The sequence below is a fragment of the Cryptomeria japonica genome, chromosome 1 (assembly GCF_030272615.1).
Source record: "Cryptomeria japonica chromosome 1, Sugi_1.0, whole genome shotgun sequence".
In the NCBI taxonomy this organism is placed as follows: domain Eukaryota; kingdom Viridiplantae; phylum Streptophyta; class Pinopsida; order Cupressales; family Cupressaceae; genus Cryptomeria; species Cryptomeria japonica.
This window is the reverse complement of record NC_081405.1, coordinates 579,948,568-580,020,656: the sequence shown is the minus strand read 5'-3', so window position 1 is coordinate 580,020,656 and position 72,089 is coordinate 579,948,568.

The following is a 72,089-nucleotide window of genomic DNA, read 5'->3' as shown; positions in this document are numbered from 1 at the left end:
TTTACTAATGGGCCCCCGTAACGGGGGCCTGTTATTGAAATAATGACCCCCGATTCCTAAACAACCGTTACTATATAAAAAAAAGATAGATTACATCAATTTACCACACTATCATTGAAATCCATACTGACAAACATTTTTTACATCATTTGGCAGTACTTTTTAATATTTTCTACACAAATTTTTGAAGAACTCAATAAAAAGGTATTTTTTTTGAAGAGGAGTTTGTAAAGATGGGTTCTAAGAAATATCAAAAGAAAAAAAAAAAAAGGACAATGAGAGTAGACGAAATTCAAGTACAAAGAGAGAAGGAGGCAAAATGCCAAAGAGATCCAAGATCACAACAACGACAATTGAATAACACTTCTGAAGCATCTAGTTCAGTGCCTGTTGTAGATGAGACCATTGAAGACATCATGATGGATGCAAGAAACGTAGAACCAAACACGGGTATGACTGTTGATGCAAATATTCACGTGGATGTGAATCCTGGTATGTTTTTAAATCCTCGTGACTATGATGCCTTGCTGATTTAAATGAAGTTGGATATAAATTTCATACACCAATATGAAAAGAAATAAAAATTAAAAATATTACACCACCCTTTCTAAAAGAAAAAGAATGTAATTTATTTACTATTGATAGCAATGTGCTAAAATAATCTTAATGGGTTACTTTCTTGGAGACAAATCAGAACACATGCGAACATATTATATAAATAATTTTTCTATAATAAAAAATTAGAATTCCAATGTCAATTAATGCTACAATTAATAAAAATGTTAAAAATGTGTGAAGTCAAGAAAAAAATAGGTATTTATGCAAAACCAAAAAGAAAAGATGAATCATATAAGCAAGTTGTATCTACTATTGCCAGTGCCATCGATTCTATCAGAAAACAAGTCGATCTAAAGATAAGAATGTAGCACGTAGAGTTATAATGACTGCTATAGTTGACAAATGATTGTTAGTAAAATAATGTTAAGTGATATAAGTAGCTATTTGAACTTACATCATAGAACCTTGTCAAGAGTGGCGAAAAGAAGAGACACAATTGAAATTGATCCACTAAACCATTGTTGGAGTTTTAGTGGTAGACTTCAAAGGTTGAACATGAAATTAAATGATGAAAATAAAGAATTAATTGCAAAATTTTGGCATGATAAGACTAGAGTTCCATCAAATTCTAGAGATGTTTTAAAGTTAAGTGTGGGATCAAAAATTTATGATCCTCATCCAAAACATCTTCTTGACGTGACTAAAACTGAATTCTTTAAAAAATTTAGTGGTGAATCTGTGTTAATGAATTTACAAATTAGTCAAAGATCATTTAAAAAATGCAAACCGTAGTATGTTAAAATCAATAAACAAAGAATATCTTGTTGTTATAAAACTCATGTTTAGTTTCGTTACTATTATGATGTTTTTCGATATATATGTTGTATGTTGCATGGTCATGATCTTGTGTAGGATTGTGGTGTTTATGTTCCACCTAAAACTATAAAAGATTTTATTGGAAATTTATTTTGTAAACCACCTAATGAACAATTATTTCTTTCGAGTTCATGCATTTATGGCCTTTGGAATTTATGTCGGAACTATTCTTTGATAGGTGAATGTTTGCATGAACATGTTTCATCTGAGTTTTGACAAAAAATGGTTGATTTTAGGAGATTTAAAAATATAGAATACCCTCTAAAGGATGGAAAGATGGGGAAACATTTAGAATTGACTAAAAAAAATAATAGTGTGAATGTATTTATTAGTGAGTTTAAAAGTCATATTGTTCCAAAATATGTGAAACATTCCAAACATGCCCGATGGCTTGATGGACAGTTTCGCATATGCAAGAACACATTTTGAGTTGGAAGAATAGTATCAATTGTGGATTTTGCAGAAAATTATACTCTAAAACCACAAGAGGAAACTCAATCACAATACTATAACTCATTTCAAGTGGCCATATTTGTGCACATTATATATAGACATGACCATGACAATACAAAAGATAACAATTTTTTTTTAGGGAGTATCATTTCTATGTTAGTGATAATCGATCACACTCTTTAGAGTTTGTTCAACATTGCTTTGAGGTATTTCATGATAATCTTAAGGAAAGAGAAATTGACATGAAACAACATATGATATGGTCAAATAACTACACTGAACATTTGAAAAATGAAAGAATGTTTTATTGGCTATGCAAAGGTCAGAAGATAACCAATATCCAACATTTATGGAGTTTTTTTGAAGCAGGACATGGTAAGAGGGAACATGATAGAGCTGGTGCTTATGTAAAAAGAGCTCTTGCTAGAGAACAATTGAAATTCCAGGATGCAACAAAATTCATAGATTCTCGTGTAGTTGTAGATTGGTGCAATTCAAAGTTGTCAAAAGGATCAAGTGAAAACTCTACAATTCGACATTTCTTCTGGTTGATTGAGGAATAATTGTAATACCATCATTACATCAGCTAAATGGCATTCATTTAAGAGTTCTAATTCAAACACATGGACTATATTCACAAGGCAACTTGCTTGCTTTTGTCAGTTTTGTATTTCCGGAGATTGGGGATTTTTTGAGAATAAAAAATGGGATGAAAAATGGAAACAAAGATCATTGATACCCATAGATGCAAATGATCCACATGAAACAATTGATGTTGATATGGATCAGATGTTTGCATCAAATGACTATGATCGCATTTTTGAAATTTGTTTTGATTTATTAAATAGTACATATTTATGAAATCTTATAGTGTATATTTTTGTTTTTATTTCTCATTAAATATTAAAATAAAATTGTTTTGTTCACAGGACATTTCTATGTTGTTGTTACACCAAAGGACAATGAAGAAGAGACAAAGTATTGGCTGGCTCGATGTGTAGAGCCAAAACATAAGATAACCACTCCTCGAGTAGATGATGATGGTTATGACTATCCAATAGGATTTGTGGTTGTTGTTGGCACTTGGCTACACAAATATCCAACAAGAAAGAATGGATTGCCCACATTTGAAGATTATGAATTAGAGAAGAAGATTATACATTAATCGCATTTGGTAGTGGCAACTAATATAAAATTGGATAGATATCATGCCAGGCCTACTAATAAAAAATTATGGACTCTCTCTATGGAAGAGCATGAGACAATTGTAGATTCTTTGCAAAAGAGAGAAGATGCAAATGGTATAACAAAATGAATATCAAGTAAGTTATAATTTGAACCCTTAATCCACCTCCCTTTTATAAGTTGTGATGCATATTTTATATAGAATTTTAAATCATGCATCATAATTCTAAAATCTAATCTAGTAATTTTGTTTCAGGTCTACCACAAGTAGAAGCCATCAATGAAAACAAAGTTATTTGTGCATACTTTATGTTTCATTTTGAATAATTATAAGTAAGTTAAATTTTTGTACCCTTAAGGCAAATCCCTTTGAAGAGTCATGATGTATGCTTTATGTTGTATTTTAAATTCAATGCATACTGATTATAAAAACTAATCATATGTATTTTTTTTTCCAGGTCTCTTAGAGTAGACTTGGCCTCAATGACTACTATTGTTTGTGCATACTTTATGTTGTATTTTTAATTCAATGCATCCTGATTATAAAAACTAGTCATATGCATTTATTTTTTCTAGGTCTCTCATAGTAGACTTCACCTCAATGACGACTATTGTTTGTGCATACACTTCACTATCATGGTGAAAATGAAAAAAATTGCCTAAAAGAAAGGGTAAAATACAATGTACAAATGGGGGCCCGTTTTTTACAAATGGGCCCCTATTTTGTTTAAACATAGGCGCTCATTTTATAAAAAATTGGGGGCCATTTTATTTTAGCTTCGCGCCCCTATCACCTTTTGGCTCGGGAGCCCGAAGCATAAACGGGCCCCCGTTTTTAGGAGCATGTTTTTGAATGCATAGACTTCCACAAATTTGTGACTCAATACCTTGGAATTGCCCATAAACTAATGAGATCATTGCATGCATAGTTAATTTCCCTAACAATAACCTAATATATTCCATAATTCTAATTTACATTCTTTCATGATCCAATTTACTGCATTTAAAAGACAACTACATACATGCATTTACGACTAATCTCACCTTATCCACTTTATACATTCTAATATAGTGCCATCAAATACATGCTAAAACTAAAAAGGAAACATAAGAACATAAGCATCACATAACACCAAATTGATATCAGAGTTCACCCCTAAAGGGCAACATCTTCAAGTCTGCTCAACTGCAAGACCCCTCTAATCATTAAATAAGTTAAGAATACATATTGTTCACATTATTTACAATCCTACCATCAAGGTGAACATAACCAATCTATAAATGACCACTTCAGTCAAATAAATACATAAATGATCCTTAAATAGGAAAGGATCCAACTGAACATAATAGAAGCAAATACAAAGGTCCACTGGAGCATCCACAAAACTAAGTCACCACAACCCAAGGTCTAGCATGATAACAGGTACTCACAAGGGTATAAGCAACATGACGACTCCACAACAATGCTCCTATCAAGACAACACAACAACACACTAGCGATCATAAGGGACAAGTGTCATCACATAACCTGGTATGGTTATCAAGGCAGGTCTTCATAGGGTTTGGCTCCATCCACTGGGTTACCCTGGGAACCTAATCCGAACCTCCAGCCCATCCAAGCATCATGTGGACCCACACATCCTTTCATGAAGACAAGGATGATGGTTTTCCATTCCACTAGGCCTTCTCATTGCATGTCGAGTCTATGTTAGCACTCATCCCATGTGTGAGGCACAATTATCTTACTTAGTGATTCATTAATTAACACTCTAATATGCTATTAGATTATCACTTCTTAGACACACTTTCAATGGGTTATCCAGCAGCAACTTTGGGCACAACCCCCAATCAAAAGCCACTTTCCCATACGACACTAGACTACACTCAAACGAACTCATAAACCAAGGAATACACAAGGTCAAGCATACGAAATTCAAAATGGAGGGAACAACCATTTAGTCAAACACGACTTCATATGAGGTGCACTCACTGACTGTACTCTTGCTAGAGACCCGACCAGCTATGGTGAACCATAAATCATCATTCCACACCCGCATAAAGGACATGAACGATTACAACACCATCACATGACAATAGTCAAACTCGAGATCAAGGGTAGAACAGGTATCCTAAATCAACAAAATAGAAGGGTCCAATCAAACAAATCAAGGTCTTGCCATTACTTAAGAAAAAGCAAATATAGAAATTTAAACTTGCATAGGCCATAACCGGTAGAGACAATCTTTTACCATATTGATTTAAACATTAAAAGTTGATCAAGTTTTCTAAATGATCTAAATTTGGTTGTAGTTATCTACCTCATCCAGGTACAGGTTGTTATTGGTTTTCTAACTCAGTAAGTTTGTTTGCATCAAAACATAACATAAATACATCATTAAAGGTTTTTAAACCAATTTTACATGAATATACTTAAATAAACATTAATCGTATAAATGCGATATTTAATTTTCAAATAAAACACCATTGTTATACTTGTTCGAAAATAATTTCTCCAATTTCATCTTTTCCAGAACCAAATTACACTTTTCCGAATAAGGATACATACATATAAAGGAACCAAAAATAGGCAAGCATTTCCCAAATCCACAAATTACTTCCTTACGCACATATAGAAAAATACCAAAATTAACTATTAATTAATATATATATTTATTAATCTACGATTAATAAAATATAAAAAATTAATAATTAATAATGAAATTAGCAAATCAAGTATTTAATTAGAAAAATATGCATTAATAATAAAATAGGATTTGAATACTAATTAATGAGAAAAGAATTATAATATTAAGGGAGCGAATTGCGGAGCGATTTTTTTTGGAGCATTTGTTGTGGACTACATGCTCTCCAACATCATTGGTGTTGTCTAACATGGCCAACTCTGTGAGGATGTGGAGGAGTTAATCTCCTCCACGTGGTTTGCATCTTCTCTCCATGCCCTTATTACTGTTTTCCGTTTACTCCATGCCCTTATTACTATTTTGCATTTACTTTCTGCTCGGCACTTAATGTATTTTTTCTGCACATTAACCTAACCATTAATCACACCTCTGGTCTCTCATGTGACTCCTCCATAGCTCCCAATGGAGCTTGAGTCTGATGGTGTTGCCATTAATTCTCCTCAACCCACCGAGCAGGCTCATTTAAGCTAAAAAAAAACATTTGCTGAGACTGCTAAACCTTCTGAGCAGGCTCACTCAACCCAAAAGAAAACCTTTGTCGAGACCATTGCTCCATCTACCCATGGATTCCACCCTAGTGCAATATTTTTTCAGACTCCTGGAGGTGAAGGACCCGATGAGGAAGGTAAGATCGCTACCACGCCCTCAAATTCTTTCTGCATTTCATCAAACAATGAAATGTTGAAAGAAATTGTTTCCGAAAAAACTAGGTTAAGCGATACTACAATTTTTTTTGCTTGTGTTAATATTGAGAAATGCCCACCTAGGAAATTCCTAGATGATTGGTTTCATAATCTTTGGAGTTTGAAGTTAGGGCTTAAGATTTCATTCTATAGGCAAGTCCAGAAAGGTCTGTATATTATCTTTTTTAATAATCATAAATCCAAGGTTGAAATTCTTAAAAGACAATACTAGACTGTTGGGAACACCTCCTTTCATGCCCTAGCCTGGTCTTTAGAGGCTGTCAATGAGGAAGTTATTGCACTCTCAAGCCCTAGATGGGTCAGCCTTAAGGATGTCCCTCCCTTCCAATGGTGTTTTCTTCCCTAGGTATTGGAAACATTGGGGAGAATAATTCAGGTTGATGAAACAACACGTTTAGTTGCTAACCTTGATGCAAGAATACTTATATCCATTAAACCTGGGGTCGACATCCCTCATCTACTAAACCTTAACATTGGTGATGAAACATTTGTTTGCCTTATAGAAATACTTGAAGGATTTAATGCCTATTTTTTGTGCAAAAAAGAAGGGCATCTTTGGAAGAACTGCCCAATCATTAACCGCCGGAAACAAAAAAATAGCACTAACCTAGCAGGAACATCTGAAAACCCTAGCTCCAATAAGGAGCTGATCCCTAACCCAAGCAACCTTCATTCTGTTGGAAACAACACCAACCCTAAAGATTATCCCTCCCTAAGCTCAGCTCCTAGCCTCATCCATGTTGAATTAAATCCAATGATTATTGACACCACTACCAAACCCCTCAACCCTTCTTCCATTCCTTGCAAAATTTCTAAGGATTCACCTTCTGATTGTTTTCAAATAGTCACATAGAGAAAGAAGAGACAAAAGAATGCCCAACAAATTGACTTAAATCAAATCCGAGTAGGTGATCAAACTGCTAATCAGTTTACTACCAGTAGCGAATACCCCATCACTATGAATGATGACATACTAAAAGCTTCACAAACTCCGACAACCTCCCTGGTTAAAAATATGGTTAAAATTTAGAGAAGCCTAATCACGGTGCTAGTGATGCTAGCATGATTGATAACCTTGAAAAAATGGTGCTTAGGTCTGGGACCCCCAAACGATATGAATCCACATTATTTGCAAAAGCTACCCCTGATGTTAACACCTCCAATCCCGTGGCTGCATCTCTACTAAATGAAATATAGGACAACCATATCATTGAAGTAATTTATGCTAATAAGGGACTAGAGGACATTAAGTCTAGCTCAATGCTCCTTGGCTTTCCAGGCTCCCAAGTACCTGCGTCGAACATTGTAGAAACTGCAGATTGTAAAACTGAGCTAATTGAGCTTAGTGAGGAAGAGGATGACTTCATGAAAGGGTCCTCCATGGCTATAAAGAAAGGTAGGCCTTTTGGCTCAAAAAATAAGAAGAAGTCTGGAGATCAAAATGGTCTTCCAAACAGTCCCTCTTAATCCCCTTTTCTCATGAAATACATCTCATGGAATATTAGAGGCTTGGATTCGCCTGATAGAAATTTTTTTATTAAGCGATTTCTGAATTGCAATAAACATCTAGATTTCTTGATGCTTCAAGAGCTTAAATATGTTGAGTTCTCCCTTGGCACTGTGCTTGATTTTATTTGGAGAGATGTGATCAAAATATGCACCAATCATCCTAAGGGAAAGGGTGGAGTTGGGCTCCTCATTAACCCTAAGTGGGAAAATCACATGAGGGATAAGGGTGTCTCCCCTTGTAATAGAGTGGGTTGGGCCTCCTTGGATATCAGAGGCTCCTGTTTTGGGGTATGTTCTATATATGGACCTAATGATCATAGGCAAAGAGTGTCCCTCTAGAATTGGGTGGTAGCCCTTTCAAGTATCCCCTGGGTTGTGGTTGGAGACTTTAACATGATTGAAAACCAAGATGATAAGGCTGAGGGTATCCCTTTCGAATGGAAGAGCCAAGAGAAACCTCACTAGGATATATTTAAATAACACATGCAACTATTTGACCCCCTTGAGGGTAGCAAATCTGAATCCTTTGCCCTATGGTACACTTGGTGCAACTTTCAGCAAGGCCTCAACCGAATTTTCTCTAGATTAGACAGGTTCTATGTTAATAAAAATTTCTTCTTCTTCTCCCCTAATCACTTGGGGAACTCAGTGGCTATTCTGTTAGTAACCTTATCTGACCATTTCCCTATCATTTTTGTCATCAATACTAGGAACTCCATCCCTAAAAAAAACCCTCTCAATAAGAATTTTATCCTTAATACCTCACTACTAAATGACAAGGATGCCCTAACTTCCATTAAAATGGTTAGACTCTTTAACATGCACTCTCAACATCCCCAATCCCACGCCCTTAGATGGAGCATAAATGTCTCCTCTTGGCAAAAAATATTCCAAACTATAGGCCAGAAGAAAGCCAAGGATCTCAATCTTGTGGAAAAAACTCTCACTAATCGGCTCCACTCCTTGAAGCATGAAATACAATTACATCCTTCCTCCTCTGTCTTGCAAGAACAGGTAGCTCAGGCTAGAGACATTCTTAGGAAACATCAACAGGTCAAAATCAAGGGTGACCTCATCAGAGCACATAATCATTGGCTCAAATTCAGAGATAAAGGCTCTAAAGTCTTCTTCAATCTCCTTAAATAAAAATAAAATAGAGAAAAAAATGACAGAATCATAGTTGAGGATAAGGAACTCCTGAACATCAATGAGATCAAAGATGCTTTTGAAATGTTTTATAAAACCCTCTTTACCTTGGAATATAGTGAAGCCTCAAACGAGGCTAGAAATAGGTGCAATAACATTATCCCAAAAATAATCTTCGAGGCTGAAGCTCTTCCTCTCAAGACCAAAGTCTCTATGATAGAAATTGTTGATTCCATTAAAGCTCTCAAGGATGATAAGGCCCTAGGCCTTGATGGACCACTTGCTAAGTTTTACAAAACCAATATTGAATGGGTCACTAGAGAACTTTATGACATATACACTGAAGCATTTGATAATGGCACCCTTGGGGAGTCCATAAATAGGGGCATTGTTAAACTTATCCCAAAAGATGGGGAAAAAGCCCTCATAAAAAAATGGAGGCCAATTACTCTCCTCAATATTTCTTATAAAATCCTAGCCAAAGCCCTAGCCTCTCGCCTTGAAAATATCCTTACCATGTTCATCTGCTCTACCCAAACAGGATTCATCAAAGGAAGGTATATCTTGGAGAACCTTGTCAATAGCCGGGAATCTATTGAATGGGCCAAAACTTCAAATCAAGATACTGCCATGTTCGTTGTAGACTTTGAGAAGGCCTATGATAGGGTGGAATGGTTCTTCATCCTCATGATGCTCAAATCCTTTAGTTTCCCTAGTGAGTTCTATAAATATGTCCAAATTCTCCTCAAAGATGTCTCTGCCTTGGTTGAAGTTAATGGATCACTTTCCCAGTCTATTCCTCTTTCTAGATCCATTAGACAGGGCTGCCCCCCCACCCCTGCTCTGTTTGTCATTGCCTCAGACACCCTCTTTTACCTCCTAAGAGATGATAACCTATCCCCTAAAGTTCATGGCATTAAGATGCCAGATGACTTTGAATTGCTCAATATACAATTTGCTGATGACACTGCGCTCTTCCTGGAGCTCTCTAGGCATAACATTGACTCCCTCAATCAAAACCTTGCAACCTTTGGTAGAGCCTCTGGTGCTCATATGTCCAACTCCAAGTTTATCCTACTTGGGTGGAATGAGGAACCCCTAGACTAGCTTCACCAGGTTGGATACTCATGGGGAGGACCCAATAAAATAGTCAGGTACCTCTGTATCCCTTTTTCTGTCTCTCCCTCTCTCAAGGATATGTGGATTTGGGTCAAAGAAAAGATTCACAAAAAACTTAATAAATGGGACAATAGGATTCTATGCTTGGCTATTATGATCCAAGTCTACCAAAAAATCCTCTCCTCCTATAGTTTGTACTACTCCTCTGTCTAGATGTTCAGTAACTACCAAGTTTATGAGATCCAAAAATCTATCAGGTGCTTCCTTTGGTCTGATGGTAAGGGTAAAAGAAAGGCCCACATGGTCAAATGGCTCTGGTGCCACATAGATAAGAAACTTGGTGGGCTAGGACTTAAGGATCTTAGAATGCAAGGAGTTTCCCTGGCTACCAAGTGGATATTTCATGCCCTGGAAGATCCTTGTCAGAAATAACATACAAAATGGTGTCCCTAAGTCTACCAAATCTTGGAAAGCCCTCCCCTTTAGAGACTTGATAGCAAGAAGATTCTCTGTGTCTGTTCAAGGCACTTTGGTGTTTAAATCCATCTGGAAAGCTTGGGAGCATGTGTGTAAACTTATTACCAACTATAATATTTACTGTAATAATACTCTGCATTGGGAAAGGTCAATATGGTGGAATCTCTACCATAACTCTAAACCCATCGCTTTAACCCAAGGCTGCTCTACTAGGAATTGGTATAATAAAGGCATTAAATACCTCATGGACATCTTGGAAAATGATAATATCATCAGCTAGGAGGACCTTAGCAATAAGTTTGGCCTCCCTGCCTTGCATAAGAGAACCGGCAATATGACTAAAAATGCTTGGGCTTGTCTAGATCATCCTAGGAACACTCATATAGATGCTCACAGATACCTGTCATTCTAATGGAAGGATGGCTCCCTCCTCTCCAAGGTCAAACACAAGTCTATCTACAAACTGCTCACTCATGATACCACGTTGATCGATCATATTAACTCCCTCTGGTATGTTGACCTTAATACATCTGCTTGGTAGAAAACATTTGAAAAACTATGGAAGTCCCCCATCCCCCCTAAAATCAAATGCTTCAGGTGGAAACTAATGTTGGATAGACTACCTATTAGGAATAACATTGTTGCCTTTGACCTACGCTCTGTATGTAGAAGCCTGAGACTATGCGGCACATCTTTTTTTTTTGCATTTTTTTCAGAGAGGTCTGGCTGATGTTTGGAATTTTTATTACTGAACATGTTTGTACTCTTAATATTATTGTTGGATTCATTCATGGCTTCAAGAAGGATGCTAACATTTTTTGGCAAATTCTCTCTTCTTTCATACTTTGGTTTATTTGGAAGCTTAGAAATGAGGAAAAATTCCAAGGTACTAATAGGACTCTTACTGAGTTTTCTAAGAAACTCACACGTTATAAAATTATTGTGTAGGTATGTTTTTTGATAAATATTGAGAGGGAGAAGCTGCTACATTTCCTCAGTGATGGTCGGGCAACCATGTTCATATATGAGATGAAGGATGGCTTTGAATGGACTAGAATTGCGGATAACCAGACTGCATTCGATGAGGCTCTAAAGAAACTGATCAAGGAACTCGGGGAAAACAAAGGTCCCTACTTCGATAAGCTTGAAATCTTTACCCAGGTCCTAGAGTAGAAGAAGGTGGTGTGGATGGAAGGGCCAGAAGGATGGACAACATGGATGGAAAACCAGGATGAGATTCTGCAATAGGTGTCCAGTAGCCTCTAGTTGATGTATATGGTTCACTGTATATACTCTCTCTCGTATATCTTTTTTTTGTAGGAGGTTGTCTTTGTTAAGTCAGATAATCACACTGGTTAATGGCTAAGGCTTTGCCTCCCATCCTCGTTTTTGTATAAACTCTCCTTATTTTGGTCTCTCAATATTTAATATGAAAAAAAATATTAATTAATGTATATTTTCCATTATACAAATAATTAATAAGAAATTAATCATAAATTATTACTTAATGACCAAATAATCATAATTAAAACTTTATTAAAATTAACTTTTATTTATAACATTAAATTATTATATATTTATTTGTCATAAAAACTATATATATAAAATTACGATTTCCAAAATATAAAAAGGGTGGGGGGGGTACCCACGTGGGCCCCCTTGGTAGCTCACGCTACCATTGGTAACGCTACTACCAAATGGTAGTAGGCTCCTACCATTGGTAGTGTTGCTTCCAATTGGTAGCAGCCGCTACCCTTGGTAGTGTGCTACCTCCCGCGTGGTGGGGGGTTTCTCCCCGCCATCTGGGTTATATGATTTTTTTTTTTGTTTTGAAATTTATTTACTGTCAAAATAGTGAACTCACAGTCAAAAGTTAGTGTCATAGAGACTTTAAAAAAATAGTAATATTTTTCCAGAAAACTATGAGTTTTCTAAAATTTACATTTTGAGAAAACCCAGATATAGGAAAAGGAATTTTTTTTTTAAAACAAACACCATTGGCAAAATAAGATTGATTAACATCCATTTATCCAAACACAAACAGATTTCTCTGATTAAACTTGTTTTTCAATTTAAAATTGATTTTCTCAAATAACTGAAATTAATCTTTCTATTTCAAAATGCCGAAAAGATTAAATTAATTTGATTTCAAATAATTTTAATCTTTCCTTTCGAAAAGCATAAACAGAATAAATTTAACATTTAAAATTAACCATTTAATTGAACTTGCTACCAACTTGAATTGAGCAATTCTAATTAATGATTAATCACATAAAAGGAACCTATTTAATTTAGTCCCCAAAATACTAATGCATAAACACACATTAAATCAAATCGAATACTAAGGATTAAATACTCAATTTAACCACACACAAAACACGCAACCCCAGAAAGTCAACCAGATAGACGACCTGCATACCCAACCAAAGGGAATACTGACTACGACTAAAGATGCTCACTTGAGTACGACTATGGTAAAATGAGGGTCTTACGACCACATAATCTAAATTCTAAGGACCAAAGAGGTACACCCAAACTTGTGAATCTAGGTAGAGATGAACCTCACACCCATGCGATACTGTACCTGAAATCTCCTGCAACCAAGAGTCATACATGCATACATATATATATACTTAATGAAAGTGTTAGGCCAAGATTAATAACATGAAATAGGAGAACTAATAAAATTGCATACGAATTGGTGCGAAAGCCACATTAACAGGTATGCACAAAAATCAAAACATCAGACTATAACATTATATTATGATAAACTTACCAAGGTCAAACCGAGATTAGAAATTGATTAGGGTAGGGGTACTATATTCTCCCCCCTTAGGTTTCGACTTACTCCTTGAAGTCATATGACAAAATGAAGAACATGTTGCACGCATTAGCCCTGAAACTCATTCAACAAATATCAACTTGCACATAGGAATCTTTCCATAAATAAATAAAACATTATTGCTAAATCCTTTACGAATGCCATTATCCATTGGCAAGATACATCTAAATCCAAACATTTATTATAACATTCTAGGAATTATCCACAATCATAGTAGAGAAACAAGAATTTTCTTCCTTTCATTACACAAAGTTAATGCATTACAAAGAGGTAAGAAATAATTACCATACTCATCTATCAAATATGACAAGAAAATATGCCATCATGATCAGTATATTTTACCAATCCATCCTCATCATAAAATTTTATCATGTAGAACTACCTTCAAATATCAATTTCTACAACCAAGTTAACTCTCAATAAATAAGAGCAACGTAAATAACTCAATTGTTTACACTTGCCAGGCATATGAAAACCTTTCCAAAGACTATGTCCCATAACATAGTGACAAGTTAACACAATTTACTCCATGATACACATAATAACCATCCACATAACTGGAATGCACAACTCAAAAGGCCACATGTGAGCATGTCTAAGGCTTGGTCAAAGATAACATACATGATAAACATCTCTATGCTTGATCTCAAAATAATAATATGATCATAAATATCCAACATCCCACTCAAAGGATTGATGGTGCGAGGGAACACCATAGCGATGCTACCTTCCATACAAGACCTTCGTTAACATCCCTTATTGAGTAAGGTGGTTAGCCTCCAAGACATAGCCACCACACATAGGTAGGTAGTGGATCATAGCTGCATCATGGCCTCACATACCCCCATCCTCAAGGTTTCATAGGTCTACGTCCTCGTACACACTCTACAAAGACCGTCTCATACATCCTTGAAGAGGAATTTCATATTTCAACACAAGACCAACATACAAAAATAGTAAGGGTAAAATAGTTTAACCACCCAAGTACATATGAATAAAGATAATAAATCATCAATTCCAACAGTAATGCAAGAAAAGTAATCCAGAATTGCAAGACCAAATCAAGTAAGCAAAAGATCACAAGATCGTGGTGAAACCTTCAAATTCAAAGTAGAATAAATTTTTGATCCATAAAGAAATAAATAAGAATATCACAATTGCACATAACATCACTATGTGACTAGCATCTATTCACCAATGACGAAGGAAGGAATAATTGAATAGCTATCGCAGTAGCTCATCATGTGGTGCGGCCTAGTCACACATCCACATGTCATGGTAGTGTCAACCTTGACATCACCCCGCATCACGTCGTCATGCACCATGGCAAGACTCCAAGCGGAGAAAACACATAATGGACGTATCCCACATGGTAGTGTACCTCATAGAAAAAGGCACGTGCAGGTCACATCTCGCATAGTGAGGTATCTATCAGGGTATTGGCTATAAGCCAAAGGTATACATGACTAAGGTCCACCCACCTACTAACTGGAAGCTCATGTGGATAAACCTACCTTTCATGAAGACAAGGCAAAGGATCCTCCAAAATACACCATCACTATGCTCAAGAATCACCATCAATATGCTCAAATAAAAGAGAGGAATAGGCTGTCACACATAAACATATAAATAGATTCATCAAAAGGGAAAGTATTGAGTACACCTTTGAAACAGTTTTATTGTATAACTATATGATTCCTCAAAATAGAGAAGCTAAATTCACTTCAGGCTGACATTGCTCATATGTCGATCCATACTATTCAAGGAATGGTGACTTCAAATACTACCCCTTAACATATTGAATTACCAACAACCCAAGGTTTGGTACTCAGTAGGGAAACAAATAAGTAGCATCACATTAACAGTATGGTTTCCCATACTCATAAGCAACATATCCTCCATGGTTGATTACGTCACCAACCTAGGGGCACATATAGCAAGCATTGTTTTCTTACAATACACAAAGGAAACACCAGTACTGGTTTAGTCACATTTACGGGGAGTAGTTTTCAGTACACTATCATCTACTAAAGGAAGGTTTAAATTATGCTTTCCACGAAAATAACTGAATAAAGTTTATTCTAGATACCAGTACTCAAATCCTTAATAGTTTAGAATTACATAAGGAAATAACCTCTTTCCTATATCTTTCTCTAATTCCACCAAGCATTCATAACTACATTACTAACTAAGAAAATTTCTTTCTAAAGCTTAAGACTTTCATCTTTCCATAAGAAGCCCAAATGCAAACATACAATTTCATAAGCATTATAAACATTCTATTTAAATCAATGCATTCTAAAGAACATTTCTAAAAATCTTATAATCGAGGTAAAGAGAAGGGAAAGAGATTTTGATAACCAAACTATTTCATGCATAGACACTAGATCAACAAGATCACACCACATGTTAAAATTTCTCACTATAAGTCTATTATTTCAATTGCACGGTTCTCATTTTGCTACCATTTTAGAAGGATGTCAAAAAACCTAACATGACATTTCCAATTGTTATGGTTGCAATAGAATGTTCTAGTTTTCCAACCAATAAAGATCAAGACAGACAATCTTTTCGATAATACAAGACCTCTTGCAAACACTCACTACTCTTAATTCAATACAAAAACATATCATAATCTGCAACTTATCATTGAAAATCAAAATACGATAAGAAGGTTAAAAAGGAGCTATCAACCAAATAATACATTTTATGCATACACATCAAACAAGCCTTTCATTTGCACTTGCTAATCATAATAAGGCAATTACATATATCCAAAAGCAAGTTCAATGGAGCATTGCTAAAATACATCCTCAATCAAACTGGTTTAATGAAACACATAAACCAATCATTCATGGAACACATTAATACACTCTTAGCCACTATAACATGTTCTCTTTTGATACTTCTTTTACAAACAAAGTAGGTTTCACATAACAACTATTCGCATACTAATGCACATTACCTAAGATAGCATTTAATTATGTTATTCCTACAATACACATGGAGAATCCTTAATTTAAACATACAATTTTCTCCCAATAACCAATATAAATTCTCAAACCCATAGCCCCTTTATTATCTAAAAATACATAAGCATCATAAAGCTCACACAAGGGCTCAAGAAGTTGCAACCTTTCTCTTGCAAATACAAACCTCACATAAGAGATAATTACACATATCTCAAACATTTTAATTTCTAGAGAGGAAGAGGAGGAATGGTGGTAATCATTCAATTTTCTACAAAAGAAGCATTCAATATCTATGATACGAGTCCTTCAAGTTGACAACACTAAGCTAGATCATAATCTTAAACAAGCACATTTTGTACTTTCAAATTCAAGACAAGCACTGACCAACACAAATGGCTTAGTCTAAAGAGTACAATAATCAATAAGGAAGGTACATAGGACTCTCTTTCAGAGTAAGACTAATCATAGACCAAGACATCCATAAGCAACAAAGCACATATAATCACTTAAAAACACCAACATCAAGAAGGTGAAAACAAGGTGTGAACACACACGTTACACACAAGTTAAGGTCTGCTCAATCACACACATACAAAAAGGAGAGGACAAGAATAAACATAAGGTTGATACACATCACACAAACTAAGGGCACAAGTGAAACCAGAGATCCCAATGTTTGCAAATTGGGCTCTGATACCAAATGTAATGCCTCACCAGGAAACCCCAAAGGGATTAAGCTAAAACACAAGAATAGAGTGTAAATAATATATATTTTTTAAATTAAACACAACATAATGATACAACGAGATATCAAAGTACAAATTACACAGCGAAAGACTTCAACTAACACCTAAAGAGTTTCCCAAAGTGATTACTTAATTCCACATTTAACTTAACTCATACTAATTAATCCAATAATGTGATTATCTTAATAGCGAGATAATTCTTAAACCAGGATAATTTCTTTCAGTAAGATAAAAACATAGATCACAAGATAAGGTTCATCCATTAAGATTTATTCATACCTTACATTCAAGTTTTTCATTAAAATATAAGCCATGCATCTAATTTATAACATACTTGAATTTCATCATAAACTAATGAGACCTTTCCATGCATACTGAATTTCCTTAAAAATAACTGAATATATTCCATAATTCTAATCTACATTCTTTCATGATCCAATTTATCGCATTTAAAAGACAACTACATACATGTATTTATGATTAATGTCACCTTATCCAGTTTATACATTCTAACATAATGTCATCCATACATGCTAAAACCAAAAAGGAAACATAAGAACATAAGCATCACATAACACCAAATTGATATCGGAGTACACTCCTAAAGGGCTACATCTCTGGGTCTGCTCAACTGCAAGACCCCTCTGATCATTAAATAAGTTAAGAATACATAAGGTTCACATCATTTACAATCTTACCATCAAGGCAAACATAACCAATATGCAAATGACCACTTCAGTCAAATAAATACATAAATGATCCCTGAATAGGAAAGGATCCAACTGAACGTAATAGAAGCAAATATAAAGGTCCATTGGAGCATCCACAAAACTAAGTCATCGCAACCCAAGGTCTACTATGATAACATGTAATCACAAGGGCATAAGTAATAGGATGATTCCACAACAGTGCTCCTATCAAAACAACACAACAACACACTAGCGAGCATAAGGGACAAGTGTCATCACATAACTTGGTATTGTTACCAAGGCAGGTCTTCATAGGTTCTGACTCCATCCACTAGGTTAACCTGGCAGCCTAATCCAAACCTCTGGCCCATCCGAGCCTCATATGGACCCACACATCCTTTCGTGAAGACAAGCATGATGGTTTTCCATTTCAGGCCTTCTCACTTCATGTCAGGTCTGTGTTAGCACTCATCCCATGTGTGAGGCACAATTATCTTACTTAGTGATTCATTAACTAACACTCTAATATGCTATTATATTATCACTTATTAGACACACTTTCGATGGGTTATCCAGTAGCCACTTTGGGTGCAACCCCCAATCCAAAGCCACTTTCCCATACGACATCGAATAAGGTCAAGCATACAAAGTTCAAAATGGAGGGAACAACCATTTGGTCAAACATGACTTCATATGAGGTGTACTAACTGAGAGTACTATTACTAGAGACCCGACTAGCTATGGTCAACCACAAATCATCATTCGACACCCGAATAAAGGACATGACCAATCACAACACCATCACAAGACAATAGTCAAACTTGAGATCGAGGATAGAACAAGTATCCCAAATCAACCAAACAGAAGGGTCCATTCAAACAAATCAAGTTCTTGCCATTACTTAAGAAAAATCGAAAACATAAATTTAAAGTTGCATAGGCAATAACCGGTAGAGACAATCTTTTCCCATATTGATTTAAACAATAAAAGTTGATCAAGTTTTCTAAATGATCAAAATTTGATTGCAGTTATCTACCTCATCCAGGTATAGGTCATTCTTGGTTTTCTAACTCAGTAAGTTTGTTTGCATCAAAACATAACATAAATACATCATTACGAGTTGTTTTTTTGGATTAGATATCAAAAAATCATTACATAGCACCAGCAAAAAAGACTGAGTTCAATAGTAGCCAGGGCACCAATAGAAGGTGCATATACAAAATACATAGTTAATGTGCACCTCCAAAATTAGGGATTACAAATGTTATACATATTTATAAACAAAATTCATATTATAGCATATTAAGCAATAGCTAAGGAATTAAAATTTCAGCATCTGGTGAGTTGTTGTTTCCCATTGGTGAGAGCCATGCCACCCAACCCATAGCTCCTTCCTACAATACTTCCACCCGACCATCAAGTAAATATTTCTTATGACGATGGGAAGTGTGCTCACTGATCAAGTTGGCCTCCTCCTGAATGATCTCCATATGTATTTGTCTACAATCCATTTGCCTCATGGAGGCCACCAAAGCTTGTTCAAAAGTTTCTTTGTCTGGTTCACCTCTCTCCCAAGTGAATTTGTGTGATAGTTCACGGATGTACACAGTAGGGGCCCCATCCATGATCCACCTGTCAAACTTGTCTGAGTCAAGTTTAAGCACAAAAATGACCTGCACAGAAATAGAATGAGCAATGAGTCTCCTAAGAGACTTAGTGAGGTGCCTGGTATTGCTATTAAAGATGTCATCATTGCGATACTTCCATATGAGCAACAAAACTTCCAAAGAAAAACAAGACCAAAAGACATTTGCAATCTTCTTACAGCCCTTGACATAGCCTAGAACAAAATCTATGTATTTAAGAGAAACAAACTCTAAGTTAAAACCAAATATTCTCCATATTTCTTTAGCAAAATGGCATTAAAAGAAGATGTATTTCACAGATTCAGGCACTCTGCAAATGCTACAATTTATTAAAGCACCTTCCTTACTTTTTATGGGGAGTTTATTTAGCAGTAAACGCCAGCCAAAGAATTGTTTTTTAGGTTCATTATGGGCCATCCAAAACCTACTTAGACAATCTTTCCAAGTCTTCGGTTCCCAATCTAGGTCCCAGCATTTATTAAGGTGCAGAAAAATGGTATCGGACTCAATGAGTGTAGAGTATATGCACTTGGCTTTAGTGCAGTCATGGGGGCAAAGGTATAGGGAAGTGGGGAGGGGGAGAGCAAAGGATAATGATAATCTAAGGATGTTATATGTCCTGTTCTAGGATTCCGAGATAGAGAAGGTGGTTTGCAGCTCCTCCCACAAACTGAGTTGGTTGTTTGTAAATAGCTGTTTAAAATTTTTCATACTTTTATTATAACATTTCAATGCAGAGTAGCCTTGAAGTGTAGCCAACGGTTTCCCATTATGGAATAAGTTCCACCATATTAATCTGTTATCAGCAATATTCCCTTGTTTAGTGCCATCAATTTTGACATTCACCAAGTGTCTCCAATGTTCCCAGGCCTTCCATAGGGACTTGAAGATATCAGACCCAGCTAGAGCTACCTCAAACTACCCCATAAGACTATCTGGTAATGGCAGGTCCTTCCATTTCTTAGCTTTCTTAGGAATAGAGCATTTAATATTATTCCTTATAATCACTTTCCATGGTTCATTACCTTCCATTGCCTTAAGGATCCACTTGGAAGAAAGAGAAATGCCTTGCAGGTTTAGGTCTTTCAACCCCATCCCACCAGATAGTTTATTCATAGTGCACCACTCCCACTTGATTGCATGTTGTTTCTTACTCCCCTTGTCATCTGACCATAAGAATTCCCTAATCTGCTTTTGGACATGATTAAATTGGTAGTTCTTAAATAGCCAGGCTAATGAGAAATAGATATTATAAGAGGCTAATATTTTTTGAAAGAGCTGGAATCTTCTAGCCAAGGAGAGAAAATTCTTATTCCACTTTGAGAGTTTCTTATCTATCTTGTTCCTTACCCATTCCCACATTTCTTTTAGATCTGGGAGGACAAAGAAAGGAATACCTAGTTATTTTACAATCTTTGTTGGGCCCAACCAATTGAGAGAGAATTTTGTAAGCCAGCCCAGAGGGTTTTCCTCCCAACCAAGAAGATTGGATTTGTGAGCAACAATTTTTCTACTAGATGCTAGACAAAAAATATCAATATTTTTCATCAGGGCTACAAGATTCTCTTCCTCCAGCTTAATAAATAGTGCAGTGTCATCAGCAAACTAGATATTACAAATTTCCTCTTTGTTAGGTAATGTAATACCCCTAATAGTGGGAGTAGAAGAGGAGTCCTTAAGTAGGTAGAACATTGCATCAGTAGCTAGAACAAAGAGGGCAGGAGCTAAAGGGCACCCCTATCTGATAGATCTAGTAAGTACAAAATTGGAGGACCTTAATCCATTGACTTCAACAATGGTATTGCCATCACATAGTGAGTTTCTGACCATATTACAAAATCCAGGGGGGAAGCCTAATGATTGAAGTATCTGAATGATATAGTCCCATTCTATCCTGTCATACGCTTTCTCAAATTCTATGAGCAACATGGCTCCACTCTGACCTGAGTCCTTCACCCAATGCAAGGATTCCCAACATGTGATTAAGTTTTCCAGTATGTACCATCCTTTAACAAACCCTATTTGAGTATTGATGACAATCTTAGCTAAGATATTTTCCAATCTACATGCAACTAACTTAGCTAAAATTTTGTAGGACACATTCAATAGTGTGATAGGTCTCCAATTTTTAATTAAGCTTTTGTCTCCTTCCTTGGGGATGAGCTTATTAGACCTTGATTAACATTCTTGCCTAGGGAGCCACTATTTATCACCTCAGTATATAGGGAGTAAATATCATCAACAATCCACCCAATGTTTTCTTTATAAAATTCTACTCGAAACCCATCAGGGCCGGGGGATTTGTCATTGCTGAGAGCCAAGATAGCTCCCCTGATTTCTTCTTTTGTAATATCCATTTCAAGCAACTTACTGTCCTCCTTGTCAATAAGCTTGGGAACTAGGGACATAATAATCTTTCTGGCATTCTCCTTTTCCTCCCTACCTGGTTCAGTAGAGAATATATTCTTGTAGAACTGGGCAAAACATTCAAGAATTTAGTTGGTTCAGTTAGGTTCTTATTCTGATCCCAGATAGTGTCAATTTTTTCTCTGGCTTGTTTCATTTTAAGAATATGGAAGAAGAATTTAGACCCTCGATCTCTAGTATCTAACCAATTCAATTTAGCCCTAGCTCTCCATCCTTTGATTTTCTGATTTTGCAGTCTTCTAAGATCAGCCTTGGCCCTAACAAATTGGTTAGTGAGTGATATATTCTCAGGCTCCCCTTGGAGTTCAAGTTCAACCATTTGGAGGTCATTATGCAATTGTAACTCAGATACTCTGGCATCTTTTGCCTTCTTTTTACCCAGAACTTGGCAAAGTGAGGTCCAAGTTTTAGTATTCTGATTTCAACTATCTATGTCAAACCATTGGGGATTAACATATTTTTTAAACATTCTAACCAGACACAGGGCACATTTCAGGTCCTCATCTTGTAAAAGACTAGTGTTCATTCTAAAGTTTGATCTAGGCTTGGGTGTGGACACCCTATTCTTAGTTAACTTTAGTCCTATCATAATAGGATGATGATCTAAGAGTGTAAAAGGTATGAAAACATACTGAACTCCCCCACATTTTTATTGATTTCAAAGAAGTTTTTGTTGAAGTAAAATCTATCCAGTCTATAGTAGACTCTTTTATTATACTGTTGATGGTTACACCAAGTGTACCATATTGAATTATACTCACCCTTCTTTCCTGCTAGAGGATCTACTAAATTCATCCTTTCCCACCGAAGTCTCTTAGTACCCTTCCATTCCACCTTATCTTGAGAATTTATTACCTTGTTGAAATCCCCACCTAGGAACCAAGGGATATCTTCTAAATTAGCACCCCATTCCCACATACTTGCCCTTTCTTGGTAGCCATTAGAGGCATAAATTTAACATATGCAAAAGGTGGAGTTGCCATTCTGAATGATAGCCCATACCATCCTAGCACAAGGGGATTGCCCCTATTTTTCCCCCTTATTAGCCTAGTTAGGGTTTAATAATATTGCAGCCCCTCCTCTTCCTTTAGAGTGGTTGGTATAAAAGGGAGTGGCCTCCCTCCAAATGGATCTTAATCAAACTTCCAAGGTGAAACCCACTGATTTCAACTCCTAGAGCATAAGACAGTCAATATCTTTGTGCATGTTTAGAAATCTTTTGACCACATATTTCCTATCAGGGGCCTCAAGGCCTTTGATGTTCCATGAGATGTCTTTTAACATTAGGAGGATTGTTAAGTAGTATCTATCGGGCATTTGAACCCCTCAAAGCACTTATGCCATTCCTCAGGATTAGAGAGGTGACTAGCATCAAAGGCCACTATTGAGAGTGGTCTACCTCTTTTTTTCCTTAGTTCAGAGAGTTGTTTGGATCCCATTGCTTCATTCCTAATTGCCACCTCCTTAGATACCTTAGGAGATCTTTTCCTCCTTTTTTTTCTTGGATTTTATTCCTAGTAAGTCCCCTTCCCTATTATTAGATCCAAAGTCAAAGATTCTAAAATCTGGGGAGAATGGCTTATCCCCAACATTGTTGTTAACCTCACATTCATCAGGCTCCCCACAGGGTCTAGGTCCATGACCATCCTCAATGGCTTGGTCAGAGGGAGGGATGGTCAGCCCCAATACCCCAACAAATGTCACTTGATGCTAATTCAAGGGGTGTGGTAGAGTTTTATGTTTCCTCCCCCTCAATTGTGGCCTCCAAGGGAGTATTTGAATCAGCAGTAATGGGAGGGATGCTTGTTTCCCCAAGGATGTCCCAATGGCCCCTACATTCAGCCCCGAGACTTATAATGCAGATGGCATTGGTGGTATCTTGAAGGCCACCATCCTCCCCTTTAATCAAGTCATGGAGGAAGGGCATGGTACTGGCCTCAATTTCCTTTTTTTGATTGCTTAAAGACATTTCAACTTGTTTTCTGAATTTTGCAATAGTTTTCAACTTTTCTAGGACAATTTGCTATGCATTTTGAGTCCTGGGTCCACCAAGTTTAGTGGGGAAACCAACCATTTCAGGTTTTAGTGAGCTAGGGGTATTGTTGGCCAAGTTGGCCTCTTTTATGGCCTTTTGATATTTCGCCAAAGACTTAGCTATTGAGGGAGGAGCACTGGGTGGGTTAGAGAAGCCTTGAGGTTGAAAGCTAGTGGGTGGGGGATCAGTGATAGGTGGGGGTGGTGGATTGGTATGGTTAGACTGAGGGTGGATGAAAGGGGTGGAAGTTGGGGGTTCAGTATGTAATGGGAGGGGAGTAGAGTCATTTTGTTTAGGGTTTGAGAGGGCTTCGAAGGCAGAGTGCTTAGCATGTCGAGCATAGGTGTTCTTGGAATGAGTGACATTCTTTCCTGCTAACAAAGGGCAATTTTTAAGGAAGTGTCCACTTCTTCTGCACTTATAACAGACATTAATTCCTCCCAAATACTCTAAAGGACAAGATAATAATTGATTTTCAATGCATATATCAATTACAGAGGGAAGAGCCGAGCCAGGGTTGAGGGCAACAAGCACTCTCGCATCCATATGGGGTAGTAGGCTAGTAGAGGAATCAATTTTGACTATCTTACCTAAGGGTTCAATAAATTTGGATATACAGTTCCATAAAAAAGGTGGTACATTTTTAATAATAACCCATTTAGGGTTAGACAATGCCATGAATTCCTCGTTACATGCAACGGGATTCCAAGGGACAACCCTAAAATAAGAGTTTCCAACATTTCAGAATTGTTTTTCTAGAACTTTCTTCTGGGTTTCTTTATCATTAAAAAAATAAGAAACAATCCTTTTTGCAACATTCTACAAAACAAAAAATGGATGCCAAGTTTTGAAAACCAAACATCTTGAAACCACCTATTGAAATACTGTCTAGACAATATTCTATCTACATCAAGGGCTGCTAAAAAAATTGCAAAATCCCTAAGTCTAGTTATTTCCTTAGACATACATTCTACCATGGAAGAATCAGGTTTAATGACAACTTTAGGTGCTGAGGAAGCCTCACCTTCTTCGTGGATCTGGTTTGTTGTTGCATCTTGGGAAAACTTTGAATCGAACCTTGCATCCTGCAGAAAGATGGTGCAATGTCCTTTGAGAGCCTAGTAGAATTCCTTCTTCCCTTCATCGATGCCCTGATGGTTTTTCCTCCCTTCTATGGTGTTTGAATTGGATTTATTGCCTACCCTGACTTTATTTTTCTTCATTAATGGAGACATGAGCCGAAATGAATGCAGGGGTCTCCTGGTATGTCTGGAGCCCCTGGCTAGAGAGCCAACCTACCTCCAGGGACTATTCATTCATCCTTGGTTGTAGAGCCAGCCGTTCGACCTTCTGAAATCCGTATTTTTGAAAAAATTTCATCATTACGAGTTTTTAAACCAATTTCACATGAATATACTTAAATAAACATTAATCATATAAATATGATATTTAATCTTCAAATAAAACCCCATTGTCATACTAGTTCAAAAATAATTTCTCCAAGTTCATCTTTTCGAGAACCAAATTACACATTTCCAAATAAGGATACATACATATAAAGGAACCAAAAATAGGCAAGCATTTCCCAAATCCATAAATTACTTCCTTACGCACATATAGAAAAATACCAAAATTAACTATTAATTAATATATATATTTACTAAGCTGTGATTAATAAAATATAACAAATTAATAAGGAAATTAGCAAATCAAGTATTTAATTAGAAAAATAGGCATTAATAATAAAATAGGATTTGAATATTAATTAATGTATATTTTTCATTATACAAATAATTAATAACAAATTAATCATTAATTATTACTTAATGACCAAATTAATCATAATTAAAACTTTATTAAAATTAACATTTATTTATAACATTAAATTATATTCTTACTTTGCCATAAAAAAAAAATATATATATATATTACAATTTCAAAAATATAAAAAGAGGGGGGCGTACCCACATGGACCTCTAGGTCGTCCCCCTTGGTAGCTCACGCTACCATTGGTAGCGCTGCTACCAAATTGTAGCAGGCCCCTACCATTGATAGCGCTGCTATCAATTGGTAGCGTGCTACCTCCCACATGGTGGGGGTGTTTTTCATTTTCCCCAAATAGATGAGATTTTTTTTTTAATCTTCACAAAAATAATTCTTCAAAATCCAAAAAAAATTATTTAATACAAAGAAGCCAATGAAATAAACCAGAGGCCTACCTGGTTTAGCAATCCTGCCAAGATTGAAGGAGAGCCCAACCTGCAATCTCTAAAAATCTATTCTCCTCCAAAATCTCCAAATATTCATTCCCAAAAATATTTTTCCCCAAAATATTTTCCAAAAATAAATCCTTTCAATATTTTTCCAAAACCTAGGTTAAATGGGAAAGGTTTGACCAAATTTTTTATTTTTGAATTTTAAATATTTTCATTTTAAAATAAATTCTCAAAATTCATTCTTTTCAACAAATCAAGATATTAAACTTGTTTTTCAATTTAAAATTGATTTTCTCATATAACTGAAATTAACCTTTCTATTTCAAAATTCCAACAACATTAAATTAATTTGATTTCAAATAATTTTAATCTTTCCTTTTCAAAAACATAAACAAAATAAATTTAACATTTAAAATTAACCATTTAATTGAACTTGCTACCAACTTGAATTGAGCAATTCCAATTAATAATTAATCGCATAAAAGGAACCTATTTAATTTAGTCCCCAAAATGTTAATGCATATACACACATTAAATCAAATTAAATATTAAGGATTAATACTCAATTTAACCATACACAAAACATGCAACCCAAGAAAGTCAACCAGATAGACGACTAGCATACCTAACCAAAGGGAATATCGACGACGACTGATGACACTCACTTGAGAACAACTATAGTCAAACGGGAGTCTTACGACCACCTAATCCAAATTCTAAGGACCAAAGAGGTACACCCAAACCTGCGAACCCAGGTGGAGATGAACCTCGCACCGATGTGGTACTATACCTGAAATCTCAGCAACCAAGAGTCATACATGCATACATATATATACTTAATGAAAGTGTTAGCCTGAGATTAATACCACGAAATATGAGAACTAATAAAATTGCATACGAATTGGTGTGAAAGCCACATTAACAAGTAATTAGGGGGTTGTTTCCATGCATTAAGGTGTGAGAATGGTTATGATTTTAGGAAGCTTTAGGATTTGGGATCTGGGATTCTATAAGTATTTTCATGTTTCATAGAAGGGGATTCAGATTATGAAGGATTAGTAGTTGGCTATGTGAATTTAATGTTGCAATGGAATTTTTTATGTTTCTTATACTTTAATTTCAATGAATGTAATGAAAGGGGAAGACATATTAGATAGTGCCTGAATTGCATTTCTGTTTCTTTGAATATCTGAAGTGAATGTTGAAATTATATGTGCAAGTGAGTATTTTACACTGCCCATGATTTTAGCTCTTGTAATTTCATTTATGAGATGTGGGTCTTCAATCATGTATGGTTACTCTCTTTCATTAGCCTATATTATTATGATTTGAAATTACTCTATGTTATTGTAGTGAATTTGAAATATTATTGAGTGATATTTTAAAGTAGTGAAGAAAAATGTACTCTTGTTTAGCTTTAATAGATGCATCTTAGATGAATATTTGAATATTGCATTATGTGTTTATTCAACCTTATATATGTTTTCTCTTTATATCCATGAAGATAGTGGTATTATGTGCTTTATTTAAGGAATTATATGTTTCTTTGTCATGATTCAAGTTTTTATATCTTTGTAATTTATTGGTGTACTACCATAGATCTAGTTTTTTTTTCAATTTTTTTTCTTTCTTTCCCCTTCTCACCCTCCCACAATCTATGAAGAGCTAACTTCTAAAATGTCAGAGGTTGTTTAGTGAAGTGTAATACCCCTCCCTTGATCAAACTTTTTAAATATATGTTTTGACTATAGTTGACTTTTTCAGTGGATATTAGTGGATACATTATATTTTGATATTTTACTTAGATAATATGCTATGATGTGTTATACTTTGATTTGAGTTTCATCATATGTTGTTTATGCATTATTTCCCTTAATGATGGTTAAATTTTATTTTATTGGATTACTGATATGATCTAACACATTTATTTTATGTGTGAGATGCGTTATGTACATGTTATCATGTTTGTAGGTGTATGGGGTGTGAGGAGATGATTTTACTTTACTCACTTCAGTGAGGCATGGAACATCATGATTCTCCTCCACCCATGTGTCTACTATGTCTAAATGTATATATGTATGTGTGAATTGGTAATGCATGATTTGCAGGTACAACGTACTGACTTCACCTTGTCCCATGGGTCTGAGCGTACCTAAATAATCTGATGGAAGTGGAGGAGTTAGTCTTAAGGCCCTTATTTTAACCTTATCCTTTCTTGTCATTGAGCAGTGTCAGTCGTCAGTCAACCATCCCTCTTTGTTTGTATGCAGGTTGTATTTTTGTTTTATCTTGTTGGATTTCGTGTTGTGCATTCTTAAAATTTGTTTTGAAATAGAGGATTAAGTGAATTTTAATATTTTAATAGATTTATAAATTATTTTTATTCGAATAGTTAAAAAATGAATTGTTTGGTTAAATAGTGAAATGATATATAGTATGTGTTTTAATTGATTTTTAATAGAAAATATTTTTGTAGTTTTAGGTATATTAATGATTAATTATTTTTCATATTTAAAAAAAAAGGGAAATGATTTTCAATTGGCAAAGTTAAATGAAATGCATCCCTTTGAAAAAAAGAAAGTGAAAATTTCATTTCATTTTTAAAAAAAATTTAAACTTGACCTTAAAAAAGATATTTTGAAAAGGAAAAATTATATATATGACTTATTGACCAAAAACATTTTATTATGCATTCTAGAGAAAAAATATTTGTTTGGAGAAAAAACTTTGTGTTTGATTTTTGAGTTGGAGTTGTTGGTGGAGGAATTTTCCTAGAGTCTTGTGATTTGCTCTCCTTCAACCTTGTCTGCCTGGATAGCGAAACAAGTTGGTGAAATGATTTGTTTTGTTTGGGTGAAAATTTGGTGTTAAATCAATCTTTGTTGTTTTTTTGTTGAGATGAATTCGCAAGTAGTTTAAATTAGTTTATTTTTTTTTCCTTGTTTGTTTCTTTTCTGAGAATTTCCCATTGTTTCTTTTTAAGGGGTTATGCTGGCAAAATTTAATTTTGGGGCAAACCTAGGAAAATTGGGGAAATGTAAAAGTTACTGGTTGTGAATTAAAATTGGAAAAACAAAAATAATTCCTTACCATGTTAACCCCTTTTTTTTCAAAATTTGATTATAATATATGGTTGGGGTTGGATTTTTTGAAATTTCTGGTTTAAAAATGTATTTTGTTTTCTCAATTTGCTAGAAAAATGGGTTTTCTAGGTTTTAATATACTCACTATTAAAATTTTTACCAGTTCACATTTAGAGTGACTGGGTTTTTGTTTCAAAAATAATATATTATTAAAAAATTGTATTGAAAAAAAAATATTATATGTGGTGTCATGGTGGGCCACGCTACCATGAACCCCATGGGTGAGGAGTCGTGGCTTCCCCAAACCATGGGGAGGGGTCACCATGGCTGGAAGCCACGGTGTGGTCACCCACCACAACATTGATGAAAATGTAAGTCCCAAGGACTTAGTCCTAAACACCATGTATAGTGTATTCGAAGCATTTGTAAGGTAAATGAAACAATACCGTGAAGGTATTAACAGTGGCAATACAATTCTAAAATAATGTGATAAAAATCACGTATCTTCAATAGAGAAAAACGTAAACCCTAAATGAACCCGAAGCAAAAGAAGTTTGAATATTTCGCTTGTATTCTTGGAGCTTCTCGAGAAGCCTGACCGCCATAGATAGGGTTTCTGTTGTAATTCCATGATAGGATGGAAGAGGTTCTAGACATCATTTCTTAGAAAACAAAGAAAATCATAGGTAAGCTCATGTGCAATTTTTTTCCTGCATAAAATTTAGTCTTTAGCTTTTTGCCAAAAAAAAGTTGCTCGAATTTGAGCTTTACTGGAAAGAAACACATTGCTTTGTGGCCATGAGTCTTCTTGAAAGAATTTTTTAGTCTTCTGTGAAGAGATTAATAGAACCCCTTATAGTTTTAATGCATGTAGGTTTCTTCTGTAAGAAATCTCAAGATTAATAAAAAAACACATTTTTTCCTGTGTGGCTGCATATCTTTACTTTCTCATTTTCTGGAAGTTGAGTTTTTGTTTCATAGTGTCTTTTATCTATTCAGGATCTCTGCATTTGTTTATGGGTTATCATCCCTCTATGCAAAAAGACCTTGAGGCTTTGTCTTCATCTGTGATTCATTGCATAGCTGAAAGTATTTCCTTGGTTTTCTAAGAAAACCTAGAAGGGTTTCAAAATTATGTTGCATTCATACCGTGGATTTTCACTGAACATTCTTGAGGCATTACTTCTCATCACTTTATGTTAGATAAGGAAAAACTTAGGGCCATTATTTGTACCATCCCCCATATGTTGTTCATTCATGTGGATTGGAGAACATAAATATGCCTTCGTAGATAGACACCGAGGCACATTACACCCTTCCTTTAAAAATGATGTAAACTGTAAATTGACACACTATGACTTACCCTTCCTAATATATAGGACTTCCCTGCGCTATTTCAGGAATGAAACACAGGGCTCTGCCATGTTATTGATAGGGTCTTTCACTGCTTCAAATGTCTCAAGCTATACCTTTCTCTGCTATAATAGATGGTAACCATTCTCTCTATGTCTTTTGAAACTCGTAAACACTTTTCCTGGAACGACTATCACCTATAGTCTTTGTCTTCATAATGCTCATTTTCTATTATTTTCATAAAAAATACATGCTACTACTATCACCTATTGTTTTCAAAATTTGATTATACTATATGGTTGGGGTTTTCTTTTTTGAAAATTTTGGTTAAAAAATGTATTTAGTTTTCTCAATTTGATGGAAATATGGGTTTTCTGGGTTTTAATATACTTGCTGTTAAAATATTTACTAGTTCACATTTAGAGTGACTGGTTTTTAATTTAAAAAAATAATTATTAAAAAATTGAATTAAAAAAATATTTAAAAAAAAGAAAATAAAAATAAAAATACTATATGTGGTGTCATGGTGGGCCAGGCCACCATGAACCCCATGGGTGGGGAGTCGTGGCTTCCCCAAACCATGGGGATGAGGCGCCATGGTTGGCAGACATGATGTGGCCACTCACCACAACCTTGGTTATGGGTGGGGGACCACGTTGTGGTCCCCAACCACCTCCTCCCTCGTGGGGCTGTATGGCAGCACCTTTCAAAGGTGTGAGGGGTATTAAAAGATATATTTTTTTTAAATTACGGTTTTTAATTTATAGTGAAATGGTGATTTTTAAATGGTGTATTTTGAATTTGGGAGGAGTTAAAGAATCTTGGTAAATTTGTGTTTTAAATGAAATGGAAAAGTATTGTTTTTTAGTTTGGCGAAGGTGCTTGTTTTAATTGACTATATTCACATTTAATTTGGAAACTGCAATTCCTTGGTTTAATGTATTAGACATTTTCGTCTGATCATTTTCGTTGACTGGTCATGTCACTTGACTGAGTTTTGTTAGTTGGTCTAGTATTGTGCAATGACTTGTTTGGCCAAGTGTTTTCTATTGTCTTGAACTTCATGTGTAACTTTAGTTTAGTACCTTGGCTTTGGATTTCGTTGGGACATTTTTGGTTGAGTGTTAGTATAGACTCAGGATGCAGTGAGAAGGCCTAGAATGGCAAACCAATAACCTTGTCCTCATGAAAGGATTCTTTGTGTGTACATGAGACTTCGATGGCCCTAGGGGTTCGAGAGAGGTTACTAGGATAACCCAGGATGGGGGCCGAGACCTATGAAGGCTCACCCGAATAACCATACCAAGATATGTGATGGCACTCTTCCCTTATGGTCACTAGTGTGTAGCCTTGTTGGTTTCACCCGAGTTTTGTTGTGGAGTCATGTTCTGCGAGTTTATACTTCATGTGAGTCTTTTCGATGTTGTGTTTTTGACCATGTGTGTGCATACCTTATAGGTTGCTAGTGGGTCTTATTTCTATCTCTTGGCATGGTGGGGTGGTTTGTTTTGAGCCACATGGTCGAGTGGTAGTGCCACTTTCCATCGGGTATGTTTGTTCCTTCTTACGGGAGTTGGCTTCACAGGTGTTCCATTTTCTCTTGGATTCGAGTGTCTTGTTATTCAGTTGGATCCTATTTGTTATTTGGATCATTATTTGTATATCATGGACCTTATATGGTGAGTTGTACTTATTTGATATCTATGCCTTCATAGAAAGATGTAATTGCAATGTAAACATTATTTGATCCTTGAGACTTAGTGATTTAGTGAAATGTAATGTATTTCTATCTTGTGATGCAGGTAATGTATAAATGGAAGCTAAATGGTAATGCATATGTTTTATTTGGAAATTAAATGTAATGTAATGGATAGAATACTATTGAATGAAACTTAAACATGTTATTAATATTTTAATAATATTAGATGAATTAACTATTGGTTAAATGTAATTATGTTTAATCAACTTAATTGGATTAATTAATGCTAAGAAATGTTAGTTTAAATCATGTTAACCAAGATGGGAAACCCGTTAGGTGTTAAGTTAAGTCTTTTGTTGTGTAATCTAAGCATAATGTTAACGCAATGTATCATTAAACTTATTACAGTTTTTTTTTGTAAAAATTACACTCTTTTCTAGTGTTTTAGTTTAATCCTTTCAGGGTTTCTTGGCAGCACGTTACATGAAGCGCATTAAGTTCCCCATTCACTAAACTTATCATAAGACTATTTATAAGAGTGTGAACTTGAGGATCAATGGGATCCTTTTGAGGTGGCTTTTCCTTGCCTCTTCTTGTGCTCTTGACAGTCCTATTGTGTTGGGTGTTATTTCTGTAGGTATGGTGAAGGTTTCATTTTGGTGGTTACATTCTTTGTAGATTTGGTTTGAGGTCACAATTGAGCTCTCATCAGTGGTTTCTTCATAGTCTTCTATGGAGGTGGAGACTTTTTGTCTACCCTTGATTGTTCATTCAATGTTGGAGTTTGTCCATCTACTAAGATCCCTAACTCTATCTTCTATGGAGGTGGAGATATTTTGGGGTGTTGAGGTCTCTTGGAGATGAGGGTGTTGGCCTTCTGTCTTGTAAAATATTTGGTTATGAAATTTTGGGTTTGGCTGTTAGTTCACCCCACATTTGAAGTGGGATGTTGGTAGTTTTTGTGTTATTAATGGTCCATCTGGCTTATGTGTTGTTAGTGGCTTCTTTGACTTGTATGATGTAAGTGGTCTAATTGTTAGCTACCCATTGACCTTGTTTCTCTACCCTTGACACTTGTTCTTCCACTTTTACTATCAAAACTATTATACTAATTATGATATTTATTTCTTTAACAAATATTTAATTTATGTCTTAAATCATTAAATATTTTTTATACATTTATACGTTAAATACATTATAAATTTACTAATGTATTACTTAAATTTCTTTTCATATCAATCTATAAACTTCCATTTTCCTTATAGACAACTTATTTAGATTTTATACAAACTTGCACAATTTTTTTTTTATTTATCTAATATTACAATAAAATTTTATGATTTTAAGATAATAAGTCTTTAGATTATAATTGAATAAAATGATTTAACATTATTAGATAATTTATAAATTTCACATCTACACAAAAGACTAATTAAATCAAAGAAAAATAGTAACATTATTTAAAAATTTAAATATATATTTAGACTAAAAGAAGAACGAAATTAATTTATTAATAATTTTTTTTTAAAGAAAGATTGTAAACTAGCTAAATATTTCAAGAAATAAAAGAAAAAGAAAGGGACAAAATCATTAATCAAAATTAATTATTTAAAAACATATTATTTTAGAGAGAGAGATCCATAAATTTATAGAAACAAATTCAAAAAAGTAAGAGAATATTAAAAAAGTAGATAGATTTGTTTGTAGATTTATTAAAATATTTCAAGAAAGAGAAAGAGGAGATAATATTTTCAACCAAACTCATTTATTTCTTATGCTAAATGAAGAAGAATGGTCACCTATCTATAAATCAATTAGATTAATCCTTCTTTGTTGTAGCTTTCCATCTCGTTAGCTAAATCTTGGGCTTTCTATTGGAGTAAAACTTAAACACTAATATATGTGTGTGTATATACACACACATATATATATATTTATTTGTGTTTATTTTATCAAGAAGCTTTTCTAATCCATGGAATCGACAATATAGTGTAATTTTATCTCTATTTTAAGTTTTTGTGAAGAAGTGATTAGATCCAGCCATAGCTGAAGAATAGGGGTAATTGATCTATATTTTGTGTTTTAATATTTGATGGTGCTTCTAAAACTTGAATCAATAGGGAATTTTATCTATGTTTTTCTATTTGATCAATAAGATATTGTAATGTCTTGATTTAATTTTCATAGGTCACAATAATCAATTTTCATAGTTTCTTGAATCAATAGGGCATTTAATCCGTGTTTTGTTATTTGATTAAGACACTCTTCTAATATCTTAAATCAATAGGGAAATTTGTTTGTGTTTCATATTAAGCTCTTGTAATTTCTTGAATGAGTAGGGCACTTTATCTATATTTTTTTATTTGGTCAAGAAGCTTTTCTAATCTCTTGAATGGATAAGACACTTTATTAGTGTTTGGATATTTTATAAGAGCTCTTGTAATCTCTTGAAGAAATGATTAGATCCATTCCATAGCTAAAGACAATAGCAATATATAGTAATTTATCATATAGATCTAGCCATAGCTGAAGAAGGTAGCAATAAAGAATGATAGGGAAATTTTTCTATTTTTCCTATTTGATGGGAATGAAGAAGCTTTTGAAGAAAACATTAGATCTAGAAATAGCTAAAGAAGAACACAGAAATAAAAAGTGATAGGGCAATTTATCTATGTTTTGATATTGGATGGTGATCAAGAAGCTATTATAATTTTATTTATGTTTAATTATTTGCTCAAGAAGCTCTTGTAATCAATAGGGCAATTTATTTGTGTTAGAATTCTATTTTTTGATATTTCATAAGAAGCTCTTACAATCTTCTAAATAAATTAGTAGATACATCCATAGTTAAACAAGAAGGTAGAGATATAAAGTAACTTATCATTTGGGTTTTGTTCTTCTCTAAAGAAACACTGACTAGCTAAACAAGATGAAATCCTTTCTTCACTGATTAGCTGAAGAAGAAGGAATCATTAGATCCAACCATATCTGAAGAACGTAGCATTGAAGAAGGTAGCAATGATATATTTGATGGTGATCAAAAATCTTTTGAAGAAATCATTAGATCTGACCATAGTTAAATTAATTGATCAAGATGCTCTTGTAATCAATAGGGGAATTTATTTGTGTTTTGATATTTCACAATAAGCTTGTGTAATCTCCTTATTATCCTCTATTTTAATTATTATCTTTTGATTTAATTTTCTAAAAAATCTAGCAATACCTGAAGAAGAAGGATTCATTAGAGCCAAGCATATTTGATATTGATCAAGAAGCTATTGTAATTTGTTCAATCAATAGGACATTTTATGTGTTTCATTATTTAATCAAGAAACTCTTGTAATCTATTGAATCAATAAATCTATTTTTTTCATTTTTTCAAAAAGCTCTTGTAATCTTCTGAATCAATAGAGCAATTTATTTATGTTTTAATTATGTGTGAAGAAGCATTGAAGAAATCATTAGATCCAAGCATACTTGAAGAAAAAGGCAATTTATATGTGTTTTGATATTCGATGGTGATCAAGAAATAAATGTAATTTCTTGAAACAATAGGGAAATTTATATATGTTTTGTTATTTGATCAAGAAGATTTTTTAATCTCTTAAATCAGTGTCTTTTAATTCTTGAAAAAAAAATTTTGTCTTGATATTTTATCAAGAAGTTTTGTAATCTCTTGAATCAAAAGAGAAATTTATCTTGTGTTATGGTTATGGTTATGTGTGGGGAATTACTAAAGCAAGAGGAAATTTTCAATAGGATCTCATAAATCCACTAACATCAAGTTGTTGAAGAAATCATTTCAGGAGGAGATTGAAATTTTCAAGAGGATCTCATAAAGCCACTAACACCACTAACATTAAATTGTTTGAGAATTTTATATCTTATCCATGGAAAAGGCCACAATGTTTTGTCAAAAAATAATTGAAGCCCTTTGTAGAAGGAGAGAAAGCAGTAATAACCACACACAATAGGGGAAATTAATCATGAAATTTTTTTAGGACAAGTTTTTAGATGTCTTTGAATGTATCTAACACCACTATATAATGTGGTAATTATAGTTCATTCACTATCTATTGAATCAATAGAACAATTTCAATTTATTCTATTCTGCATTTATTTTATTACCTCTATGGATTTTCCATTCGATGCATTTATATTTTACATTTATTAGCTTGAGAGAATTCATTTGAAATTTAGTTATATTGATTACTGATCATTATAGTGAATAATGAAATATATTCAAGCTAAGTTTTTGGAAGTCTTTGAATGTATTTACAACCTGTATATGATGTAGCAATTGTACTTCATTCATCATGGAGAAACTCTTGTAATCTATTGAATCAATAGAATAATTTATTTGCATTAATGGTTTGTAATGGTAAGATATAATTAATTTTGAAATTTTCAGTTATATTGATTATCAAACCTCAAAAGGAGAGAATAATAATTAGACAATGAGTATATGATTTTCTTAACAAAATAGACAAAATTAGCAATCCATTCCTAAGATGTTTGTATTATGTAGCAAGCTATTGGTAAATGTTTCTATAATATAGAGGCTTCCTACGTATAGCATTGAGAAGACCCCACCCATTGATAACAAAGTGATTGGATTATGTAGTCTTCTCTTGTTGTCAACAATTCCCACTTCTAGTGTTTTGATGTTGTGGTAAATGTTTAAAAATAATACTAATATTTCATATAACTTATATAAAAATTTAAATTATATATATATATATTTTTCAAATTTTTATTAAATATAATTTTTAAAATTTATTTAGTATATATTTTAATTATTATTTTTTTTCTTCATTTTAATTTACAATGTGATAGATTAAAATTTAGGTAAGTTACATAAATATTGAATATTTTTTTTATAATGTTCAATGTATATATAGTACTTTATATTATTAAAAATGTTTATGATTAATATTTTAATCATTTAAAATATGTATATTGAAAATAATAAATAAATTTTTAAAATTCAAGTAAATAGTTAAATTTCAAATTGATATCAAATATCATTAATTTATATATATTTTATTTTCTCAAATAATGATGAAAATTATTTTCTATTATCTTTTTATATATATTTTGGGTGGACTTCAATTAGATTGTCCACTACTTCTAAAGTATTTGCCTGTCGTGTTATTGGCCACTTTCCCTGCCTTCTTCTTCTTTTGTTCAAGTTAATGTTTTGGTTTTTGTTCTTAGTTTTTGTTTGATGTTTCTAAGGCACGGTTGAAATAGATGAGAAAAAAATTAATATATTCATATATGTATGCAGTTTTAAAACAACATAAAAAAGCTGCAGAAGTTGGAGGGCTGTGAAGGCATCTCGAAAGCAACCAATCTAGAAATATCAAAACATCCAGACAAAATCCAGAGCTTAAGAAGTTTTGAATGGCATGGGAAGTAGTTTGAGACCAAAGAAAGACCGATGACTCGAAATGAGAAGAGAGTAGATGGATTTTATAGTGAACAAAGGATTAATGTGTTTTGTCTCTTCATTATTTTGTACTCTTATTCTTACATCATGTGTATCAGTGATGAAGGTTATTGAATAGAGTCTTTGAGAAAGTTTTTCAAAGAGTTATAAGGGTTATCTACAGTCAATTATGGTATCTCCAAGCACAAGTTTGACAAACCCATGAATTCATTAGTTTAATAGTAAAAATTATAATTATTGGCCTATAACAATAATGGTTACTCTAAACAAGCTAAAGCAGTAGCATACAATGCTCTAACTCAAGTACATAAAATTGTATTTAGAAATAATAGGAGAAAGAATTCTAGAACTCTCTTTTTCATGTTTCAAGGAGTGCATGAGATCATGTTTTCAATGGTTGCAGCACAAAAACAATCAAAAGAAGTATGAGATATTCTTCAAAAAAATCTAGATAGGAATGACTTAGGTAAAAAAAGATAAGCTACAATTGCTAAGAAGGGATTTTGAGACCATATACATAAAAGAATTAGACACAATAGCTTTACTCAAATCATTTTACTAGTAAACCAAACTAGATCACATTGTAAAAATTTTGAAGATTGGAGAGTGGTTGAAAGGATTTTAAGATTTTTTCTCGAAAGATTCAAATCTTTTGTGGTTCTCATGGAAGAAACAAAGAATTTTTCACAATTTTTGGTTGATGAGTTGCAAGCATCTCTTATTTCTTATGAGCATAGGCTAAGTACATTAGAAAAATCAAGGTTGGAATATGATTTCAAGACACAAGTCTTACTAAACTCTAGTAGAATAAAGGAAAGATCAAATTTTAGAGGTAGAAAGAGAAACTCATATAGAGGTGGAAGAACTAGCCCATCAAACTCAAGTGGAAAGTGGAAGAGGAAACCATCAAATCTCAACTCAAAATCAGTCTTAGGGCCAAAGGTATGATAATTCTTCAATTTAATATCATTATTACAAGGACTATATGTATTATTTAAATGAATGTAGCAAGAAAAAATATGATTTTAGACAACAATGTCCAAATTTTAGCAAATAAAACCAAAATCAAGACTATGTTCATAGCTTGTAACATTGCACAAGAAAATGGAATAGAAATTCTTTTTAGACCTCGGTTGTAGAAATAATATGATAGGGAACTTAGAATTATTTTCTAGTTTCAATGAATGCATTAAATTAGATGTAATATTCAAGAATGATAACAAAGTTTCAGCTATGGGAAAATGAAATGTCAACATATTGACCTGAAGGGGGGAGATTTTTTTTGCTTTAGATGTTTATTTTCATCCTAGCTTGAAGCATATATTAATGAGTAAAGGGAAACTTCTTCAAAATGGGTATAGAATATTTTTCATTAAGAAAGAATGCACAATATTAAATAAATTTTCTAGCAACCAACTTATAGCCAATTTCCAAATGAGCAGCAATTAAAATTAAATTTGATGGTAGAATTTTCTCAAGAATGCCCTTCAACAAACTCGCAAGTGGAAGAAGAGAAAACTACAACAATCACCTAAAGAATCTTTCAAGAAGAATTTTAAAATGAAAAATGGTTATGGAACCTAAGATTTGAACACCTAAACATCAGAGGATCAAACTTATTGTAAAAGAAAGGAATGATGAAGGGTTTTCCCTTTACAAAAAAACCAAATAGAATATGTGAGGGTTGTATCTTGGGTAAATAGAGTAGGGATCTATTTCCAATAGGAAGGTCAATATGTGCAAATAAACCATAGGATATTTTTCACTTAGATTTGTTTGGACCAAGGCAAACACCTTCAATTTGTAAAAGCTAGTACTTCTTGGCATTCATTTATTATTCCACAAGAAGGTATGGGCCTACTTTCTAAAACATAAGCATTACGTATTTGAATATTTTCATCAATTCAATGCTCTTATGAGAAGTAAAGTGCGAATTACATTAGAGTATTGACAACAGATAGAAGTGGTGAATACGTTTTAAATGACCTTAATTTATTTTGCAAGGACCATTGTATCCACAAACAAATTACTATAAGGTATACCCCTCAACAAAATGGTGTAGCTGAAAGCAAAAATGGGACAACCATGGAAATGGCAAGGAGGGTGTTGAAAAAGAAGAACTTGAAAAATGAGGATTGAGTTGAAGTTGTAGAATATGCAACATGTATAATGAATAAATGTCCCACCAAAAATGTCACAAAGAAGCATGAAGTAAAAACATAATATTTCTCATATGAGTGTATTTAGATGTGTGGCATATGCACAAGTCTCAAATGAATTAAGAAGAAAACTAGATAACAAATAAGAAAAATGTATATTGGTGGGATATAGTGATGAATAAAAGGCATACAATTTTTTGTAATAACCCAATATACTTAACCCAAGAAAATTTTGACCATTTATTTTCTTTATTTTTTTTATTTAATCATTTGTGTTTGATTCAAACACATACTCTAGGCATCTATCCTTTTGGATTGGGAATTCATACATCCAGGATGAGCATCTAACCATATGGGTTAGGCATCTGTCCATACGGGACGTGAGGTTTCATCTATCCAATACAGGATAGGCATCTACCCAAATGGGGTAGGCATCTATCCAACTTGGGATAGGAGGTGCTCTGGCTAGAGACTTAGACTCATTGAGACCATTTGGGTCCCGAGTCAATCACTAAGAACTACACTCCTTTAATAGGTGTGCATTGAGGTCGCTATCCTTAGGAGCAAGTAAAATAATATATTGCAAGCTTGAATTCTACCTCGGAATTTGGCCTAAAGCCTCGGGAAGTCAAGTGAATCCATACAGGATTCCTTCTGAGTATGCGGTGAATTAATTTTCTTTTATTACACTTATATTTCAATTAGGGGACTTTGCAATCCATCTACCTTACCAGATCCTAGACCCCATCCCCGAACGCCTGAGTACTAGGGACAACTTCATCCCTTGACTTCCTACATACCCATTCCAGCACGGGATAAAGGCACAAAGTATGTAGTTCTGTTTTCTAATCTATGGTTTAATGTAAACTGTTTTGGTGGGCACGCAACCCTTTCTAGGGTCAATGTCCTAGACAATTTCTCTGCGGTTGCTATCCATGATGGTAGCTTTAAGCATAGGGCTCAGGGTGGCCTAATGCTTGTGGCCTAGAACAACTAGGTCCTAATTACTATCATAAGTGTCATCCTTGACCCAATTTAAACCAAGTTCTATAAAATATTTTTGCTCAAACAACCCTAAAGGGGTTTACTAAGGTTTAACTAGTGGATGCAAATTTGTTCAAAGATTATCTTATTAGGTTATCTATCCAAGGGTGATTACCCACTCCTTGGATTTTAACTTCCAAGTGACCCTTATTACTCCCTGATGATTTAAAGGGACGATGCCACAAACATCATTGATGTAGATTTATTAGGTGTTAGGTGCAGTAGTTCAACATGATGACATTACCCATAATCGTGATCCAGAGGCACCGTAGATATCGAACACTGCTAAGGTTTTTCGTTTTCCATCTCCCTTTGTTTCATTTTCTAACTAGGAATTAACTCTAAACTCATGAATAATGCATACAAATATAATAATAAAACTATGGAAATGAACTATTTCATGCTTTATATTAATAATTAAGTAATTGAAAGAGACATAATAAAACAACTACTTTGGAATAGTATTTCCTTGAGAGATACTATGATTTAAAATCTAAGTGCCGAACTAAATACACGAAGTACTAATTGTTTGGAAACTAGGATACTTGTACAAGATAACTGATGAAAAGATTTGAATTCACTTGTAAGATATGATTTGTTTGGAACAACCATTACTCCAAAAAAAATGACTCCTAATACCTTAAAAGAACTAGATTGCTTAGGGAAAAAATTAAATGATTAAGTAGAAAAACTTAGAAATGAATTTTACACTTATTTGTTTGAGAGGAATAATTAATTACAAGCTTAATCATAACCACTTAATGGTAACAAACAAATTCTTCCAAATCGAAGTAACGTAAAATTAACCCTTAATCATTTCCTACAAATGATTATCCTTTCTTTAAGTATGAGTCATAATAATTGTTTGAAGAAATTTAAATCATCAAATAATATAATTTTGGAAATGAATCTATTACTATCTTGTTTGAAGGGAATCTATTCAACTATAATCTTGATACCTGCACTACTTTTAATTACCAAAGTTGAAAATAAGATAAGAAGAGAATACAATTTGTTGCTAATTAACCATTATGAATAATTCCAAAAATCAACCTACTTCTAATTAACCAATGTGAATAAGACTCCTATAACATTCTAATCAATCTCCTTTTAATCTCTCTTGTTGTGTTATTTACAACAATTGTAATTGATAAATCCAGTAAGTACTCCTCTTGATGTAACATTATTCTTAGATATTGATTTCACAACTGTTTGTAATTAGCTAATGCTTGCTCCTAAATTTTACTTCTATTAAAATGATCATGGATTAGATCTCTCGAAGACCCCAATTAAGGTAAGAAGCCATTAATAACAATTGATAACTTATCTCATTCCAAGGCTAGGTTTCTTTAGATATTCGCAAAGAAAAGTTTTAGATTCTGTAAATAGGGTCAAGTCTAACCATTTCTTGTAAAAGGTTACAATTTTTGTTCCATTTCCATTTGCTAAAAACTATTTTGATTTTACTAATGTTCTTCCAAATAGGTTATACTATCTAGATTGTATGAAAGAAATTCACAACAAATTTTGAATGTTAACTATATTCATCTATAGTTGTAATATAAATGTGACTTCTCCCTTTCACTAGTCTTATGCACAAGTACAATCGTCTAGAGTTTCCAACTATCATAGAGTAACGTTCAAAGGCAATAACACAATCAAAATGAACTGAACCAAAATTAATCACAACAAAACAAACCATAGAGGAACTTAACTTACGCTTTACCCAAATAATCTTAAGAATGTTAATACCCCATACAATAATTAATTTCCATATTATTACCTTATCTTTTACCTTATTTACATTAATACAAGAAAAGAAATAAATTTTGCACCAATACATGAACATATTCACCTTATACTATACTACACTTTCTATTTTTTTGGGTATAATAATTGTCCCTCTCTTGGACTTTATAATTTGTAAGATAAATTGTCAATCAATACAATTTTCTATAAAGTCTATCCACTATAATATATATTTAAATGAAAACATAATAAGTATCTGGTTGTAGGCAAAAGGGGGTTCCAAAGTAGAGCGACATCACCCTATGAATACGTACTCCCCGTCAAACACCCTAAGGTGAGGTTCAATCAAAAGATGCAGACTAGAACGTATAGGATGGAAGAACAAAACCATTTTCTTAATCTCCAAGCACGGATCGGATTCACAGTATTGACCATGGTGGATCACGACAGCCTTAAGATGCTCAAAGAAAGGAAAGGGGTTAAATATCTCTTATCACTAGACATAGAAATACTAAAATAAGCAAGGTAAACATATAATGAAAACACAATGATACATAAATAACCAAATCCGAAATTAATAAACAAACTTAAGGGAAATGAAAGTAGATGCTCACAGTGTGATATGAGACAAGAACAAGAAAAATTATCAAGAGAGGAGATTAACCCAGTCATTGAAGAAGTAAATACGACTAATCTAATGTCATTCAATCCATTTGTAAACAAGAACTCAGAAATATATTTAGGGAAAGAATGCATAAAAGATCATGATAATCCAAATTAATATAGAACATAGACATATGCTGAAGTAGTGATTTTTAAGGTAATTCCTACCTAAAGTCTGACATTTGACTTCAGATCAATTCGACAATTCCCTCTATTCGTTCGAAAGAGCCCCAGAATCCATCATCCCAAAAAAAATCCCAACTCCTCCCCTTTTCATCCAAATAAGTCCGCTTACAGCCAGACTTTGTTAACAAATCAACCAAAAACTTGTTATTGCTGGAAAATTTGCTCCATCTCCCAATTATTACCCCCACCCCCCCTTATCAAAAGTTTCACATACAATATAAACAAAGAGTGCACCACAATCCACTTTCAAGGAATTAATTACAATGAATATTCTTTTCTAAAATTGTCTTCATGCAACATTGATTGTTGAGATAGTGGGGGTTACATGCAAGAAAAGGAATTTGAAAAGACTACTCTAGAAATGTCTGTAAATTGAGCGAATAAATAATTTCCAAAAAAATATTATGACCTTATATGTGTCATCGCTTATTAATTCATTTTATTTAAAAAAAAAATTCCAACCATATTCAATTTATAATATCTATCTAACATTACTCATAGAGCCAATGACTTAATAATAATAATAATAATAATAATAATAAGAATAAGAAGAAGAAGAAGAAGAAGAAGAAGAAGAGGAAGAAGAAGAAGAAGAAGAAGCAAGTCTTATCAAGTTGCAAAAGAGGGTTATTACATCCTCCCCCCTTAAATTGTGCATCGTCCTGATGCACTAACCAAAAGTGAAAACATCTTTTGTATCTTATTGAGTCTTCTTATGTAGCATTCTATTCATCACATTGATTCCATTGTACTTTGTAGAAGAAGAAGAAAAAGAAGAAGCATTTGGAAGAATTGGTATATTTTATATTTAATCATGAATAATAAATCAAATTGGGAACTTCTTTAGATTCATGTCTTATAGATGAGATGTACAGTCAACCACCACCCATTTATATAAATCCATTATTTGACATGTTTCATATATTCCAAATTAGTGCAGATAGCTAAACAAATAAACAAATAAATTTTAGAGATAAAATGACAATTGGTTGTGGATAAGAGTGCAAATTTAGTTTATCCACAAATATTTTAAGATCTCTAGCAAACATATGATGGATCTAAGAAGTCGAATGCTATTAAGTATCATTTGGGATGAGTTTTGGGAAACTTATTATAGCCTATTTCCCAAATTTGAAATTAACATCGAAGAGACCTGAATATGCAGTTAGCAAGGATTAAGGAAACTATTTCTTATGATAAGAAATCATATTGTAACCTCTTGGATTAATTCATCCTTAAGCAGATTTGATAATTTTTGTTATTTTTTTTCTAGTAAACTCATATATAAAATAAGAGTTTCTTCAACAACATCCAAATAATGATAGAATAAATCACTTTTCATGAGATGTTTTGTTAAAGTAGGTTGTAGTTCTTTAATATTCTTATGTTGTAAATAGATTATAGTTATTTAATGTTCTTTATTTATGCAAGTGTGTTTAAATTCATAAATTAGTGTGATTGCAACCGTAGCGTATTTCTATTCAAGCATTTTCAATTCAGCGAGTGTGATTTATTTCTAGGAAGGTGTGGTGTGGAAAAGATTACATAATTAACTAGGAGACAAATTTTGTGTTCTGCATGTTGTTGAGAAACTAGGAAATGTAACTTAGTTGATGCGATCAAGAGAGTTACTTTGAAGTGTGTCACTAAATCTTTTCATTTGAATTGGGTATTTTATCTCATATTAGACAAATCAATGCAAGATATGAACATGTAGCCTTCATAAACAATGCATTACATCTTGAAAGCATTTTGAACCCGGGTTGATGATTAATGTTTGAAATCTTTAATAAGTAAGTTACTGAAGGTGCCCAACATTTTGGCGCTTTTTTGACCTAGTTGTGGTTTTATCTGCATTTAATTTAGAGTATGTAGTTTGCATGAATTAGAGAAGTAGATTCTTTTTTGATAATGTAAGAGCCACCCAATGTACTAGCCTCTCTTTTGTAGGAAGTTTGGTAAGAGGAAATATGTTGGCAATTGACATCCAATTAGTTGGTTTCACTATGTTGCCATTCATGGCAACATGGTATTTTATTTTGACTTCATGTTTTGGTTCAGTTGTGTATCGGAAGGCACTTTATAGACACTACACTGGCACCAACACCGACACTGATAGGACAGAAGGATTTCTTTGGTTACCGATAATGCATGCTGACATGGTTTAGAATATGGTTATTGGTATTGGAGGCCGACATATCTTGGATTCGTCATCAAAAATTGTTTTTAATATTTATGCATTCATATTATCTAGTTGACATGTAATTTGATATTGTAAACATTTTTGTGAGCCGACATAAGGCATGATAAATCATATAGGGTATATAGATCCACTGGATTAGATCATTTTGATAAAAATAGTAGAGATGGTAATGAATATGTGAATGTGATATAATGAAAAATATATCAAAGAGATTATGGTAGTGAGGATTGTTAGTAAGATGAGAGGGGGGGTGAATCATAAAAACTCAATAATCAATGTATTCATCAGATTCAACCTTGGTATCCTTTACTGATATGCAACTATGACTATAAACCATTCAAACTCATAAACAGATACACTTAAAACATCATAACACATTTAACACCAGATTTAATGTGGAAACCCAAATAGGGAAAAACCACTATGGGATTTTGGACCTACTAAGAAATAAACCCTTCTAGAGTATGCTCGGTTAAAAGCCAATCTTGTTACAGATTACATAAACACATTGTTAGATGTGACCCAGTTAAGGGATTTCCCTTAGACTTGTTAGAATCTTGCACTTTGTTAGAAGTGACCTTGTCAAAGGATTCAAACACTCATTCAAAATGTTACCTTGCTAGAGGATTTACAAATAAGACTGTTAGGTCCACTCGGTTAAGAGATTTCCTGTCACTTACAAAATAAACAACAGTATAAAATATATCTGCAACTTCACATGGGCAAGTGCAAGGTAATGAGTCACAAATTCACAGAAGTCCGCACGTTGGAAAATGCACTCTTATAAATGGGGGCCCGTTTACGCTTCGGGCTCCCGAGCCAAAAGGTAACGGGGGTCCGAAGAAAAAATAAACGGGCCCCCGTTTTAGAAAAAATGGGGGCCCGCTTTTAAACAAAATGAGGGCCCATTTTTTAGAAATGGGGGCCTATTTTTTAAATACGGGCCCCTGTTTCTAAATCGTATTTTTTTTTTTTCCACAAGCCACCCTTGTTTGAAAACGGGAGCCCATTTTGTTGAAGTTGATTCCACAAGTTGCTACTTGGCTCGAGATTAGGCTTGGGATAGGCTTGGGATGACCACACCTAAGACATGGACCTGCAAATTCAAATCTCCATGAATTAAAGCATAAATATGATCTTGTGAAATAATTTACGTGCCTATAATTAGATAATTTTTATATGAAATTAAAACCCATTTCACATTATACTGTCGAGATTCTAAATATGTAAATTGATTATTTTAACTATTTTTCATTTAATTTATACTAAATCGGGTCCATAAACTTGAAATATTAACTAATTTTGTTAATTTAATAACTTTTTTATTTTAATGAATTTTGAAAAAAATTATATGTCATCAATCTACACAAAATTATTTTCTATTTAAAAAAAAAATGTTAATTTTACGTCAAATTATGTGGGTCGTACACGTCAAATTTTTAAAAACATAATTACAGTCATTAAAAAATTAATTAAAAAAAATATTTAAAAAAAAAAAATACAGCAAAATATGCTTATCAATCTTCAGTGAGTTACAAACCATTTCCAAAAATGGTTTGAGAAAATAATTTTAATTGTGTCAAAAAGTGTGTGTTGTACACATGCATGGTATGGTCCTGAAACAGGCATTTTTAAAACATAGTTTTTAGAACTTCATTCCAAAAGTTATTTTTTATTATGTGGGTATTAAAATAAATTACATATTTGGAAAGTAAACTCAGAGGGATATCTTTTATATTACTAACTTTTTCCAAGATTCAATCTCCAAGTGTTTCAAAATTTAAGCTCAAATGATACAAAATCTAAAAATCAGGGAAAACACTTCCACTTTTTGGCCAAAAAGTGGACTCATCTTCTTGCACTAACCCACATCTGAAATGCTAAAGCAGACTCTATGTGCTCAAAATAATCTTGTCGTAAGACTTATCTTGCTTCTTGTTGGGCTTCTCAATATGTTCTTTAATCAGATATTCAGTCTTATGTGCTCGGTGATCACTACAATAGCATCACTGTTCTTCTATTGCCCGCTCCATTGTTCATCAATCAATTCCTTATTTATAAACAATTCCTCACTACTTAATCTCCTTGATCACATTTCCCATGATCAATCTTAGCCATCAGATCTTCAAACTTGACTAGGTGCATTGTATCCTTCGATCTGAAAATATTTTATCTTGCCTTGGAACTTGTATTCCTCCCTTGGAACTTGTGCTAGGTTATGACCCTTCAATCTACATTGTAGATCTACCTCTTGTATTTTCATTGTTGTAGATCCTGAACAAAATTCTTGCACAACATACCAACCAACTTTACATCTCTAGCTCATTGGCATTCTACATTTAATAATGTATTTATCCATGAAATGCATTCTGTTATTACTCGGTTGTTACTCGGTAAATACTGAACTTTTACTCGGAAGACATTCTGCCTTCTTTAACTCATATCGATAACCTTAGTGTTTACCGACTAGCTTCACGCTCAGTAACATAGAACAATATCAAACCTTTACTCATTCTATAGCTTGAAATCTTTTCTCCTTCTTGTTTAGTCTTCGAATACTCATATATAGGTTATTAAAACAATCAAAACAACAAAATCTCATCACTGTCTAACTCAGTAATAGTTGCCCATTGAATAACTTATTACTCCGCTTCATTTTCACATTCATTCTATGTGACTTACTGACATCTTTATACTTATTAAAACATACTCATTAAGATATGGCAACATCATACTGAATCAGAAAATTAATTTCTTCACATCAATTACAAAATAATATTATTAAGATAGTAATCATCCTTTATCAGTTATATCAACAATCTTCAACAACCTTCTCAATATACTCATACCAACAAACTTACTCAAATGCCAACAATATCCCTTTGTGAAAATTCTAACAATCTCCCCCTTTGGCATTGATGGCAAAACCAACTTTTAATGGCTATACCAACTTGATTTTATTCCTAATTGATTCAGATTCAGATTGTTGTAATTCTTTTGTTATTCTTGAATTCTCCCCCAGTCATTAGTCTTCTCCCGTCTTCACCTATTGGTCTTTACTAATTAGTCTTCTTCCCCTTTGACAACAATGCCAAAAAGTAAAACTAATGCATGATTTCTTCCCCTGTGAAGTAATTTCCATGTAGATAAAACATATACAAATGTATCATCTCAAACTTAGTCAGAGCAGCTTGTCTTTAATCACTATTTCCTGCACAACTTTAGGCAACCTCCTAAAGTGTGTAAAGAAGCATCAACTCATAAATACTTATCCTATAAATTCATAGAACGGATGCTTTCACCGAACTCTGTCAGTGAGTACTAGATAGGGGCAGGACCCCTAACTTACTTCTGAGATACTCAAAAGTGTCCCTTGACAATGGCTTTGTGAAAATGTCTGCTATTTGTTCCTTTGAACTAATATATTCCAGCACAACTTTCTTCTCTTGAAATTCTTCTCTAAGATAATGATACTTTATAGAGATATGCTTTGTCTTAGAGTGCATTACCGGATTCTTTGAAATGTTAATAGCACTAGTATTATCACAGAATATAGTTACTGGCCAGCTCGGTAACTTTCTCATTCATACCTTCCAATGGTTGCTTGATCCATGCTATATTGGTGTAATTCAATGTTAAAGCGACATATTTAGATTTAGCTATTGACTGTGAAATGCATCCTTGTTTCTTTCTAAGCCAGCTTACTAGTCTGTCTCCCAAAAAGAAAGCTCCACCGCTTGTGCTTTTCCTATCATCAATATTTCCTGCCCAATCAACATCAGTATAGGCTTTTAAGTAAAAATCATTCCTCTTTTGATATACTAAGCCATAATATTTAGTGCCTCTCAGGTATTTGAAAATTCTCTTGATTGTTGTCATATGGGTTTCTTTGGGATCTAGAGAAAATCTTGCAACTATACCTACTGCATGTGCTATATTCGGCCTGCTGTGAACCACATATTGCAACTTTCCAATCATAGATCGGTAAAGTGTCTCATCAACAGATGCAGATTCATCACTCTTTGATAGTTTACAATTGGTAGTCATAGGAGTACTTACAGGTTTAGAATCCTCCATTCCAAATTTCTTCCAGATTTCCTTTATATACTTGGATTGAGTAATGAAAATCTCATTTTTTATTTGTAGTATCTGTAAACCTATAAAATACTTTATTTCACCGATTAATTACATCTCAAATTCTTTGCACATTTCATTTCCAAAGTTCTTGCATAAAGAGTCATTTCAACAAAAAATAATATCATCAACAAATATGGCTGAAAGCAATATTCCATTGTCCTCATCATTCTTCATATACATGTTGCTATTTTTGCTTGTCTTTATAAATCCAATCTTGATTAAGTAGAGTGCAGTCTTTCATACCATGCTCTAGGTGCTTGCTTTAGACCATATAATGCTTTTTTCAACTTACATACCTGATCTTTATTCTTGTCTTCAATAAATCCTTTAGGTTGTTCAATATAAACTTCTTCTTCTAGTATACCATTCAAAAATGCAGATTTAACATCCATTTGATATACCTTAAAACATTTTTAAGTAGCATATGCCAACAATATTCTCACTCTTTCAAGTCTTGCCACAGGTGCAAAAGTATCACCATAATCTATTCCTTCTTCTTGAGCATAACCTTTGTAAACTAGTCTTGCTTTATTCCGAATGACCTCTTCTTTTTCATTTAACTTGTTTCTGAAAATCCACTTTGTACCAATTATATTTTTCTCTTTTGGTCTTGGGACTAGTGTCCATGTTTCATTTTTCTTGATTTGACCAATCTCTTCTATCATAGCATTTACCCAATCTTCATTGCTAAATGCTTCTTTTACTAATCTCGGTTCAAATTCAAATATCAGACATGTGTTCTATCTCAGTTTGCTCCTTGTCATCACTGGATCATCCTTATCTCCTATAATTTGACTTGATGCATGATTTCTTCTAACATACTTGGCTAATATAGGCTCGGTAGGCTCTGTATGATCTTCATCACTCAATAACTGAGTATTTTCTTCATTTTCTTCATCAACTTTCTCGGTAGGAATTCTCGGTTGAACATATACAAAATCTTCATAATCTTCTGGTTCTTCAGAATTTCCTTTATCATTTCTTTCTGCAAATTCATCAGTTTTCGCATTTGCACTTTCTGCTATTTTGCTAGATGATTTGATCAGACATTTAAATGCTTTACTTCTAGAAGAATAACCAAGAAATGTTCCTTCCTCGCTTTTCTGATCAAACTTTCCATTTTTATCATCTTTGTGAACATCGCATCTACTTCCAAATATTTTAAAATAACTTACATTAGGTTTCTTGTCATACCAGATTCCATATGGTGTCCTCAAAGTTCCTTTCTTCAGTTGTACTCGGTTCAGGGTGTAAACTGCAGTGCTGATTGCTTCTCTCTAAAATGTTTGAGGTACCCTCTTTTCTATCATCAGGGTTCTGGCACAATCTACAATTGATCTATTTCTTCTTTAAGCTATCCCATTTTGTTGAGGTGTTCTTGGTGCAGACACTTGTCTCTTTATACCATGATTATTGCAAAATAGGTTAAATTCATCAGAAATAAATTCTCCTCCTCTATTAGATCTTAGACATTTCAATTGTCTTCCTATTTCATTTTCAACTCTTTCTTTATACCATTTGAACATTTGAAAGACTTCTGATTTTTCTTTCAAAAACACAACTGACATCATCCTTGAGTAATCATCCACAAATAATATGAAGTATTTATCTCTATAATAACTTTGAAATTCCATAGGACCACAAAGATCAGTGTGCACAAGATCTAAAATTCCTTTAGAAGTGTAGGACTTACTTGTAAAGCTTGACTTTGTCATCTTACCCATCTGGCATCCTTGGCACATTGCATTCTCAGATTTTTCCAAGCTCGGTAGACCTCTTACTCAGTACTTCTTACTTATTTTGATCAAGTTATCAAAATTTACATGACAAAACCTTTTATGCCATAACCAGGTATCTTCTATTTTAGCATATAGACAATTGTTCTGATTTGAGTCAAGATGAAATGTATTACCTTTTGTTTGTGTCCTGGTAGCAGCCAACTTTCCATGTTTGTCATGAACTTTGACATTTCCTTTCTGAAATTCTATTTGGTATCCTGTATTGTTTAATTGTGCTACATTCAACAAATTGTATTTCAAACCTTCAACCCAATATACATCATCACATTTAGCATTGTCAAGAAGTGTGATAGAACCTTTTCCTTTCACCGGACATGGTGCATTATTACCAAATCTTACATAACCTCCATCATAATCTTCTAATTTAACAAACTTGTGTTTATCACCTATCATGTGATGTGAGCATCCACTATCTATGATCCAAGAATCATTATTATTAATGTGTGATATTAAGGCTTTTTCTTCATACCTTTCTTCATCTAATCCATCTTTGATAGCCACATATACAACTTCCTCTGTCTCAGTCCCATCATATTTATCATCATTGAATTCCTCATCAGCTACTAGGCATGTCTTTCTATCTCTCCTTCTGAAGTCTCGATGTCCTCTATATCGGTTGTCTTTCTATCTGTCATCTTGGTATTCTCTCTTTTCACTAGATTCTTTGTTAGGACAGTTAGAAGCCATATGTCCTATTCTATCACAATTAAAATATTTTAAAGTTAACTTTCCTTTATGCTTACCTTTGCCTCTTGGTAACCTTCTGGCTAATAATGCTTCAAACTCTTCTTGCTTTTTGATTTCCTCATATAGTTTGTGTACCTCTTCCATATTTTTGTGAAATCTCTCACTTGTTCCACTGTGATTTCCTTCTGTATACTTATACATTCTATCATTGTAATCATCAGATTCACCAAGATAAAAAGAAATGAATGTAGATTCAACTTTATTTACCAAAGACCCACTGTTATCAAAATTACTTAAATCAAATGCATGTAGCTTACCGATAGTAGCATCCAAAGAGACTGGCATTTTTGTACAGACCTTAATTCATTGATTGTAGAGACTCGAATGACATAAGCAGGTAGAAGTATTTTGAGTAACTTACTTGTTACATCCTTTTCTTCAATAGTTCCTCCTGCTCCTTTGATTTGATTGACAGTTTCCTTTAACCTTGTATTGTATTGGGTTATGGTCTCACCTTCATTCATTCTCATGGATTCAAGTTGACCTCTTAGACTATCTATTTTTTCTCTCTGAACATGTTCATGACCACCATACACATATATAATCTTGTTCCACATTGCTTTGGCATCATTGCAGCCTTCTAGATCATTAAACTCTGAGTCGGTTAATGTTGATGTTATTTCAATCATTGCTTGAATATGTTCTTTCTTTGCCTTTATCTCTTCCATTGTCATCGGGTAGGTTCTAGGTGCAATGTAATCATTCTCCAGATAATATGTTGCATATTCTCCAATTCCTGATAAGTGCAACTTCATTTTTTTCTGCCATGTGGAGAAACTTGACTTATTCAACTTTGGTGCATCCCTTTTATACATCTTTGGATCTTGCCTCAAGTACCTTTAAACTTTTCTTCCAAAGTCCAAAGCTCTGATATCAATTGTTAGTAAGACAAGAGGGGGGGTGAATCATAAAAACTCAATAGTCAATGTATTCATCAGATTCAACCTCGGTAGCCTTTAGTGATATGCAACTATGACTGTAAATCATTCAAACTCATAAATAGATACACTTAAAACATCATAACACATTTAACACCAGATTTAATGTGGAAACCCAAATAGGAAAAAATGACTGTGGGATTTCAGACCCACTAAGAAATATACCCTTCTAGAGTATGCTCAGTTAAAAGCCAATCCTTTTACAGATTACATAAACACATTGCTAGATGTGACCCGGTTAAGGGATTTCCCTCAGATTAGTTAGAATCTTTCACTTTGTTAGAAGTGACCTTGTGAAAGGATTTCAAACACTCATTCAGAATGTTACCTTGCTAGAGGATTTACAAATAAGACTGTTAGGTCCACTCGGTTAGGAGATTTCCTGTCACTTACAAAGTAAATAACAGTATAAAATATATCTACAACTTCACATCTGAAATGCTAAAGCAAACTCTATGTGCTCAAAATAATCTTGTCATAAGACTTATCTTACTTCTTGCTGGGCTTCTCAGTGTTTTGTTTAATCAGATATTCAGTCTTCTGTGTTCGGTGATCACTACAGTAGCATCACTGTTCTTCTATTGCCAGCTACATTGTTCATCAATCAATTCCTTCTTTATAAACAATTCCTAACCACTTAATCTCCTTGATCACATTTCTCATAATCAATCTTAGCCATCAGATCTTCAAACTTGACTAGGTTCATTGTATCCTTCGATCTAAAAATGTTTTATCTCACCTTGGAACTTGTATTCCTCCCTTAAAACTTGTGCTAGGTTATGACCATTCAATCTGCGCTGTAGATCTATCTCTTGTATTTTCGTTGTTGTAGATCCTCAACAAACTTCTTGCACAACTTACAAGCCAACTTTACATCTCCAACTCATTGGCATTCCACATTTAATAATATAATTATCCATCCAATGCATTATGTTATTACTCAGTTGTTACTCGGTAGACATTCTGCCTTCTTTAACCGATATTGATAACCTTAGTGTTTACCGACTAGATTCATGCTCGGTAACATAGAACAATATCAAACCTTTACTCATTCTATAGCTTGAAATCTTTTCTCCTTCTTGTTCAGTCTTTGAATACTCATATATAGGATATTAAAACAATCAAAACAACAAAATCTCATCACTATCTAACTCGGTAATAGTTGCCAATTGAATAACTTATTACTACCCTTCATTTTCACATTCATTCTATGTCACTTACCGACATCTTTATACTTATCAAAACATACTCATTAAGATATGGCAACATCATAGTGAATCAAAAAATCAATTGCTTGACATCAATGACAAAATAATATTATTAAGACAGTAATCATCCTTTATCAGCTATATCAACAATCTTCAACAACCTTCTCAATATCCTCATACCAACAAATTTAATCAAATGCCAACAATCTCTCTTTGTGAAAAAGCTAACAAGGATATTATGTAAGGGTTATTTCGGTAAAGGTTTTAGGGTTTCAGACCGGAACAAATAGAGCTTAAACCGAAATAGTATTCTAGCACAGAAGATGCTATCTTAGTAGTTTAACACTTCTCCGAATTGTAGTCTAGATTTATATGTAGGTAGTGAGGATCTTTTTGTAATTGAGAAGTGTGCTCTAGGTTGTAAGCCTTCTTGCAAGTGTAGGCCCCTTATATTTTGTAATATCTCTTCATATGGTTAGTGGACTGATATTGTGGGTAACAAATCCCACTGTGATTTTTCCTCTTTGAGGTTTTCCATGTATAAATCTATGTTCTATGATTCTAATTTATGTTATTGGCTTATTGGTTGCTTTACTTCTTTCAATTCTATATGTACTGGTATATCAGTTGGTGTATGCATGTTTTAATAAGGATAAAATTTATCATTTTGGTATAACATTGATTCACCCCCCCATCTTAGTGTTATTGGATTCCAACAATTGGTATTAGAGCCTTGTTCCTCGAAGGAAGTTGAATAGCTTGAGGGAGATTCTGAATCCAAAATCCATGGATATGGCTTTGGAGAAGCAACTTGAGATGACACTTGAAGATTATGATGTTGAAAGGTTGAAGAACTTAAAGATACAAGATGAATTGAATTTTTCTAAGGAATTCATTCTTGTCCTACAAGAGAGGCTATCATCTGTTCAATCTAGAAGGAAGGAACTTTTGCAAGGTCAAGATGATGAAGGGAAAGATGCACTTTAGGAACAATGTCATAGATTGAGTCAGGAGAACATGGTTATGAAAAATCAATTGTAAGTTATAACTATGAGAATTTCTAAGGAGATTGAGTATCGAAAGAAAAAGAAAGAAAATCTTGTTGTATCCTTGAAGAAAAAATTTGAAGAATGTGGTAGGTTAGTTCATGAGAATGATATGTTGAGAAATGATTTAGTACAATCCTAGAGTAAAGAACAATAGCCCAAGAAAATAAATAATTCTGAGAGAAGATTTAACCACTACAAATGAGTATAAAGAAAAATTCAAGATTAGCGCAGTACAACTAGATGAGTTATTGAAGAGACAAAGGCATATTGGAGATTCTAGTGGACTTGGATTTGAGCAAGAAAAGAGTTTCGGTACTACTAATGAAGATCAAAACCATAAGGCACTGGTAAGGAAATTTAATTCTTATAAATTTAATGGTAGATGTTTTATTTGTAATAGATTTGGTCACATGGCTAGACAATGTAGAAACATAGCAAATCAGAACCCTGATTGTGCTCCTGGTAAATGCAATAAGTATGGTCATAAGCTAGAAGATTGCAGAATGAATCTTAAATGCTATGCATCTAGAAAGTTTGTACATATGGATAATTCATATAGGTCAAGCAATTTCACTGGTTTTAGCAAAGCAATTCAAATGAACAATGTTAAATCTTATGCATGTAATGATGTTGGACATATTGATAAATTTTGTAGAAGAAAAAATCCATCGATTGGTAATTGAGGATCAAATGAGAAAAGGAAAGAGAAGGTTAGTGAAATCCAAAAAGATCATACTCAGAGATGGGTTAGGAAGACTAAAGAACAATCATTAGATGGAAATGCATTAGTTACTTATCTAACAGAGGACGTTGCTCCTGCACCAACAGGTAGCTCATCTGGTAACTGAGGTAGATGCCTTAGGGGTAGGAAAAATTCATGAATATGTTGCATATGCCTTAGGAAGAGGTTCTAAAATATGTTCCAGACATTGGAGATGCTTATCCAGCATGGATATGTTCTATTTGAGATCCGATATCTTTCACCGACAATCATTTATGTCAATAGAAGATTAGGGTTTTTCTCGAAGGTTAAAAGGTTGAATTCACTTCATTATTGATCACCGTGCATTTAGAGAGATTTTAAATTTGATTAAGAGTGACAAAGAGCTATCAAGGCATTTCAGAGCAATCATATTTCTTCTTGAGCGATTTCATCGACGACTGTAAGAATTTGTAAGGGCTTTCACTAAAAGTGATCAACAAGTATTTATATTTAAACATGGAAGTGGGATCATCATCTATTCCTATCTTTGTTGCAAACCCAACTGTAGTAGAGGTCAAGGACCACTCCAAGACAATTTTCAAGCGGTATCCGCATGTGGCTACACTAGAAGATTCAGTTGGAGCATTTTCTTGTGTTCTAGAGGGAGTTGTCTATATTGAAGATGTTAGGGAATACATACATTGTCACATTGAGGACTTGGGAACATATGAAATAAAGGGTATGTACATGAGCAAGCTGATGGGTGAATCTTGAAATATCAAACTGGCATACAAGCACATTGAAGCCTTAGGGTTTATCGACATTCGGGACATCGCAAAATTCAAAGATGATATAATTAGGTATGTTTTTAGTAGAGTACATGGGGAGTTTATCTGGTTAGATACACCTTACAATATCTTCAAGGAAGTCATCAGGGCAATCACTAGTTTACCATCAGTTAGGCAACATCCAAACAAGAAGGTTTCAAATGATTTCATGAAAAAAATCACCGGAGTGACATCTGACATTAGATCTTTGAGCATTAGCACTATTAATGACATAGACATCAAATTTGATAGTATGATCATTAGGTATAAGGTAACTCAGTCAAACTGACTTAAATCTATTTCTAGTTCCTGCATTTTCACTAAATACAAAATGATGAGAGAAAATGAGAAATTGGATCTATGAGGTTGGATGTAGATGAGTTATTAATAAACCTAGGAAAGATTAAGGGAGAAAAGAAGGGAACCTTCCAGCATGACAACTTAATAGGTTACTTAAAGTTATTTTCCATGAATGATACACCTAGTTTTGGTAAAAGTCAATGGGCATTTGACATCCCGGTAGGGAGACAATTGAAACAGTCAATTGCTTCTATAGGTAGTCAGAGAGATGATAAGGTATGGGGGTATTTCAAAACATTTCAGAAATTTATGAAGTCTAGCATAAGGGTTCCTAAGCATATTGTAGAAAAATATTCAACTAACATATGCTTCATGGTGAAGAAGGATGAAACACTTATGGAAGCAGTTAATCCCCGAAAGATTTGGATTGAGGAAATGGGCTATAAAGTGGATTCACAAATTTTTGAGGCTTATGCTAAAATGTTTATTGATGCACCTATTGATGAGGCAAAGAAGCCTCATGGTACTACGAAACAATAATCACAAGAGGTTGAAATAGAGTTCAACCGAAAGAAGAGAGAGAATAAAGAAGAAAAAGCAAGAAAATTTGTTGAGAAGGTCTCATAGGATATTAAAACATTAATTGATGTTGTCCCAGAGAAAGACAAGAAAAGGAAGAATCCAGAAGTACACATTGAGCTTGTTACAACAGAGTTTGAATCTGAGGATGTCATACCCTTGGCATTGAAGAGGGTTGTAAGGAAGAATACATAGGAAACAAAGGTAGAAGCTAAAAAGTAACCGGTTAGGAAGGTTACATTCAAAATACCCACACAGAAGAAAGCACAAAAGGAAACACCTTCAGCTAGATCCGGTACTACAAAGAGGCAGAAGAAGAATGACACCGATACAACTATTCAATCTAGTAATATTCCACCTAAAACTTGTGTAGAATTAGTAGATGAAATAACTAAGGATGGTATGTTAAATAATGTACAATTTTACTATGATCATATAAGGTTGATGAACAAAGAGTGGTAGAGCAAGAACTCTTATTAAACTTGGATGTTTATAAGAAATCCTTAATAGAAATTAAAAATAAAATACTGGTAGAACTATATAATATGTTAGATGCTAGAAGACTGTCAATAATGCAAGAAGATACACATATTAAAATTCAAGATTTATTATCTATTTGTGTTACTATTGCTCTAGAGGAAATGGAAAGGGCACTTGAGGTGGTAGATAGAAAATTCTTTAATATAAAACATAGAATAATCAATCTGATGCTAGGAAGGACAAATGAGATCAAATAAAGGAGACTCAAATGGCATGAGTTAAGTTCTTTGGAGAGAACATAGGTTTCTTTACTCCACCACAATCAAAGATAGACACTGTAGACACCCCTATTGAAGGGAAAGGGAAAGGGATTATGGGTACTTCACTCTTAGTTTTGAAAAACATTGAGATAATGGAAATCAAGCCCCCAGTAGATACAAATGTACAGATAGATAATGAGATACCAGCTAATATAGAGATTAAAAAAGTTAATGATGTATAGGATACTAATTTTGAGGATAATAGTCCTCCAAATATAAATGTATAGGTTGAGGTTACAGCTCCTTCAGAGAAACTGATAGTTATAGAGACTGCACCAAGTGGTGAAGCCACCGATGAAAGTGAGGAAGCTATAAAGGATAAATCATCAGAGGAGAAGAAAGGGGAAACCGATAGAGAACCAATATTTCATCCATAATTGTTGTCAATTGACACCTTGTAGGTTGAAAGGAAAAACATAACCAAGATGAGTCCTACTGAACTCATGATGCTAGCAACACAAAAACTAATGAACAAGGGATCTATAGATAAAGGGATTATTGATCAATCAATCACTATTTTATATAGACTAGTCCCGAAGTGCAAGATTGACAATGAAGCAAGACCTTCTGAAAAGATTAAGATAATTACTAAGCATATTTCAAAGGATTATGAATCCTTATAGCAGATTTCAAATCAGCAAGCATTAGAGAGGTTCACTCAGGCTAAGAGAGTTGTATTTGATCAGGTAATTGAATCTGAGAAGCAGAAGATTGATGAAAAGGTGAAACTGATAGAAAATTCTTTGAAATAGTGTACAAATATTTATAGAGTATGTTGTAGCACTAATATAATTATAGTTAATATGGATAAGATGATAAAATAATTTCAAGAGAAAATTGCAAATATAGCTAATTCTTTTGATAGACTGACTTCATCGGCTACATCCATTGATGGTCAAATTTTTATTTTGGAAGCCCAAATTTATGTTCTTGAGAAGGAAAGAGACAAAATTATAAGAAGAGCCAGAAGTCTAAGAGGCTTGGTGGCTCCCCAGTTAGATTCACTCAGTGTACATAAGAAAGAATGTATGTATATGGTGGGAAAAACCACACCAACAAAGGCTTAATGAGAAAGAGTCATTTGCATATATATTAAGTGGACTTGTGTCTATTTTGGGCACTTTGAAAACTAGCTGGGATACCTATCTTGAGCTATTAGAGAAGGCTTATCCAAAATTTTTAAATTTGTTGAGCTCCATTAAGATATTTTTGGGATATTCATTGTTCAGTTTTTTGATCTTTGACATTCTTTGTAGAATTTTTGATGGAATTGATGTCAAAGGGGGAGTGATATAGATGTGAAAAATAATAGAAGGATTTGTATACATTAGGGGGAGATAGGGAGACATGGAGATATGGACATATGGGAGTATGGAGTATTTTGCATTAATGAATATTCAGCTTAGGGGGAGTAGGCAAGATGGAACCAGTGGATGAAACCTTGACCATTTTTCACATGATTATTACCATTAATGCCAAAGGTGGAGATTGCTAGCAATTGACACTCAATTGGTTGGTTTCACTATGTTGTCATTGATGGCAACATGGTATCTTATTTTGGCTTCATGTTTTGGTTCAGTTTTGTACCTGCGAGCACTTCACAGACACTACACCAACACCCACAGGAAAGAAGGATTTCTTTGGTTATCAGCAATGCACGGTGACATGGTTTAGAATATGGTTATCAATATTAGAGTCCAAAATATCTTGGATTCAACATTGATAATTGTTTTTAATATTTATGCATTCATTTTATCTAGCCGACATGTAATTTGATATTTTAAATATCTTTGTAAGACGACATAAGCAATGATAAATTGTATAGGGTATATAGGTCGGTTGGATTAGATCATTTTTATATAGATAATAGAGATAGTGATGAATATGCAAATGTCATATAATACAAAATATATCAGAGATATTATGTATGAGAGGATATTTATGTAAGGGTTATTTCGATAAAGCATTTAGGGTTTCAGACCAAAATAGATAGAGCTTAAACTGGAACTCTATTCTGGCATTGAAGATGCTATCTTAGCAATTCAACACTTCTCTGCATTGTAGTTTGGGTTTATATGTGGTCAGTGAGGCTACTTTTGTGATTGAGAAGTGTTCTCTAAGCTATAAGCCTTCCTACAAGTGCATGCCCCTTATATTTTTTAATATCTCTTCATATGGCCAGTGGATTGACATTGTGGGTCACAAATCCCACCATGGTTTTTCCTCTTTGAGGTTTTCCACATGTAAATATGTGTGTTATGATTCTCACTTATGTGATTGGATTATTGGTTTCTTTATTTCTTTCGATTTTGTAAGTACCAGTATACTGGTTGGTGTATTCATGTTTTAATAAGGCTAAAATTGATCATTCTGCTATAATACGATTCACCCCCCTCTCAGTGTTATTGGATTCCAACAAAATCAGCATTGGTAAATAAGAATTCCAATGGAGAAGGAGCCAAAGGGGAGAGGAGCCTTCAAGATTGAGTCTTGTGCTATCTAATGACTATACAACTCACCCAAACTCTATCTTTTATGAAAGTCCAGTATTTGTACAATTGTAAGATCATATGTCTGAGTGTCTCAGTTCTAGCTTGGTGCAGAGCACCTAGCTCAAAGTTGTATTTTCTTGCATTTTAGAGTTTTTGTGTGATTTCAAGTTATTTTATGTTATAATAAGGTGGAATAAATCCTATGATGCTTTTTGAAGCCATAGATTGGTTGTCCACACTTTTGTTGTGCTCAGGATCCACAATTGTCATTATCTTGAAATGTTGTCAACATGTCAAATTTTGCTTTGTACCAGGTGGATGCCTAGAAACTAGCTAGAATGTTTGGAAATGGTTTAAATCCATAGTGGGATGCCACTTAAGTTATTTTTTAGGCCTTGAGAGCCTTGGAGTGTGTTTTTGCACTCAGAGGTAAAAGTTGTCAAAAATTGTTCATGACAACTTTTGCATCTTTAGGCAAAACTTGTCCATGAAGGAAATGGCATTGGAAGTTGGCTAGAACCAAATTAAAATGGTGTATAAAACCTTCTAAGCCTCTCCAATAATAGGTTAATCAACTTTTGGTTTGCATTCAATTCATTTTCCAAGGGTTTCCTATGCTTTTCCTCACATTTGGACTATTTTTGCTTTGATTTTCAACTTTTGTACGACCTCTATGGTCTGGTACAGTGCTCATAATAGAAGAGGAAGTTAGGAATTTTATTTATATTTCTACAAATATAATATGAAGGCTTGAAGTTCCTTGGATCAAAAGTTATCACTAGTTTTGTAAAAGTTTCTCACAAATCCTAGAAACTTGGGGTTTTGATTGTTAAAATGCATTTTACCTGAGCATCCACAAATGGAAAAATTTGCAATCCAGTGGATGGCCTGGGTAGGCTCTATAAATAGTTTTAGAGTAGGTTTTTTTCGTTTTTGCAGGCCACAAGGAGGAGAATGGGTGAGATGAATAACACACAAGCTTGTAGCTAGTGTGTGAGGGCAGCAGAGATTGCTCATTTTCAGAGCCATAGATAAATGACACCCCAGAAACCCATAGTGTTTTGGAAAGTTATATGAGTGTACTAAAAGAATCCAAGTTTTTTTGTGTTGGTGATTGTGACTAGTGAATATTTTGCTGCACATCTTCCAAAACTACGTGGAAGCCCTAAACCGCTTAAAAATAGCTCTTTTTTAGGAACCCTAGTTGTATGACAAAACCAGATGGGAAACTAAGTGATCTTGTTTAACTTCCAAATCAATATCTAAATGTGTAAAAATATCTGGGGGTTGGTAGGAAATTTTTTGGAAGAAGACCAAAAAAAAGTCAAAAAAGGGCTAGTCAATTAGGCCTAATAGCAGCCGGTAGAAGCAAGTTGAAAGCCTAGGTCTTGGAAGGAAGGTGCAGACCTTGTCAATGCATAAAATGAACAGAAAAATACCTGCACAACATTACCAAAACCTTTAGACATGCTGTTAGAGTGAAGAATATTGGTGGAGGTCTTTGGAGCCTAGTTGGAGCTTTGGGAACCTAGTAGGAGACCATCTCAAAATAAGAGATTTGGGTCAAAACGAACGAGAAACCTCAAGTGGCTATACCTAGGAGGGAAGCTAGTAGACTTTAGGCCTTGGAGGTCTAAGGATTGTACCCTAACAAGTTACCTTAGAGGAGCTTGAGTAGAAGGGTGAGTTGAGGAGTTGGGGTGAGTAAGAGTGAATTGGAGAGCTAGGCACAAGACCTCTACATCAGAGTGGTATCAGAGCCAACCTATAGAATCAGTTAGTGTATGTGAGACCCTGAAGAATTTGAAGCAAGTTCAATTCCACCTAAAGCAATGACTCAAGAGTTCATCAAGGACTTGGTCGCCTAGATTATAGAAGAGTTGAAAACAAAGGATGAAGATGGGGGAGAGAGTCTAGATGCCAAGAAGGCTAAAGGAAAGGTTAAGATAGAGTGGGGAGATGAGACTGAGGGAGAAGATGAATGGGCCAAAAAAGGAAGATGGGATAGCTACAATGCCACAAGACCAAAGAGTTTTCCTTGATGCGGTCAAGTCCATTTTTAAGGACAACTTTGATGGGCTACCTACCTATGGAGGTAATCTCAATGGAGAGGAGTTAACTAACTAGGTGGATGCTCTAAACAATCATTTTAAATAGAGGAGAAAAAGGTGAATGTGGCAAAATCAAGGTGTAGAGGATCCGCCTTGATATGGTGGAACATGATGCAAGAAGAGAGAGTGCAAGGAGGTGAAAAGAAGATCAATTCATGAGAAAGAATGAAGATTAGGATCAAGGCACAATTCCTACCAGGGGATTATGAGGTACAACTCCACAAGAGACTACAAAACTTGAAACAAAGAGACCTAGATGTCAATGCTTACATCGAGGAATTCCATAAAATAAGGCTTAGAGCTAAAAAGCATGAGAATGAGGTGGAGAAACTGGCTAGATACATTAATGGATTGAGACAAAATATACAAGATGAAATTGGTATCCTTACTCCTGATACCATTCATAAGTGTTTTTAGTTAGCATTAAGGGAAAAAGACAAAATCAAGAGGAGGAGTGAACAAAATAAAAAGTTTAGAGGTGACAGATCCTTTAGAGGAAGGGGTACTTTTGGTAGAGGAAATCAAATATCAAGGAATTAAGAAAATTCAAGGAAAGTAGGTGGTGGAGAATTTTCAAGGGGGACATTTAGAGGATACTTCAGAGGAAGAAACAATTGTAGGGGTACATTTGGTAGCTCAGGAAGTGGAAATTCAGTTTTGATTAGTAGATGTTACAATTGTAATCAAGTTGTCCACACAATGGGAAGGTGTCTGGAGAAAGCAGCCAGCTCTGCACACTCATACTCAGCAAGGCAGGCCCAGTGACAAATGGTGAAAGTCTAATACTAAGAAGGTCTTTGTTGAAGATTCCACAAGCTCAAGAGCCACCACAAGGGAAGAGTTTATTTAGAACAACTTGTAAGTCTCAAGGAAATATTTGCAAAGTGATTGTAGACTCAGGCTCAACTGAGAATATAGTTTAAACTGAAATGGTGGATAAACTCAAGTTTAGAAGGCTACCACATCTCACTCCCTACAAGGTGACATGGATCAACCGGGGTCAACATTTCATAGTTGATGAGAAAGCATGGGTAGAATATGAGATTGGTGAGTACAAGGACAATATTTTTTGTGATATATTGCCTATGGATGCTTTCCATTTGTTGTTGGGATGTCCATGGCAATTTGATGTAAAGGCTCAGCATGATGGAGAGAAGAATAGCTATGTCATTATCATAATGGTAAGAGGTATCAAATGGATCCATTACCTGATACAAAAGAGGAAAAATAAGTGAGATCAAGTGTGATGGTGATGAGTGGGAAAGAGTTTCTTAAGGTGATGAAACAAGAAGGAGATCAAGGATGTGCTATTATGCTCAAACCTAGTGAAGAAGGTAAGGCAGATCCAATGGAAGAAGTGCCACAAGAGGTGAAGGGTCTACTCAAACAATATGTAGAAGTAATAGGAGAAGATATACCTAATTCTTTTCCACCAATGAGGGATGTAAGTCACCAAATAGACCTTATTCTAGGGGCAAGTTTTCCTAACAAGGCTGCCTACAAAATGACACCTAGTCAAAATGAAGAAATCACCAAACAAGTGCAGGAACTCTTGGACAAAGGATTCATCAAAAAGAGTTTGAGTACATGTGCTATACTTACTTTCTTATGACCCAAGAAAGGGGGAAAAGGGAGAATGTGTACTAATTCTAGAGCAATAAATAAGATCACTATAAGGTACTGGCTCCCTATGCCAAGGATAGAAGACCCATTGGACAATCTTGGGGGTGCAAGCTACTTAACAAAGGTTAATTTAAAATCAAGTTATCATCAGATAACAATCAGACCAAGGGATGAATGGAAGACAACCTTTAGGACCAATGCTGGCCTCCATGAGGGGATGGTCATGCCATTTGGCCTTACCAATGCACCTAGCAACTTTCATAGGCTCATGAATGAAGTCTTGGTTGAGTTCATAGGTAAATTTATGATTGTATATCTTGATCACATTCTAATATTTAGCAGGTCCAAAGAATAAAATCTCAAGCATGTGGAGATGGTCTTGAAGACGCTAAAAAGGGCACAACTCAAAATCAACCTTGAAAAGTGTGAGTTTCTCAAGACTGAACTTGTATATTTTGGTTTTGTCATTTCACAAGGTTGTCTAAAAATGGATCCTAGTAAGGTTGAGGCAATCCTTATTTGGAATACACCTAAGAATATTAGTGATGTTAGGAGCTTTCATGGTTTAGCATCCTTTTATATGATGTTTGTAAGAAACTTTAGTCATGTGTGTGCTCCTGTGCTCAATAATATCAAAGGGGGAGTCAAGTGTTAGTTTAGGTGGACAAAGGAGGCCCATAAGGGGTTTGAGTTGTTGGAAAAGAAGATAGTTGAGTTACCTACCCTTAATTTACTTGATTTCAATTAGTTATTTAAAATTGAGTGTGATGCTAGTCAAAGAGCAATAGGGTTTTTTTGAGTCAAGAGGGTCTTCCCATAGCCTTTTTCTCTAAAAAGTTGAATGAAGAAAAACAAAAGTACTTTGTGTATGAATTGGATTTGTATGACATGGTGCAAGCCTTGAATAAGTGGCATCATTACTTGTTGCCCAAAGAGTTTGTGGTCTATACTGACAACCATGCCCTTAGTTTTTTCAGTGGATAAGAGAATTTTAATCAGAAGCGCCTCAAGTGGGTAGAATACCTTCATTGTCAAGCATAAGAAGGGAAACTCAAATAAAGTTGTTGATGCACTCAATAGGAGAGTCATGACCATACAAGAGGTTAAATTGCACAGTGTTGTGTTGGAGGAGTTGAGAGACCTCTACAAAGAAGACAAAGATTTTGCTGATATATATGCTACATGTTCCTATTTTTCTAACACTTTGATGTTTCCTACTCAGAGTACATGATACAAGAAGGTTTTTTGTTTAAAGGACATCTCCTTTGTATACCCCAATGCTCTATGAGGCAAAATATAATTTAAGAGAAACATCAAGGGGGTCTAGGAGGTCACTTTGGCAATGATAAAACAATGAAGCAGGTTAGTCGGTTCTACTATTGGCCAAAGTTGCAATCAGAAGTAAGGAGATTTGTTGAACAATGTGCCATATGTCAAAGAGAAAAAGGATCAGCAAGTAATGTTGGTTTATATCATCCCTTAGTCATACCCCAATGACCTTGGGAATGTTTGAGCATGGACTTTGTGTTGGGTTTACCAAGAACACCAAGAGGATTTGATAGTATTTATGTGGTGGTAGATAGGTTTAGAAAAATGGTTTACTTCATCCCTTGTAAGAGTACCAATGATGCCACATATATTGCAGGTTTTTCTTCAAAGAAATAGTATGAATCCATGGACTTCCAGTTAGCATTGTGAGTGATAGGGATGTCAAGTTTTTGAGTCACTTCTAGAGAACCTTATGGAAGAAGCTGGGTACTAGACTCTCGTTTTCATATACCTACTGTAGACACCTAAAATTGTCATGTCTAATTAAATAAATATTTTATTTATTTAATTATCTAAGCTTAATTCTTCTATTATTTAAATAAATCTTTATTTATTTAATTAATTCATTTATCCTCTTCTAGCCTTATTTCTCATTTAAATAAATACATTTATTTATTTAAATTATCCTCTTCCTAAATAAAATAAATATCTTATTTATTTAATTGATCCCACTTCTTCTATTAATTAAATAAATCTTTATTTATTTAATTAATTCATTAACCTTTTCCACCTATGACACATGTCATTCATCTCTTAATTCATACACTACCTACCCCTTTCATTATTTTATTATTTCTTTTACCTACCCTCTAATCATAGCTGACCTCCTTTTACACCTCTCAATCTTATCCCTCCATTTCATATTGTGTCTTCTATATAAGGAGATGCCTTCTTCATTATCAAACCCTAATGACTTAATCGACAATTTGGAGGACTTGACTATACTACGATCCTACTTGCAACCACATTTCATTCTTTGTTGAGCTCTTGTGCACATAAAAATCTGAGAGCAAATATATCAAGCAAGATCAATGGAGATAGGAAGAATGGAGATCAAAACCCTATTGGACATGTGATGGTATAATCTTTGTGATTTCTTGTGATTTGCATTGTCTTAGGTAATCTTCATATGTTATGGTGGATCTTTGTTGATTGTTAGGCTAGGGTTTTGGTGGTTGAATTCATTTAGCCTTTCAATATTGTTATTATTGTTTTCCATTTTCACCGTACACATTTTGGCATGCCCGGTGGGACTCTTGTCCCTTTGCATTTAACCTCCTTGTTGCAAATCTTATATTTTTGAAGTTGCAGATCAGACATTTTCGGTGGCATTTTTGGTATTTTCGCGTCTGCACACTTTCAGAACGCGTTTTTGATTTCCAGGCGCGTCTGCGACAACGGGATCCGCATCTATGTTTTGTCAATATTTCATTTTGCAGGTTCCAGGGAGGCGTGTCTGTGTTCCAGAAACGCGTCTGTGTTATTTCTACCCGCGTCTGTGTCTGAAAGGAGTGTCTGTGACTTTTAAGTGTGTCTGTGAATCACAGAATAGCGTCTGTGTGCTCCAGACGCGTCTGTGTTGAGGGTAACGGCGTCTGGGTATTTACTGTTTCAAAATTTTGAAATTTTAGTGATTCAGTTTTCAGATTTTTGCATTTAGGGTTTCAGATCTGGTTTATTTTTGGACTAACACTTTCAGATCTAGCTAACATTAGTGCAGCTTGCCTTGGAAGTTAAATCATTTGGTTGAAGGCCCCTATTTTCACAAAGTCTTTTGGGTTTTAAAATTTACCTAACTTGTGTGTTTGCAGGAAGGGGTGATTATTTCAAACAACCCAAACTACTAACAACTCTTTGTTGCAGGTCCTTGGCTAGGGTTTTGGATTTTTATTGTGTGCCTTGTTTTCATAGACTAGCAAACACTTCAATTGGTGCACTAAAATTGAATCATTGTCTTTTGTGTCTTGAGCAATAGGCTCTTTTTGTTTAATATTTAGAGGGCCTGTCTTCCCGTGTGGTCATTAGGACTACTAGTGAGAAGAGAACGACCCAAGTGGTAGTGAGGAAAACCCACCTCATCCGAACCACTATAATCAAATGTATTCATGGTGAAAGCTATGAATAACGTGTGCTGATTAGTTCATACCGACACTATGTCTCCCCATAAACCTGTTTGATCAAATTTATTTGATCATTTGTAGGGCGTAACCCCTACCAGCTAGGAGCCTTCTGTATTTACAGAGCTCAAAGTGTCGCATGTATGGCCACACGAGCGGATGCCCTTACTAGCACCATTTTGTTTTAGAGGCCCAAATCCTTCTAGTTGTTGGGGCAGGAGGTCGGACCTCTGGTAGCGGCCCACATACATACGGTTCTTAGTAGAGATACAAAGTTTTCCATGGGGAGTTTTCATGGGGACTGATGCTTGGCTGACCCAAGAAGTGAGTGCCGAGGGTGGAGCTAGTGAGGTCAAGCATCTAAGTATCCACTCTGAATAGCGTAGCCTCGGGGGTAAAACCCCATGTGGGATCAATAACTATTGTCTTGGCCAGCCATAAGAATTGTGGTTGACTTATGTTAAAGCATTCAAACATTCAAGACCAAACAACAAAACATTGTGTCTTTTGTGTCTTCAAGTGTATGCAAAACATTTTTACATCAAACAACACACTTTTCTTGGAGTCATTTTGGAGTCTAAACACTTGCAAACATTGAGTCCTCATCAACATTATGTCCTCTTGTCATGAAAAATAGTCAAACAGTCAGATTTGGTCACAACAAAAAAAAAAAAAATGACTTCACATATTGGAAAAATTGCACAAAGTTTACAGAAACGCGTCTGTGTCTATTTTAACCGCGTCTGTGTTGTCTAGGTGCGTCTGTGAAGTGCAGAATAGCATCTGTGTTTATAACAGTGTCTGTGTTGAATAGAAACACGTCTGTGTCGGATAATCGTGTCTGTGCAGTATACAGTCGCGTTTGTGTCCAGGATTGCAAAAAAAATTTAGTCCAACAAACATAAACAGGAAAAATCTCATAAGCACGTCTGTGAAGGGCAGAGTAGCGTCTGGGTCAGGAAACCGCGTCTATGCAGTATACAGGCGCGTCTGTGTTCAAAATTCCAAGAAAAATTTCATAGTCTAGCAAACACAAGAAATCAGTTTCGGAATACTTGAGCTTCCTGGGTTGTTTCTTCAGGTTTCATCTAGCATTCAACTTGTCTTTGGGTCTCACATAGTCCATCATTGCTTCACATCTCATTTTACATTCACATTTGTCTAAACTTGAGTCAAAAGGTCACTTGCTTGTCCTCATCATACTTTGTCAACACACTACATACAACAACACTTTGCTAAGTGGTCCCTCATCAAGTTTTCTTACCTTTGTGTCTCATTTGGTTTTACTTAGAGTCAAGGTCAACTTACCTCATCAAGAGAAACTATCCTCTCTTTGGAAGTCACACCTACTCTACTACATACATACTTGGTCTTACACTTGGGACATTGCAAGTACACTTCAGACTCATTTACATTCCATTCAACTCTTGGTCTTCCATACTCTTTCCATTTTTCATCTAGTCTCACACATCTTGGTCAATACCTAGTTCATGGTTGAAACCCGTCTTCAAAAATCTAGGAGAGAAACTAAAGAGGCTCAAGAGTCTGCAAACATGAGTTCTTATGAGTATGACAATGAGATCTTTTTCAATTCTGATCATACTACATTACCTGACATGGATGTCTATAAAAATAATCCAAATGTTGAGAACATGGACACTCTAAACAACAATGCTACATGAAATGACAATGGGGACAACTTTTCAGTACATTCAGCAGATGTGGAAGAATCCATTATGAATCCCCATTTCAATCGATTGGTTGAGGAAATAATGAGGAGAGATAAACAATACTTCTTACACATGATGGCACAAAGTGGAGCCAAGATACCTCATGATTTTGACATGTCTCAAATAATGGAACATAGACCTTTGCAACAACCTCACTCCAATATGGATCAAAGGAGACCTAATAGTGGAGGAAATAGAGGACCACATATGGTACCTGAATCACCATCAGCTTTGCTTCAAAAACCAGAGGTCCCACATACACATGGTCAAACATATGATACTCACCTTTGCAGACCATTATGGAAGTCTTATGGAGAAAAATATGCTCAATCACATACTAATGCTAAGGATCAACCACCAAAGCAATGGGATATTCCAAGGCATGCTCAAAATTTGGACACAAGGAAACCTCATGTCAAATTTGGGGGCAATACAATAGAACATGACATGTCTGTAGAGTATGGTATACATGCACAAAATAGATATGGTGTTCCTCAACATGAATCTATACCAAGTGGTCCATATAGGGTGAACTCACAAAGCTAGTTCCCACTTTTTGGTACATCCTGATTTTTGCTGAAATCATACATTTTTAAAAAAATATAATGATTTAAGCTTTAAGATGTCCCATTTGAAGTAATTAATTGAAGAGATTTAAATCAAAGGCTCTTAGATCAAAATTTCTTGGATAGAACCTCTCTACTTCTAAATCATACTTGCAATGGAGTCTCCTTTGCATCTATCAAATGCTGATAAAAAACCAATTTTACATTAGCTTTTGGGGGGTCAAATTAATTCATTTAAAAGGTTTTTTTTTAAAAAGTATTTAGTCCTTATTATAAGCTTTCCAAATAGTATAACTTTTAATATATTTAATTTCATTAATATATATTTATTTTATTTCTTATGAATGTAGGTTTTTCACCGAACATGAACTTCTTTGTTCAATGCATTGGGAAAAATAGTAAACTAATTCAAAAAAAATCTAAAAAATATATGTGCACTAGGTATTGGCGTTTTCTTTCTAACAAAAAAAACAAAATTGAATTTTGATATATATAGAACAAGTTATGTGTTCAAATGTACACCTATATCCAAATTATAATTAGTCGAACTTCAAAACTTAATAAAATAAAAAATATTGAACATATCACTATCAAACCAAGTGCATGCCCTGGGTATTGATGTTACAAACCAAAATTCAAAAGAAATAAGTTTTTATCATTTATAGAAAAAAAATTATGTGTTTCGGGATACACATCACTCTTAAAAAATGTTGTTTGTTGTAAACAACTACTTTTTGAGGGAGATGGAAAAATCAATAAAATTTTATTCAAAAAAATTTGCAAAAAATATATTTAGAATCTACAAAAAAGATGTTAAAAATCACTAGTTTATATCATCTTCAAATTCTTAATGGTTTAAAAGTTATAGGTGTCAGAAAGTGAAGGTTTTTTTCAAAATATTCATCTAAGTGTCAAAGTTGGTCAAAAAGTGGGAACCAGTATTGTGAATTCACCCTATACACAACATCATTACAGACCTCCTCCATATGAACATGTGTATGATCAATATCATCCACATATGCAACATGCTCCTCCTCCAATGGGTACCTCAAACATAGGATATGGTCCAAGAAGTCGATCTCCACCTAAGAGCAATTTGGAACAACAAATCAGGGACTTACAAAAGAAAATGGAGGACATA